The 72,089-nt window shown below is 39.7% G+C and overlaps 1 protein-coding gene across 1 annotated transcript; it reads left to right on the plus strand.

Moving 5' to 3' along the window:
• The first annotated feature begins 5,332 nt into the window (after positions 1-5,332).
• WASL (WASP like actin nucleation promoting factor) lies at positions 5,333-54,978 on the plus strand. The gene is made up of 11 exons (XM_068996279.1): positions 5,333-5,804; positions 31,874-32,008; positions 33,284-33,370; positions 33,887-33,983; positions 38,875-38,898; positions 43,664-43,832; positions 47,053-47,095; positions 47,491-47,644; positions 50,707-51,227; positions 52,308-52,416; positions 53,852-54,978. Exons 1-11 carry the CDS (start codon positions 5,691-5,693, stop codon positions 53,911-53,913), a joined length of 1,515 nt encoding a protein of 504 aa, XP_068852380.1. The 5' UTR covers positions 5,333-5,690; the 3' UTR covers positions 53,914-54,978.
• Positions 54,979-72,089: the final 17,111 nt, after the last annotated feature.

A 72,089-nucleotide genomic window follows, 5' to 3' on the forward strand; every position in this document is an offset into this window, starting at 1 on the left:
GCATAAAGACTGTTCTCTTTTCCCCCTCCCCCCCAAATATTTGCATCAACTGGCAAAACCCACATAGGAGCAAGACAATTAAAGAAGTACCAGAGAGAGTATGACACAACAGAGAAGCACCAGGTCTGGACTCAAATCTGCCCTTTGACAGGATCCCAGTCTTTGGCCTCCTGGAGAGCAGCAGCAGCAGAGCAGGACTGGCAGGACACGGCCAGCCCTGACACACCACAGGACTGCAGTAAGGATTTGCTGGTGTGAGCCCCAGCACAACCTCAACAGAGAACAAAGGTGTAGTTCATGCCTATTCCTTAAGGTTGTTATGCGCCAGAGAGAGAATTAAAGAAAAAAAAGAAAATCTAAAAAAAAAAGAAATAAAAACTATGTAAAAGTTATTAAGTCATCCATCAGGATCCAAAAAGCAATTGTTGCTGAGTGGCATTACATATTTGCCAGTTGCTCATTGACATGTTGGGAGTAAACTATTGACCTCAAGGCAGATTTTAGAGGGCAAGTATGTACTTTGTTCTTAGTACTTACAGTAAAAAGGGTAGATTTTGAATGCACTTGCCTGTGCTTCCCTCCTCTCAGTAAGATGAGCCTTCCTGGTCAGAACCATGCTGATCAGGGTGGGAGGTCAGTCACGCTGCAAATAAGAACTGACGTTTCAAAGCCAGAGCAAGATTTTTGTTGTTAAGGAAATGTGCTCTAACAACAGATTTGCAGATCACAGTAAGGAAAGAACATGTTTTTCTTTTGCTTTTTTTTAACTGGTGAAGTTCTTGATCTCCATGGTGGCTGACTAATGGCTGAAGGGGGGTTTCATTACATTGAATTCAAAAATTGTCAGGAAACTTACAGGAAGGAATAAATATTCCTTGTAATACCTGTGAATAAAACGACTGACTTACTTACTCCACTCATGATCATTGCTGAGTGTAAAACTCAAGAAGTCATACCTCTGCTGAGGTATAAACCAAGCAAAGAGAATAAAAAGAGTGTTTCAACGAACCGTGTGCCATACAGTTTTGAAGACGAGCTCTAATGCAAGGCTAGATGCTACCTGGACTGGGGAAAGAAAAATGTTTTCCTCTAATTTGCAGAGCAGCTACAGAACTGTTGCACAGTTGCTGTAGGCAATGATCAATAAGTAAGAGGAGAGAAAGGATGCCTCAAATTCCAGCATGTCCATCTTCCTCACAGTCTTGAAAAGGAGAGCGATACAGTCTGATGCTTCAGGCCACAAAGGAATTGCTGAGGAGCTCTTGAAAAGAGCTAGATCTCCCCATAACTCAAAAGTACAATTCTATATCCAAAGCAAAATCAACATTATCCTTTGTTGAGTAAAATGGAAGGGCACAAATTACTTTTCAAGTAAGCAGTATGATGTCAAAAATGAGGGCTAGAAAAGATACGGCAAACAAAAAGACATATACAATGGGCACTACAGGAAGAGAAAAGTTCTAGCTGGCACCTAAGACAGGATTGGTGCAAGAAATGAAAGAACTTACTGTCCCACAGCATTGGTTCTCAGGCTGCTGTCTGCTCACTCTTGCGGCAAGGACACTCTGCGGCACGGCCTGCCCAGCAAGGGGGAAGCTTCTTCCTACATCTGCATGGAATCAGCAGAGGCTTTACTGACCAATTAAAATAAAACTTAACTGTCATCTTTTGTTACTAATTCATGTCCTTCTGTTATTGAAACCTACAGCATACAAATTCAATATAGAGAAAATAAAACACCGTAAGTTTGATCCTCTTTCTTCCAGACTATTCCTCACCTGAAACAGATAATGCAAAATCTCTGAGAAAGGAAATGCAGTGACTGAATCTGAAACGAACCCTACATGATTCAGTTACCTCCAGAGGGGGTACCTCTCAGGGCTGTGATTCCTAAACTTTTAAAGGCTCAGAACACAGAGAGTAGAAGTGAACGAGGTTATTATCAGTAAAATAACTAATATGTTATTTGACATCAATTCAGTAACAGTGCAAATCCAATCCTCTTCAACGGGGTCTCTTGAGAAAAATGTGATTTACTCAAAAAAGAGAACTTGTGTCTTCACAGCTGCAAACCCACTTCCAACCACAAAGACAGTTCCTTATTTTCAGTTACCACAAGCAGTTTTGCAGTGAGCAGACTGGTGTTTCCTACAGGCCCAACCAAAAAGGGTATTGAAGGGAAAGACGCTTTTCTTCCCTTTTCTTCATTCTCAAGCTGCCCTGACATAAACCTCCTGTGTGGTCACAGTAATCACAGCTCTCACTCCTGATTTCCCCCAGCCGTGCTCTTGTGGTCACTACGGCGAGGTTTGCACTTGTCCCAGACCATTCCACTTGTCACTGTGAATGTCATGAAATGGAAGAGATGGTAGGAATTTTTTTTTTCCCTATGGAAAGGCATATTCTCTGTTACCCTTGCTTGTTCTCTGGTGTAATCAACTGTCTCTTCATTTTATGGAAAACAAGAAAACCAAACCATGACCTAAAATCAGGACTGTGACAAGATCAAGATTTGGGAAACACAGTGATACTACTAAAAAAAATAATAAATCCTTGGATAACTATTTTTTTTTTCATTTATATAGTTCAGTCATTAATAAAATCATCTTGAATTATGATTCATAGCACTAGAAAAATGAACTTTAGATAGAAAGTTTTCCTCACATTCTTACTCCATTTTCAATTGTAGAATGTTACTTCTGAAATTGTGTGAATATTTAAACCGTGAAACTCAAAGTATGAACTACTTACTACTGTAGAGGTTCATATTTTAAAGACAAAATTCGATTTTCTGTCAAAGGTAACTGACAAGGATAATAAAATCTATTTATTGAATAAATATTTATAATACAGATCTTTAAAATCATGACACTTGCTTATATTGATATAGATTATGCAATTTCCAAAGTATTTTAGTACCCAGGTGCTATGAGCTGGTATCCTGAAATGGAAAAATATGAAAGAAGAACATACTCCCAAGAAGATCATAGACATCAGCAATGGATATCACAATTTGAACCCTAAGGAGCACAATGAGAAATCAGAGGACTGCCTCCAGTAAACAGCAATTGCCCTAAGTCAGCAAGAGCAGTCCTATTCCTTTAAAATACAGACAGGTAACTCTAGTGGCTTTCCTTGAGAGAACTTTGCTTCAAACTGAGTGTTGTATGCAGAAATAGCAGGTTTTTGCTGAAATTACTGCAAACGTAAATATCAAAGGCAAAAATCTATTTTTCAGTGGATCCCTTGGATGTATTGACAAATACTGATATTTCCCCTTCCCTTCAGGACTAGCTGCTTAGCCATGACACAAAAACAGAAACAGCTTTTGCATAATTAATGAAACACAGGGGCTGAAAATAGACCTCTTTTCTTCCTTTTCCTGCTACCCTTATTAAAAAAGCAAACAAAATCCTAAGAATAGAGCCTGAAGGTTAAAAGGCCCTTAAGAATAGCTACCAGCCAGCTGGTCTGAAAAGAACAGTATGAAGCAAAATGCATCACCTGTAACACCCAGGCAATATGGCAAGATCTACACAGGAACAAGCATCAAAAATTTTTAGACAGAAAAAATAATCAAGGAATACAAGTGATTAAAAGATGAGGACAGTATCCATTGAAGGCCTACTATATTTTTGGTTATTTACACCACCAGCAAGAGAGGCATGTAAATTTCCTCAAAATCGCCTCGGCTATACAATAATTGTTTGGTTTATGAAATACAAAAACCCCAAACGAACAAACAAACCTCAAAAAAACCAAAACACACAAAAAACCTCACCAAAAATCCCACAAAATACCTTCTTGCAAAGTGCTTCCAAGTGTTTCATCTTTTTACATATATTTGCAATGAAAGAAATGCTGCCAATATTCTATAGCTAAAATATTTCCCATTCTGCTAAAAATACACACATAGTTACACAGAAAGTGTATATTTTACAGAAAGTGAGTAAACTGAAGAACCTAGGATTGCTGAGAAATACTTTGGAAGCACTTGGTTCCTACTGGTTTTCCTTTACACTGAGACTCAAGCCACTTCTGAGAGACTTGCAGATTTAGGAATCCTGCATATGCATGCATTTTAAACTATTTTTATGGTGTAAAATCAGGATTTTCTTCCATATTCTTCCTTCCTTACACTTTTGGACACAGTTTAAAGCTCTTAAATACAGGGAAAAGGGCCTGCAAGTAGAGCAGAAGGGGCTGCCATCTGTCCTCGCCTGATCTTTTGGAAGATACGGAGTCAGTACAGCATCATATAAAGACTTGTGTTCCCAGATTTTCCTCCAGTCTTCCCTAGTTCCTTTCCTTTTGTACTTCTTCAGTTCTCCTCCACAATGCACAGTAAACTACAATGCAGGGATTGCTTTAGCACCTTCCGCATGGACAATTAATTTATCAGAGGATGACAGCACACTCTCCACCTAAAACCACAGAAAACTAGCAAGGTGCTCACTTTGATATCTGTTTTTCACCTTTGCACGTGAGAAACATGAACATTTCTTTTGTGCAGCTGAAAGCTGGGTATAAGCAGCAGTGCTCTGGGTCTTTGGGTTTTGAAAGGTCTTCAACCTTCATCGCAGCTAGTTGCTTTCACATGGAGAGAAGCAGGGGGAAGAGAAATCTAGCTGACAAAGGCTGTTGATTGTATACCTGATTTCTCCTAAGCAGCTGGCCTCTGGAGAGCCTGAAATATCTACTATTTGGAGGTGTTTCACCTCAGACTGTGGCAGGCAATGTTTGGCCGGCCCTGTTCGGTGACGCCCCTGCCCGGCCTCCCCGCTGACTGCGAACAGTGACACCCCGGCTGGGCAATCTGCGCGGCCAACAAGTTCCTTTCTGCTACAAAACGAGAAAAGACTTTTTGAGTTACAAATTACATCGGGTTCCACTGACAGCTGAAGGGCTTCCAGCACACGCTGGTTTCCGCATCCCCGCGGGCGGCCCGGATACCCCGCGCTCAGGCGATGTTGTCGGGACCCCTTCGCGCTCCGGGCGATTCGCCCACAGACCCGGGCTCCCCACGACCTCGGCCCGCAGCACCGGGCGGCAGTGCCCCTCACGGCGCACCAGTGGTTCCCACGGCTCCGGGACAGCGGCCGCGTCCCTACGGCGGCGACCGCTCCTCCTTTTCGTCATCTTCTTGTCTATCTTTTTCTTCGTGCTCTGATCATCCTCCCCCTTCTCCTCCTCTCGCCCCCGCTGGCCACCCCTGCCTAGCACCGCCCGGCCCGGCAGGTACCGAGGGGGCGGGCGCGGAAGGCGACGCCCTCCCCTCCCCCCCGCACGGCGCATGGTCGCGGCGGCCGCGCGCTCGCTGGGCTCCCCCTTGGCTGCCGCGCGCCGTGGTCTCGCCCGCCCCCGCTGCCATGTTGGATCGCGCGGCCGCCGGGGCCGGGCCGGAGTTGGAAGTTTAGGGGCGGGAGCGATCGGGATCGGCCCCGGCGCGGAGCCGCTCCGGCGCGGCTGCACCGCTCCCCGGCTGCCCGGCATCCCCTTTCTCGGCCGCCCCCTCCCCGGCACCCTCCCCGCCGCCCCTGTCCTCCTCCCTCCTTGCCCGGCCCCGTGAGGGAGGCTCCGCGATGCGGCTGCTGTGAGGCCGCGGCGGCGGCGGCGGAGGAAGGGGAGGAAGGGGCCGCGGGCGCCATCGGTCGCAGGGCGGCGAGGGCAGCGCCGGGCCGGCCCTGGCCATGAGCGGCGCCCCGCAGCAGCAGCCCCCGCGGCGGGTTACCAACGTCGGCTCGCTGCTGCTCACCCCGCAGGAGAACGAGAGCCTCTTCGGCTTCCTCGGCAAGAAATGCGTGGTGAGTCCCTGCCAGGGGGGCGAGGGGACTGGGGCACCCCCAGCCGCCCCACCCGGACGCGGCGGGCCGGGGCCCGGGCCGGACCGGGGGCGTGTGAGGACAGCCGGCCGGGCGCTGGGAAGTTGAGGCTGTGGAAGTTTCGTCCTGCTCCGCTGCCCTGTCCCGGCGTCGGGAGCGGGGCGGCCCTCGCAGGCCTCGCCGCTCGCCCGGCTCGCCCGCAGCGCGGGGCGGGGGGCGATGAACGGCGGCGGCAGCGGCCCCTCGGCCGGCCCGGTCCGGCGGGGCTGCCGGCCCTGAGCGCCGAGCCCCGGCCTCGTTCCCTCCGAAGCCGGGCGCTCCGGGCGGCCCCGAGACCGCCTCGGGCACCGGTGTGGGCGCCGTCCTTCCGCGCCTCGCTGTCCATCGGCATATGGAGCTCCCGGGGGCCGGCGGGGCTCCCTCTGCCCTGCCGCGCTGCAGGGGGAGCCGGCCGCAAAGGACCAGCCGCGGAGTTTGAGGGGCACAAGTTCCATTGCTCGACGAGGCTGGGACGGACCTCAGGGGCACCAGCGGTACAACAAAGTAGTGTTGACGAAGTTGTAGGAAGGCTCGTATCAGTGCTAGGCCTGCCCTGGGTTTAGTCTGTACTTTCTTAGCCTAAACAACAGGTTCGTGTACTCAAATACGACTCAAATATTGCATATTTTCCTATTTCTATATCAGTAAGTTCGTTTTCAGAATACCTTCTTGTATGTAATGTAAAACTGTACTAAAACTACTTATCTGTATTAAAGAACTATTTGAAGGCTTCAAAAGATAACAGCTTTTATTAGAAAAGAAGCTGCTTTTCAAAAAATCATATTTTCCAAAACAATGACTGTGTTCTGGTGCATTGTATCCAGTACCTAAAAGACTATTAGGCCCTTGCTGTACAGCTATGGAGGATGTTTCATGAACTTAAAACTGTGACTTAAAGCAGGATATCTGTGTAGTCATACTGGTTCCACATAACTCTGGACTTTGAAATCGTATTGTTGATCAAACTGACTTTTGCAAGGAAAACATAAGATGCAGTAACTGAACAGGAAGTAGAGAATATTTACATTGGAGTGGGTTTGATAAGATGCTGTCACAGTAACTAAGCGTGTCAGATGGTATGAGCCTGAAGTATATGTTTTGAAAAGTGTAGATTTGTAGAAATCCCTCAATTAATTTCACGCACACGTTTCATATCTTCAGCTTCTTTGCTAAGAAAGAAAAAAAAAACAGTATCAACTTTTCTCTAAATATAAAAAATAGTGCATGAATTTGTGTGTAAATTGATTTCCAGTTTGCTTTTCTGTAACTTGATTTTTTTTCTCATCAAGTGGATGCACTTTTAATTTTTGTTATACTCATCTGTAAAACTCACCTAGTTAAGTTTCCAACTTAACTGCATAAATTGTATGCTGAAAGCAGACTGGAGGTAAATATCTTCACAGGATCTGGGTGTCATGGGATTTATGGCTTGCTTGAAATTACACATTCTGATTTACACTGAATATTAGATGAATTTCCAGTTGAGGTTCTTATAATTGTGGTCTGTTCTTTCCCCTTTTTCCCAGCCCTTTATGCTCTCTAAGTTAATCATAGGCTTATTTTAGTACTGTTAAGGTTCTCTGTTCAGTCCTGAGGACTTGAGCATTGAAGGTCTAGAGGTATTTAACCCAGCTTTTTTGGCTTACTGTGGGGCATGAGCCAGAAATTCAGAAACAAATGAACAGATTGAGTATTTCTGTCCTTTGGAGGGCATTGTGTTAAGCAGAGCAGTGGAATGAGTACCTGGAGATAGTAACAGCCTTGGCTGTCTAACTTAAAACCACAGTATCTGTTCGAGCCCAGTAGGATTCTTGGTACTCTTGACCTTCTGGTTTGACTCAACATGCTGTGCTGATAAATGCCTTTTTGCTGTAATGTACACAGTATTTGATCTCATAATATCCATGTTTGAATTACTCATTAGTGAAGCCTCAGACTGTAAGTGCTGCTTTTTAAGAAAGGAAAATTTTGTGAGTTCTGTAGGATGCTAAATGCTTGCTCTTGCAATCAGCTGAAATGTCTGGGCTGCCTGGCTGCTGCAGGTGGTGTTTGTCACTCTGGGGTGTGGAGAGGTTACTGGATGTGATATGCATCAGCCACATTGACAAAATTTTAGGTGTTTGACTAGACCTCGTGTTTAGATCACTACTGCAGTGAACACCAGAGGAACAACTGAGACATTAAACTACGATCCTAGATACTCTTTGTAGTAATAATTTATAGAGCTCTTAATGGAGGGCATAGAGCTGCTATTAGGCCTGAAGGGCTTAGTTAAGAAAGCATGTGGTGCTCTGGATCTGATTTATTTCAGTGTTTCCTTTGTTCCTGACTGATAACAAGGCAGCTATTTTGAAATAGCATTGAGGATTCAGCTACCTGGTTTTTGTTCTGTGGAAAAGCAGATGAATTTATCAAGTAGTATAATTTCAATTGAGTACTCACAATCTGTGAACTCAGAAATGGACATAGTTCCAATGGCATCTTAAAGTAATGATGCCTGATGAAAAATTTCCTGGGAGAGGGGGAAATGGTGAAGAGCCATCACTCTTTCTTGCTGAGGTTGATACCATTTTGCAGACTACTACTGGTACTTCGAGAAACTCACTAGTAAGCAAATGTACCTACGGAGGGTAAATGATTTATTTTTTACTCTTTTTTTTTTTTTCCTCCTCCACTTGCTGAGCTGTAAAATGATTTATCTGAATCTATAAGTTATTAAAATACCTTTGCCCATGACAGATCAGGCTTTCAAAACCAAGCCACTGGCTAATAGTTAAAGCTGTAGCTATAGTTAATTTGGCTGAAATACGAATCCAGATGTAGAACTACTTGCAGTATGTCTCCAGTGTAAGGCAGCCCTTTAGGATTTCCATTGTTTAGGCATGTAACTAATTTTCATTCAAGTTTGTGACCTTTGTTATCTAGTTCAGGTGTAAAATTTGCTATCTGTAAAAAGTTTTCAATAACTTTTTTATCATAATGTAGAAATAAAATTCTATACTTATACTAAGGGGAGATATGAGATTAGTTTTGTGCATATTAATGGATTTTTTTGTGGTTATGCCCAACTTAGAAATTTTTGCTGAAGTTCTGATAAGTTACAAATCGTTACTTTAAACAACGATGAGTTTTGTAAGAAAAAGCAAATGCTAGATGTCCATTTTATAATTTGTAATAAAGTAACTTTTATAATTTGTGTGATTAATATTGGTCAGAGATGTCAGTAATGGAAAACTAGTTTATTCTGTAGAAATAATCTTTTGAGAGGCCTGAGGAAAAAAAACCCACGAGAAATATGTATTTGGTAGCATTAGGAGTAGGTAAAATTGAGTATGGATATTTTATATTGCTTAGAAGTGGGACTCAACACTTGGATAAGGTGTAATGAATAAGGTTAGGAATATGTTGTTCTTTGTAAGGTCTTGCCATGGTTCATATGGTAAACAGGAACTGGTGAATGATGCAGAAAAAGTGACACAGCAGTAAGCTAACTAAGAAAACTGTTTTGGCTGCTTTTAAAAGTGCATGTGACCAGAATAAGTTATATATCAGAGCCAAAGAACAAATTGCAGTAATAGTTGAGATAAAACAAAATAAAAACTTGAATGGCAGTTATAGCTCTTAGTTGATAAGAATTAAATGTTTTATCAGGAAGGGTCTTGTAAGATTGCTTGTGCTTATGAAAATAAGCATGAACAAGGACTTGAAGGTGGACTGCAGGTCTAAGTAATGGGCAACTTCGTGTGTCTGAGAAGTGTTGGGATTCCTCAGTTTGAGTTTAAGCTGCAGTCTGTACGTCCAAAAAACATCAACATTGCAGTTTAAAAAGGACTTATCCCCTATACAAATAGGGAGAACTGAGTCATTAGTTCAGTGGTGATTCTCTCATCTTTGCATTTGTTTTTAAATGAGATGTTGAGGGAGAAGATAAAGTGTAAAGGATAGGGTTTTGTGGAACAGAATAGTTTTGAGAATTACACCTAGATACCTTTTGGGATTTGTCCTGTTCTACAAAAGACATGTCGCATCTTTAGACACCTCACTAGTATCCACTAGAGTGAGTTCCCTGAACAATTTGTCAGTGATTATCCTCCATTCTAGAGGGAGTGACAGTGGGGTTTTGACAGTTCCTTTGAACCAAACCTGTGCCTACAAAAGTGATTTTCACAGTAATGGATCATATCAGACTCTCCAGAGCGAGTGGTACAACCGTCGTCCTTATCATAGTGTATTTCTCATGCTCGTTTTCCTCACAGCTTGCTATTAATGTCTTTACAGCATAGTTCACTGCCTTAGCTTATTTACCCATGGATGAGAAATGCTTTTAGACCACTTGGAAACAGTCTAGAAGGCTTCTCGTAGCTGTATGTATTTGAGACAGAGCATCAATTCACAAAGTGTGGGATTTGGTTAAGTGCAGAGCTGTCTGCTTCCTGACAGTTAAGGAGTAATAGACAGAAATTTAGGTGTTAAAATCCCATAATTTTCAATAAACTTCACTCTCAGTTATCTAAATCTCCTATTCAACTTACTTTAAGATAGAAACTCATCTAATAGAAGTTTTTATTTTTGCTTCAGTGACTGTAGTGGTTACATCCCTCCTGGCCATGCTTGTACCTCATGTGCTAGACAAATTGTGTCTTGATATGAGGAGCGAGTCCTGATAGAAGTTTCGGTCACTGTGTATTTCTGTTGTGAAGCCTTATGTATTGCTGAATGAAGGGTGACCTAGTAAGGTAGACCTGCAACCAGTACCTCACTTTGTTAAGGCTTCAGCATGATTGCATTCTCTTCTAAGCATCTTTGTAGATACATTTTATCTGTTTTGGAGCCAGTCGCATGCTGAAAGTCTCTCAGCATCTCTGTGGTTAATCAGATGGTCAAGCGTTGCTACTCATGCTCCTGATAAGTGCTCTGGAATCCTATGGTATACATGCACAACAGGATGAAAACAATTTGTAGTCACAAGCTGTTGTGTTGTAACTTACTGGTTTTTCACAGATAAGAATCATATTGAGGAATTTAGAAGAGGGAAAAGTTTGAATGTAGAATTCAGATGAATGGTCGTGTTTTGACTGCTAGATTTTCACCAAGATGTCCAGATAGCCCTTGCTTAGCAGAACACCCAAGGAAGAGGTAGGTTCTTGTTAGAAGATAAAAATTGAGTTTTCTATTTCATGCAAATATGTAAATGTAAAGACTACTTTGTTCTTCCTTGAATGGAAAAATTGATGTGATTTCTTAGCATTATCTCTTGTAAATATTGTTTTGAATTTTTTATCACTAGAATGTTTTTCTCTCTGGTTATTTCTTCTGAGGTTCTGAAAGATGTAGTACAAGATGAATTTGCCACAAGTGAAGAGTGTAACATCTGTCTCATAAGAACCATGCAGTTTCAGGCTAAAAATATGATTGTGGGGAACGCTCTAACTTTAGATCTTGAATTTCTTTTTTTGAAGGAATTCTGGTACTTCTGCCTGAAAAACTCACCTGTTTTTTCTTTAGAACTTCTTATGACCCTTATTGCTCTGTTTTTAATAGTGCCAGCATCATCTACTGCTTTCATTGATAGTTGCTGCAGGTGCCAGCAGTGGCAGCAATTGCCACTGGCAGCTTCTAGCTTAGTGCTGGAATGGGTGAAGTGAAGAATTAAATATTTGTATGTCCTGAGTGAATGCCACCTAGAAACTCTGTACTAGTTCATTAACCAATGTGAAAAAAGGCCCAATCCCGTCATTGACCTCTTACAGGCAGAACTGTCTGCATAGTAGATGGGGTTTGTGGAGCTTTAAGCATTCAGTTTGCTGAGAAAATTTGCTGTTGACTTAAAGCTGTGTGTTAAGATTTATGGTGTCCTCTCCTCCAGTGAGCGTGTTTCATAGGCTCATCTCTTGAGGAATCTTTGTAGTACAGAAATAAAATTTAGTATAGTATGGAGTATAGTATGGAGACTTATGGTTTCATTACCTAATACCTAGATAATAAAATACAGGAAGTAACAAATATGCGTCACAAGCACTAGACATAGTTGCTTATCGGTAGGTTAGGGTACAGTTTCCTCAAGAAAGGCTGACACTGTTACTTGTGCACAGAGGGATTTTAATCATGCAAAGTGGATTTAGTGGAACTAGAAGTATATCTTCATGGGTGGTTTTAAACAGCCCACTCTACCAGAACATGACTCAGATGCTGTACAAGATAGTTTAGTTTCTCAAGGTATTTGCTTGGGTACACTGCCACACTAAATTTTGTGGCTTCCAGACATGTTGTTTATGTGTGGATAACCAATAAAATGGGAACAGTAGGTGTGCAGTTACCTTCAGGGGCAATTACAGTTAAATTTGAAGATCCTGAAGTGTACTGTGATCATCACATGACAGGAGCAGTGTTTTAGAAGGTCCAAATGGAAAAAAAAAGATGCAATTCAAACAGTCATAGGGACACTTTCTTAGCTGCTCACTTGCTTAATTCTTAAAATTAGTAGTGTTTTCTCAGACACTTGTGAGTTAAAGGTAGACAGTTTTGCTGACACCTCTGTGCAGTAAATGACACTTTAGGCACCTCAAATTAGAATGTCTGTGCTAAGAATATATGATTCTGGAATAAGTTCATTAAATGAATTACTCAATTCCTGTAGACATAATGTTCTGTGGAGATGATCATTGCTGGCAAGGAAACTGTTGCTGCAGAGCTCCACAACATACTGACAGATTTGCAGATTGCTTCTCACTTTAGGCACTTGCTTTCATACATACATCCCCACCTTGGTGAGGCTGTTTTCCTGCTACTGTTTATTTAGCTGTCCTTAAAATACTCACTCTTAAGGCAGCATTTTCTTTTTAGGTTTTCTGAGAAACAGTGTTAATATATTTCTTCAGTTCTCCAGTGTGTCTAGCTTGAAGCTGAAAGAACACACTAAGGTTGTAAGTGTTTCCATTTCTGTAAGACAGTTTCACATACCATTTTTCCCCTTCAGAACTTCGTGTAATTCAGAATCCCCCTGCATTCATCTCCTTTCCCTTCAATGCAAATGTGTTATTTCGCCTTTATCTCCCCTTGTTCATTAGCCACTATGCAGCATCAGGATGGTGTATTTAGTGAGCACAGATATGTTCCCATATAAGCATATTTTGCATGTGAAGGTACTGTGCCTGCAATGTGAGAAACGCCAACCTAGCAAAAGAAAATGTGACTTTTGCCTTTTTGAACAGCTTAGAAAACTGGTCATTATTTGAACTCTCAATTATGGAAAGATAACTCTTGCCTCTGAGATTGCAAATCCTTTACAAAAACAGCCCTTCAAGTGGTATTGATGATAATGGCTTTCCCAAAAGTTAGCCAGCACTTGCTGAGATTAAGTAACCAGCCCTACTACTTGTCTTGCTGTCTAGGCTGAAGAACAAGAATATTTGAAAATGGGAATTTGGCAGTAAATTCTAAATGTCTTCTTCCCTCTCAAGGTGACAGCCAAGAGATTAATTTACCTGTGTGTGATTTGTGGATAAGAAATTACTATTAATTTGTTGTATTAATATTTTTTTGTGTTAGGGATAAAGAAAAGGGAGAGATTTTTTACAACCTCCTTAGTACATTTTATAACAGAAGTGGTAACTTATTGACTTAAAAATAATTTTATATTTTAGGAATCAATTTAATCACTATTTCTTTTGTAAGTCCCATCCTGCTGATATACCTTGAAGTCCTGCATAGTGACCTCTACCCTCCAAATCTCATGTCTCTGCTTTCATCATGTTCTCCTTGTACTCTCTTAACACACATGCTCTTTTTATCTTTTTAGCAAGTTTTCTGTCCTGTCCCAGTAACAGGGTTTCCTCCTTTCCTCTTTCCCTCTTGTATCTCAAGTGCTTCCAGAATCTTCCTTTCTCCCTTCAGCTCCTGTATCCATAATCTGCACAGAGATATCCAGGTAGGACTGACTCTCTTCTTTACTATTCTCTCCTCCACTCCCTTATTCCCCTTACTTCTCAGTTCCTCAGCTGCTTTGTTCTTGAGGATGAACTTTGTGTCTCATCAGACACATAGTCCTACTGTCCCGGTTTGAGACAAATTCGGAGGAATGCTTTGGGAGGAATGTCCCCTCGAAGGAAGGCAGGTTTCAGCCACCCCTCCCCCACGGGGTTCGGGAAGAAATTCCTTGGAGGAAAGTGAAAAAGGAAAAAAAAGTTATTTATGTAACAAACACAATGCACGCAGGCATGGGAAAAGAATAATGCTAAATAATAAAACCTCTCGCTGTGGAGAGAACCTGGGTAGATTTCCGAGTCCTTTGTGGGTGTGGCTTTCTCTTCTTCAGAGCTGGGTCGGCTTGGGCCCTTCCAGGCCGAGGTGTAAGGTGTCCCGGCTGATGTTTTGGTGTTGTTGGACAGTCCAGAAGAGAAGAAGAAGAAACCAAAGTTCCGGGAAAACTCCTTGCTTTAGCTAACCAACAAAAAGCTAGCTAGAAAGCAGGAGAATGCCGCTCTCTTCCCTGCTGCAGAGAGCCAAGCTGAGCAGCCGGGCAGGAGAAGCCAGTGAGTTTATCTGTGTTTTTGAACACAGTGCTGAAGGAATTCCACCAGGTTCCCCCCCCCCGTTCCCTTAGCTAGCTTTAAAGCTACAGAAAAGGCACAGGATTCATGTCTGGGCATAGAGCAGGTCATAGGGGGTACCCATAAAGTCACCCCAAGACACCTACCCATACCCAGTTCCCAGATAGACATGGCATGTAGTGTAACTCAGCAGGGCACTGCACAAGGAAAGACATGAGGAGAGGAGGCAGTGTCTGTACCAGCTAGCTGTTTGCTGCTGCAGACATGGAGTGCACTTGAGCCTGAGACCTGGCCATTACACATTTCTCACCTATTTTATCTTTACTCGCCAAAGTCATTGTTAATGTTACAGGGAAGAGAACTTCTAGTGGATATGAGAAGGGTACACAAAAGCAGGAGTATGGTATTCCTCAGGCTTCTTGCACTGCTTCATCCTTCACTGCTGCTTCTCCAGGCAGGACCAGACTCTCCAGTTTGTAAGCTGCTATATTAAGAAACTGTATGCTGGAAGATACAGCTTCAGCAACTCTACAGGCTCAGATCTGAAACCACAGAATTGCTTAGTCCTGCTTCAACTGAACTGTAAGTTATTTCCTGCTCCTCTAACCATGTGACAGCTCTCTCTGAGCATAGCTAAGATGTGGTCATTCTTTCTAAGTAGACATTTTTTCCCTTTACTCCCCCTCAGTCAGCCAAAGCAAACAGAAACATCACTTGGCTTATGACACTAAATATACACAAAGGCATCCAAATAGACTTCTCTCTGTAAAACTGTGCTTGATTTCTGTGGTTAACTGAAAAGAGGAAGAAAACTATGAATATCCTGTAGTGGTGTGTGTTCTGTGCAATACCGCAGGCAAAAGCTTCCCCTTGCATTTGGAGAGAAGGAAGCGGTAGTTTCTAACAAATTAAATGCAGGGCTATTTCTTTCTTTATTTGCTTTAGGTTTTAGTTAAGAGTATCTCAGGTATGAAATTCATTTTATAACTGGACATCCATTTATATTTTTAGCAACCTGATAATTAACAGTTAAAAAAAAATCAGGGTTTGGGCTTAATTTTGTGCAATGTTATGTGAACCAATATTTTTTAGCCATACAATAGGTATTGTAATTTTAATCTTTCTTAAACAGTGTTGGCATCTTTGTGTTACACTGTACTGTTAGCACTGTGCTCAGTTTGTGTAGCTGGAACTTTAAAACCTTGTGTAGTTTTAAATTTAAGGTGTGATTGCAACAGAAAATGCTGGTTGCACTTGATGTCTAGAACTCAGTAGTGATTGGGTTATGTAGATCTCACTCCATGCCATAGTTTAAACTACATCTTTTTGTGTCATTTGGGAGGTCTTGCTTTGAATGCTTCAGTTCTCCATTGAGACTTTTCCTTAACAGCCTCTTTGAACACCTCTGGTCTTTTCTGCCTGTAAATGACAAATCCTGTTTTTTTCTCTGCCCTCTCTTCATATTGTTTATGCAATCTGTTTGTCAAAAAAGTAAGTGTTCATGCTGCTGCTCCATGCTTCACACTATGTAACCAAGGAGTCCATCTGTCACACTGGCCATACCTGTCTGGACCATACCTTTATGTCCTGATAACACTTTAGCTTGGTGGCAGAAGGATGCATCATGTCCTTTTTCTCACCTCTGGTCTGTCAGCCAGCTATGCTTACATACTGATGGCTAACAAACCTAAGTAGGGCAGTAGCATGAACTCAGGCTCTGTTCCATGACCGTCCACAGTGTTCAGTTTGTTGGCACGCTTCCTGGCAGTTTTGAGTGCTAGCCTAGTAGTTGCTCAAATTAATAATGAGTGTGGGTTTGAGGTTAGAATGGTGTAAACAGCTTCTGATATATCTTATGGGGTAGGACTGTCGTTACCGAGTTTGTGTTGGGAAGAGAGTTTGTTCCTCTGTGCATGTGTGCATTCTGCACCACTTCCCGTTGTGTCCAGAAAGTGGCCCAGATCTTTTACTATCTGCACAACCAGGGAAAGCTGCTGGGAGACAAAAGCAGCTCTGGTGCTGAGGATGGGGTGATGTGAGCTGTCTGTTCTAGTGTTGTCAGTAGCACATACAGAATAAGGGTCAGCTCTTCTGCGGTGAACTGCCTGCTTTGACATTAAGTTCAAGTCAAATCTGGTTTTTCTGCCAGCAGCAAAATTCAGTATTGTCTTTCTGCTCCTAGAAATTGCTTTTGGAAGCCTGAGAAAATACAGGTGCACAGAAGTTTACAGCAGGCAAAAGTGTGCCTGTGCATGTAACAACCTGCTGCAGTGGACAAATGATCAAGTCTATTTGATACTGATACTGTGAGCACAGTCTCTAAGGTTTCTGATATCTGATTTCAGGAGAAAAAAAAAAAGATTTTGCCTTCTGGTAAGGAGATGTAGCTGACTTGTAGCTGTCCTTCTACAGAGTTCATGAGGTGCAGCAGGGAGGACCTTTAAAGGCATTTTTTTCACTTCACTTCTTGTTTGCAGAGTGCTGGCCTACCAAGAAGATGTATTCCTGTATGAAGGTGTCTCTTCTGATGAGTAGTTTGTAAGTAATTTAAGAAAGTTCTGTGCATCTTCAAAGCCTCCAGGGATGTACTGTGTTCTCTTGGAATCTTACCTGAAGCTGCATTTTGGAGTGTTTTGGCAGTTTTCCGTCAGCTCAGATGCAATAATTTGTTTCCTGATTGAGCTCCAGAGACTGTTCTAGGGTGTGAAGTAGTGTAATTAGTGATAGTTTAATCATCACATACTCTGTCTGTTCTGGTATCTCACCTTAATCATTGGTTCTTTCTGGGGTATAAAGGTACGAGCTCAGAAAACTTTTCAGTTCTGTCTTCTATGTCCACAAGATTTGCTAGATAGTGTTTGCATGCCTCAGTTCTGTAAGCACTTCTCTGAAGTTTTTATTTTGTCATTTTTTCCTCTTGAGTGTCTGATTATTCCCTCTCTCCCTTCAAGCCTTATTTTTTTCTCAATGTCACTTTTATAAGTCAGCACTGGCAGGAACTGGCCCCCGGTGAGGCTTGGTGCTGTACAAGCAGTTCTCTCCTACAACAGGTAGCATTTGGTTCAGAGCAGAAGGGAGATAACAATCTGTCATGGATCTGAAGCTGAGTGCTTTTAGTCTTTTATTTCAGGATGGTGACTTGCATGTCAGTTCTGGCTGCAGTAATTGTTTTAGCAATGAAATGATGCAGTACGAACATCCATTTGACTGGATATAACTTCTCCAAAGTCACTGCATACAAAAAATATCACTATGATGGAAGCCTGAATTAGCAAAGGGTGTTATGTAGTTGGCTTATTCCAAATAAACAAATCAGAATATGGATGTCTGCCATGAGGTATGCATCATCAACATTGTTTTTCAGTTCAGGTGCTCTGGGCACTTCATGGAGTGCAGCATGGTGCCTGGTTTATCAGGGTAACCTAGTCCTGAAGTGAGCTGACTGACATGTAACTTCATTGAGTCTGGAATTCTTCAGAGGACCATTGTGTTTCTTGCAGAACTGAAGTTTTTATGTAGGGATTGTCAAATTTAGAGATTTTAATTCCACGTAAGCTAATAAAAAACTCTCAAGCTGTGTACCATATTGCACATAACATGGTGGATGGCAGTGACCTTCTTCTGAAGGATGCACTTTTGAATAACAGATGTTCGATGGGACACTTCCATTGGTGAAGCTGACTAGCCTTCAAATTATTCTGTGGATCTGCTCTGTGTGCCCAGGAGTGGATACTAGACTATCAGGAAATCAAGATTTTTTTATTTCCCTCTCCCCCCTAGGCTTTCTCAAGCTCCAGCTGTGTTACTGGCAGTCTCCATCACAACCTACCTGTAGGAAGTGTCTGTACCACAATGATAAAGCTTCTGGCAATTTATCTCTAGGTCTTTTGAGGACCCAGTTATACAGACTTAAATCTGATGTTCATAAAATCAAACATACTGTACTTCTAGCAATGTATTGCTATTATGTAGGTCCTACACCTGTGATAATTTATTCCAGGAGGCTGGGAGAAGTACCCTGTTTTTATATTAATGTGAAGTCTCTCAAGTAGGGTGTAATTTTTCCTGAACTCTGTCTTAGTGAGGTAACCAGCTTGTTTTGTCTAAACTGTATACTCATGGGAGTGGTATTATCTGTCATACACTCAACATCAAGAGCCTTCTGTTTCTATACTAGTAGATTGAGGCTGTTCAGGTGCTCAGAGCAATTGATGTAGTTAGTTGATCATAAAGGAAGGGAATATCCATACAAAAACTGGAAATCCAAAGTCTGCTTTGACAAGGGGTACCTTCTTTCAGTCATTGGAATTTAAGGTGCATCAGTGCCCTTACAGAGGAATATCTTGTTTCCAAAAGTGTTATACATCTGAAAAAAATAATCAGTATGTAACTAATAACTTTTATCTGTTCAATGGTTATAACTAGCATTAATGTACATTTTTATTATGTTAGTATGGTGTAACAATTTACCTGCTGATTTTATACTGTCATGAAAGCACTGTAATTTATTGCATAAGTGGAGGTTTTCAAAATAGCAACAAACACTTGACCTGACAGGAAGGCAGTTGCCAGTTCTCTCAAGCAACAGGAACCAGTAACATTGAGCATGTTAGCCTCTGTCAGCTCCGGAACAGACTTGGAGACTTACAGAAAAGTAGTTCAGAAAACGAAGCATGTAAGGCTTCAAATCTGATGCTTGATTAGGATAATAATACTGGCTAATTGGACTGCAGTGCAATACAGATTGATGGTTGTCAGTGTTTCAACTTCACTGTGATCCCAAGCAAAGCTATCTTAAGATCTTTTTCATTTCAGTTAATGTTTTGGCTAAACTTGCTGTATTTTGTTAATTCAGACAATACTCACCAAAAAGATTAAAGGTCAGTTTCAGACCAAATGTTTCTTCTGGATGTTCTTTGAAATAAATATTTTCTGTCCTAAGAGCTGTTAAAATATCTTAAACTACTGTGTCCATGTTAGTTATACATGTTAGTTATAAACTACTGTGTACATGTTAGTGTGACTTAGTGGATTCTAAACTCTTACATTGGTCTAATAAATATTTATTTTCTTTATTGTAAGCTTTTTTCCCTCATGAGTCTAATACTACTAGTACTGTTGTAAATAGAGTGAAATAATTTTTATATTACTTGTCAATTCAGGTGGATACACTTTTCATTTAGCATATATGTTATTGCTGTTGATCAATGTTCACAAGTTACAAATAGGAACACAGCAGTTATGGGGAGCTAACTATCTTCAAATTAAGATGAGGATGCTTTTGTTCTGATCATCCAGACATTAATATTTAAGAATTAAAGATTGAGAACAATATCACTGTATCTGTTCCTCCCTTCTGCTATGTGAACTTGTACTACCAGCTCTGCACCGAAAGAAAAAATAAGTATTGTGTGGTATTTTAATTTTTTTTAAAACTGGAAACTGGTGACTGGGTATGGACACCAAAGTGTTAAGTGCAGTGGAAAAATACATGCTGCTGTCCTCTTTCTACATTTTTCTTGTATGTATGAAGAAACACTTTATCATTAAATAAGTAGATTCTTTATAGTTTTTGCTCTTCTAGGTGTGTTCAGTAGAGCTGGTAATTTCATTATAAGAAACATTCTGGCACTCTAAAGAGTTACAGAAGAATTTTGGCTTCAGGGAAGGAGCTTTTCTGTTCAGCAGCCCTCTGTGCATTTATTTTCATATAGTGGGTAGTAAGATCGGAAAGGAAATTGTCAACTCCATTGTTAATATCTGAGTTTCAAAATAGTTCTTAGTCTGAACTTTTTATTAAGTCATAGCTTGGCAGAGCTCAATTGTATTAATTTCTTTTTTCACCATGGAAATTGGATATTGCAAACTCAGCAGTTCTTTCCTTAAGGTTGGGTGTTTTTTCCCTTCAGTAAACTACACTCAAATATTACCTTTGTACTACTCACTTAGATAATCAAGGGGGAGAGTGTAACAAAAATAATTTTGTAACAAAAAGTGTAACAAAAGTGTAACAAAAGTGTAACAAAAACAATTTAAGCTGGTTTATTTTTTGGCTGGGACTTTTTTTTAGTAGTAGAAGTTGAAGGTTTGTAATATCTGACCTGAGAGTTTAAACACAAATCTTGAGCTGCAAAGGCCATGCTACAGTGGAGTTTTCAGCTCTTAGGGGAGTTTAGGGGACCAAGTAGCAATGCCAAAAGCTAAGCTAAACTGTCCCTAGCATTTTTCAATGGAGCCTTAATGCTTTGTAAATGAACCTAGATATATGGGGATGATGAGATTGCCCGTGTTGAAGGGCTAGTCAGAGCTAGGATAGAGTGCTTACTTTTCAAAATGGCATCTTTTTTTTGGCTGGTTGGTTTGGTTTGGTGGTGTTTTTTTGTGCATTGTCTTACATCTTTTTCAATGCTTACATGGTGAGACTTTACGGACTATTGTTGCTCAGGGGTTGTCATGGAATAGACCACTGAGAAATTCCAGATACATGGGAAGTTTTGAGTCATACGCCTTGTACTCTTTAGTCTTCCTTCTCAAGAATCATGAGTTAAATGTACTGTAAAAAAAATAAGTGTGATGGTGACTTAGAAAAGCATTAGTAAGTTTGTTACAAAGAATTTGCAGCCATGGTTTGTCTAGAATGGAAATAGGTGACTTAAATTGTAAGCCTGAGATCTACATACAGTTGGCTATCTAAGACCACCGTTCTGTGACACTGGTTCCTAACTGCTAAAGTTTGTTTACACACAGGTGAATTTAAGTGGCTTTTGGCCTCCACAGCACATTGGTAAATGTAGTGCTGGTACCTGCAAAGAAGGAGCCCCTATGGGCAGTGATAATTGAAACTGTTAGCTGTAATAAATGTCGCTAGACTCAAGGGGCATCTGCCATGGTAAAAGAATATCTCCATTTCCTTATCTAAAACAGATGCGGAAATTAACCTGTCTTAAGCTTTGTTATTAGCAGAGAAGGTAATGCTGACACATATCCCACACCCTCCAAAATAATTTCTGTCTGTGACAGCATAATATTTCTTCATCAGTAGTTCTCCAAGCACTTTACAGAGGTAGAGCTTAGTGTCTCTTTTCCATGTTACAGATGAGGAAACTGAGGCACGGGGCAGAAACAGACACCAGCATTGCCCGAACTAAATGAAAACCAGCAGTCTCCTGGTCATTCAACTGCTGTCTAATGTTTTATCCCTGCAGTAAACTTTGAATATGGCAAGGGATCATAGAACTAATGCATCTTCGTGCCTTTTTTTTCCCCCCATAGTATATCTACTTTTTAAGACTTGTCACTGGGAATAACTATTCATAGTAGACTCAGTTGCTGGTATATACTTAAAAAAAAATCTTACATGTAGTTATGTTTTCTTGTATCGGACTAGAATTGCTACAAGTCTTCTCTTCAAATGTGAACTGCTGAAGGAGGAATTAAAACATGTTGAATTGTGGCACGGTGAACATATGAGGGGGGTTGCATGTCTAAGTACCTTTATGTAAGTGGATTGAGTCTGCTTTACAGGACAGGACACAAGTTGTATACACAATTGCGAGACCAGTTGCTGACTATTATTCAAAGAGGTTTTACTTTTAATAGCCTTTTCTCATACTTGCTAATATTTTGAAGGGAGTTCTTTGTTTTACGTTGGCATGTAATTAACGTAGTCTTATAAAAGAGTTCTTTTCTTTTAAAACAATTTAAGCTGGTTTATTTCAATCTTCCGTAAGTATCAAAAGTCAAAAGTCCATATTATTTTCTGTCATCAAGTGTAAAGATCATAAGTAAAGTTCACCTAAACATCATCTCTGCAAAGCAAATACTCATTTTTTTTAATCTGTTTTTTTTAAATCTGGTCCTGGGAGTACCAGTGGATGCTGAATAGCATTTTCAAGGGCTCATTAATGAGTGTTTCAGAGCTGGGATAATTTCTGAATTCCTGAAGTTTATGCTTCACATCCTTTCCTTAATCAATTTAACTGTTGTTCTACAGATTTTTACTTGTGGACTTTGATACCTGTATCATTGACTTGGTCGATAAGAAACTGCAGTGGATCTAACTCTAAAAAAATGGGCCTGAATTCTAATGTTTTTTCTCAAAGCACTCATATATTCAAAGTGGGTATGAGGATTTGCTTATAAGAATCTGCATTTAATGTGGAACTAGCACGTATCATCTAGAAAAATGTTACTGTGTAGAGAATGGAATGATTGTTGACGGCTGAAGAAAGAGGACCTTAGTGCATGAAGGCAGGGAGTTGCTGTAGAAGAGAAGGGAATGTTGAGGGAAAGAAGCTGGGTGTTCTTATAGCTGGATGGGCGGTGGAACAGGACAAAACAGAGGCGAACTCCCAATTTCATCCCATGCGTTGCATGAAACTCATGATTCTTGACTTGAATCTGCAATTTCTGTGTATGACCACGAAACACAGTTTTGAGAACTGGTTAATCTATGTATCTGTACAATGGTCTGGTTGTGTAAGTTTCATCTGAGTCTTGGGAGTCTTGATAAATTTAAAATGGATCAAAATTGAAAGGCAGACTTCAGCATTTCGTCTAAAAATTCCCTGACTGTTGGCAAAAACAGTCTTAAATGCTTTGAATCTGAGTGTTTCTTGGGAGGCTGTAGATGGGAGTGGAACTGCAAGACGAAATGTCTTCTGTAGTGAGAATTTTTGTTCCATGACAGTAGACAGTGACAAATTTATGGAAAGCCTGTATGCAGCACATTCTCTTTTTCTGAAAATAACTATATGTACAGTTGCAACTCCAGAACAGGAATGACTGTTCTGCCGTGTATGCTGTTTTGTGGCCAGCCTAGGTTTCAGCAGCATTAAGCAGTGACAGTGACGTGCAGCTCAGTGAGTGATGCTGTGCAGGTAAACAGGAAGTGACGGTGTTCGGTTTGCTCATCAGTGGAAGCTCCAGGTTGTGTATGTCAGCTGGTAAATGATCTGCCAACCTGAGATAGTTTGGAATATTATAATCTGCAGCATGCTTGTGGTTATGGTTATGTCATATCTCAGGAAGGCTGAAGTCTTCCATGTGCTGTTCTGAACTGAGGTTGTAGGATTTTAAAATATCTTCATGCTGTGTCTGATAAAAGAATGTCTCTCTTAATCATGTGCTGTTTGATTAGGCTTTATATGCTATGCTGTTTACCCACACCTTAATTGTTGGGGTTCTGTGATCCACTGTTGAGCAGTGGGTGTTTTGAAAAGGAATTGGCCAGCTCTAACTGAACTGAGGGATTGTGGGAGGTACTGGAAATGCAAATGGATTTGTATCTGAAGTATCTGAAGACACTTGGAAAAATGTGAGCTGTCTTAACTGGCTGGCTGAGGATTAGGAGTGAAGGATCTCTTTACTGGACAACAGCAGACTTAAGCTCAGACAAGCACTTTAATACCTTAGATTTGCTAAACAGCAGTCCCTTGTTTCATCCCTTTTTTTGTTGTAACATCACTTAATGATCACTGGTACCTCCTTCACATCAGCAAAAGATCTTCAGTGGGGATATTGCAGCTGACTTGTCTGCTTATCAGGGCACAGGCAAGGCAGGGAATCTGTTCTTAAGTATTAACTTTTATTTTTTTTTAATAGGTTTTGGTGTCTTATATTTTGGCTATATGTTATCTGGAACTGTCTTCTCATATTTCAGAAGTGATAGGAAATACCTGAAGTGGCTTTGTTGTTTCTGAAAAAATTTCTTTCTTCCTTCTCCCTTCAAATAAGAAAAAGCAGCATGTCTTACACACTGGCTTTATTTCTAATAGCCTAACTTTGTGTATAGGTGGAAAAAAATTACTATTTTCTTAGCATCTATACATGCGGCATTTTTAAATCAGTAGGCAATCATGGGAAATTAATAAAATTAAAAGAAAGCTTTAAGCTTGAAATTGAACACTGTTGGTAATTGTAGCAAATAATTTCACAAGCAGTAGAACTGGTGATGATGCCTGAGATCGCCACCTAAAAACAGAGACTAGACAAGAATAAGGGAATAAAAGTAGGTATTTATTTGAAGGGCCTTCAAGGTACACCCTGGGCAGGCCAAAGGCTACACCCAAGATGGACCCTGAGTCACAAGTTCTTCACACTTTTATAAGTTTGGTTCATTTGCATATCAGAGTTAACTCTTCAATTAAAACTTCAGTTAATGATGTAATTTCCCCGAGTTTACCCCCCGTCTTAAGACATTGGTTTGCACATTTTGGGCCTAGGACAGTCTTGGTGTCCTTGGAGAGCAAGCTTGGAGAGGCTTGTTATGTCAAACTAGCATGAGAGCAGAAGTTAACAGGCTACAAGAAACTTCAGAGTTACACACTAGGCAGTACAGGATTTGAAAAATATAAAAGTTAAAACCTAAGGCATCAGTGAGGCCTCAGTGTCTTCAGCTGAGTAATTTTTAAATTTGCACCAAATAAAGTTTTACTCATGTGATTGGATATTTACAAAAGGCTTTCTTATGTCAGTTCTGTCAATGTGAAGTCTTGCTTTAGTTTTCCTGTCTTTGGAGCAATCAGTTGGTCTTTTGAAAACAATGTCCTGTAAATGGCATAAAAATCAGAAGATTGTTTCTAGCTGCTTAACTTACTGAAATCTGCCAGCAAACTTCTGAAATTCTGTATGTGTTCTTTCTATGGGAAAGTTTAAATCTTGCTGGTAACATCTGAAGAGGTAGCTTTTTTGCAATACACAATTGTCTTTAAAGAAAAGATTATTAATAATTTGCCAAATACATCTTTAGAAGCTGTAATAGCTTTAAAAATTGAAGTGATCACAGTTTATCCAAATTAACATAGTAGTCAAATCCCCAGTAGATGAACACTGTCACATTTAGATTCAGTTGTGAAGATTCTGGAGGCAACCTGGTGTGAAAACATAAATTATAAACCAATCTGAGAGTTGCAAAATCTGACTGATGAAAATCTAATTTTGTAGTCAAAATATTGTGGTGTCCTTGAAGAGTATTTTAGCAACAGGAAAGCACGTGTGTGTGCATGCTATCAAGACAGTATCAGCACACTTTTTTTGTACAAGATGCTGCAACCATAAATAGCCTGATATACTGGTTTTGGGGGAGGAAAACTTTAAAAAAGACAGTTAGATGTATCTCTTGTGCTTATTCTGTCGTCTGGGGCCATAATCCTTGCAAGTCCTTCAGGTGAAGGTGTCAGCAGTAAGCAAGAGTAGTCTGCCTTCAGCATCAGCAGTCCTTCATCTCTCCAGTTTCTTCCCGTCTCAATCCCTTCCCATCTATAACTGAAAAATAATTACAAGTTGACACTTGTGAATACTTACTGAGGTTTTTAAAATTTGGTGGTGATGTTAATTTGTGTTCTTATTTCTCGCTGTTAGGCCTGAATTGCACCTATACCATCATACTAGATGCCCATGCTTAAAAAGGTTGGCTTACCTACTCTCCAGGGCTAATAAATATTGTAGGATTTTGAACCTAATTAAACTCTTCTAAGTTTCTGTGAAAGTGCCTGGAAATCTTTTTGTCTACTCTAGCAAATGCCTCTGCTACTTAAAATATTGCAATTGTTAGGGAAGCATACTTGCATGTTTTTTATGTGGCCTAATTAGTTAGGGGTCATTTCAATAGTGGCAGGCTTAGTCAATTCATTTAAGATTAGCTCTGGAGGAGGCTGCATTGCATGCCTTCTGTAGGAGTGCATGGTGGAGAGAACATTCTCCCTGGAAGTGGGTTATCAGCCCTTTCTAGCAGGAAGGGAACATACTGTTCCCACATGATAGGAGACTCCTCAATGCCAAGAAAAAAAGCTGCGTTTTTTCTTGAAACAGGACCACTGTGCAGAAGGAAAATTAAACTGCCAGAAGGTGCAAGTAGAGCTTGATTGTGTAGGGCACCAAAGTCTTCCCTTGAGAAAGGGGTGGAAGTTCTGGTGCCTGGTCCCTACAGCAGGTTTTATGGTTCTGTATAGAGTGCTGAGATAAAATGCATAGCTGTATTGTGCACTGCAGAAACATTTTTGGAAGGTCCATATATTTATAACTCTGAAGATAAAGCATTTTCAAAACAACAGAGAGTTATTATCGCTGTCTAATTAAAATTTTGTTTGCATTGAATAACACGAATTAATTAAAGTACCAACATTTAAGAGTGTAATTGCTTAAACATAAGCCTGTTTTGGAAAAAAACTAAGATTTCAAGTGCTGTCTCTACTTGATTAGTCAGTGGTACATTTTGGTTGTTTTTCTCCTTCAGAATATTTGTCATCTGGAGAAAAAAATGTCAGCCACTGAATTCTATCTAATTGCCTAACTTTTTTGTGAATGAAGCTCAATTTTCTATAGAGCATGGTCTCACTTCCGATTCTTGTCTTTCTCATTCACAAGTCTTAATGATATTGTTTCCATATGTTCTTTCATGACTCAGCTAATGCTAGGCTATTAGAGATTGCTTTGGTACTGAAGCTTCCTGCTGTTCTTGTGGTCAAGATTAGAGTTAGACCTTACTAGGCATTTCCACTGTGAAGTGGTACTTGATGTTAGCATCCCTGTGTTCCTGAACCCTGCTCTCTGAGGAAAACTATTCCTGCTGTTGTAATGTCAGTGAATAGCAACAGCCCTTTATTCTTGAACAGTCACTCTAGAAGCAAATTGTGGGCTATCTTCCTGGTCTTGTATCAAAGAAGAAATGTGTGACCCAGGAGCACCCAGCTTTATCTGGTCAGGCTGCAGCATGTTGGCTTAGCCATAATGAGGATTTCACCAAATTAAAAATACCTGCCATGCATACCTTCTCACCAGCTCTAATAGTGATTAGGACAATGTTTCCAGATACTTGCTTTATGGAAAAGAGAATAGAAATACTGATTCCTATTCTTACAGGGTTTGGATTGCATACAACTATTCACTATAGCTTGTTTTTTCCCACAGAAATGTAAAAGTAGCTAATTGAGCCGAAAGTCCTCAGACTGACTTTGTGAAGAAAAGCTATGCTTACACAAAAGCTGTAGCTTCAAGAGGTAACTCTTTTTGGAAGCAACTGCTACTACTTGCATTCTTGCATTACAGGACAAAGTCTTTTCTTTTTTTAAAATCATTTTTTCCTGGTTTTATTTGTAAGACACCTTCAGGGGCTGGGAAGGATAACTTAAGAAAAGCAAGCCTGTCATGTGTGAATAACTTATGTGTATATGCAGGGTTTTGCACCTTTATGGGAAAAAAAACACTCTTAAAGTTGGGAAAAGATTGAAAGTTAATGCTAGTGTGTCTTCAGTAGTATTGTCAACATGTAACACATAATGATACTGAACCAATAGAGAAATACATGAAACCTAGATGCATTTATATGAGCAACAAAATGGGAGTGGTTAAGCACAGAAGCGATTTTTTAGCCCTTAAACTTAACTGGACAGGACCTTGAGCAAATGAACTCTAGGCTTTTAATTACCCTTTTTGTGAGCCAGAGCTTGGCTTGGAAGACTTACAGAGATCACATCCAACCACAGTAATTTTGAGTCTTTGATCTTTGCACCGTAACCTGTATCAGCTGTATGTAAACACTGCAAAAAACATCACAGTGGGTCTTGCTTTCTGTTCTGGTGTATACTGAGGTGGCTGAATATTTTACAGCTTTAATCTTGCTGCCACTATTTGTTGTGACTCTTGGCCAACTGTGTCTTAATGTCTGTCAGCCATAAGCCATCTACTGTAATGATTCTTTCTTGTAATGAGATGTGCCACTGTCTGTGTTGGCTTGCTTCACTGTTTTTTGAGAAACACTTGAGTTACAGCAAGTCATTAACTTGACAGGCCACTGCAGCAAATGTTCACATCAGAAGCTGATCAAAGTGCACAGCTATCTGCTGCCCAGTCGGAAACTGTCGGTGGCTGCTGTGATCACGTTCTTTGAATGTGTGATGACTGGTTGTGGCTAAGTTTTCCAGGCAGAAAGTGTTTTTGTGAGCCTTTTGTTGATACCATATATCCTGCAGTATGAGTCCAAGGGTCCAAAGCTCTTCCAGTGAGAGAGCCAGTGTACAGCTGACAACACAGACTTACTGCTTCATAGCTCATCAGCTTGAAGGGTGTGACAAGTTCCTGGAGGTTGTGGAAAGAGTAAAGGGAACGGAGCGAGATTGCTTTTCAGCTCCATGGCCCATCAGTTTTTGGTGGACTACCTTACTTCTTTCCCCTATGCATCTTTTCCAAATATACAGCTATATAAGAAGAACAAGGTCCTCACCAAGACTCTTGAAAAAAGCAGTAGTGACAACTTTAAAATCCTCCTCCTGAAAATACAGTAGTAACTAAGTAACCTACTACATACCAGAAAAAAATACACTCGTTATGTTGAATTAGCAGTATGACCTACTCCAACAAAATATTTACATATAAAAGAACCCATACTTTTAAATGCAATATTCTCTTCAAGAATGCTGTGAGGAAATATATTAATTGGCTTCAAAATAGACAGTGAATACTCACTCAGTAAATGCAGTAGAATACTCAAATTATGATATTTGTGTAAATGTTCTCAGGTGCAGCAATTTTGCAATTAAACTTGGAACTTCTTAAATTGAATTTGTGTGGCTAGGATTCATATTGAATAGTGGTAGGTAAAGTTTTATTTTCTCAAATTTTAAATTTCGCTGATAAGTCTGTAAATTTCCTAGTGGTATGGATAATTACTTTTACCAACTTTGTTCTAGAAGCTGAATAGCAGAGAGCTTGGCACCACTGCTCTACGTAATGAAAATGAACAGAGGATGAAGTAAAAGGAGTTGGATTTTATTGTCCTTCGCGCCTCCCTCCCCCCTAAAAAATACACTTCGTGGGTTTTTTCCTATATTGTCCTTTTAATAAAAAAACCTGAGTGGTGTGACAGCAGAATTTGTAACTTTATATTCTAGTATGCAAAAGCCTCATCGCAACTTGTCAACACTAGGAATTTGTACAGTGCTAATGAGTAAGTTAAAATGCAATTGAACTCTAACCTTGGTAGACCTCAAAACAAAATCTACTTTAGATTCAGTGAAATTGTTTTCTAACTTGTAAATCAAGCTCTACTCATAGGGTAACCAAGTATACATTAAATATATTATGATTATGCAGAATGAGGACACACTCTGTGTAATATTCTTCTTTGTAGTCATGGGTTAGGTATTGGTTCAAGGTTTTATAAGCAGTTGTCGAGTTACGACAGTTACTGGTTTACCCAGATAATCCAGTTGGTGCTTTTGCTGTTAGGTATGATAGTAAGCAATGCATAGGGAGCCCTGTCTTGACACAGATCACTGTCCTCCTGTGCCTTGAATTTAAGTTGTATAATTCCTGCCAAGACTACCCATTTCTGTGAGAAGTTCTGTTGGGTAGAGGTTAGTGGAGCTGGACTTGTTTTGGAGTGTTAAGAAGGTTTCTTGCAGGGGTGGCGAGGTAGTTACTGTGGTTAAATGTGAACTGTAAAATGGTCCTCCTTTTCTCCTGCATACTGTCTTGTGTCTACAAGGTTATCAATTTAACTGTTAGACAATATTGGAGAAATGAAGGGGAAAGGCTGTTAGAGAAGCAGAGGTTTTGAACAAAATCTGCCCAGCTGTGCCCAAAATTAGGTCATTGCCTGTTTGCAACATAGAGGGGAAAATGGCATCTCTTAGCTGACATTAAGTTGCAGATATAAAAAAACAACAAAAAAACCAATTAAACTTAGGCTATTATTTTGGGTTTTAAAACAATTTAAAAAGTATGACCATGGTGATAATTATATTTAGTAGATAATCTCATAGTGCAAGAAGACGTGCCTGCATTCTAGATGTCTGCTGTCTTGGCAAGTAGTCGGTGTTGATGAAGGCAAAGTAATCCTTGTTGAGCAGGTGAGGAAAACCCCATAGGGAGCCCATTACTCAGATTAGGTATAATTCATCCAGAAAGGTCTTGGAATTATAACAGATCTAAGAGAACATCTGTTTAATATTTCATAGTGATTAAGGAAATACAGCTTTTGACTGATAGTGAAATAAGTAGAGAACAAAGTAGAAAACTATTATTGTGACCCTGTGTTCGAAGGGCTAACAAACAGGATTCATATGGGATAAGGGTAAGTCTTATCCTCATTCAGAGAAGGACATAGTAGGACAATTAATATCCATGTAAGAGTGACAAGGGTAACATGCAGCATGATTTTTTTTCTCTTGGTACAAGAATGACTTAAAACCTAGTGTTGTTTGCTATACTTCCTAAGGAGAACGTAGAGGCCAAAGAAGTGTGTCAAATATCTATAAAAGCATGTGCAGCATAAAGAAACAACTGTGGAGCCATCAATACCATCTCTTAGTGTAAGAGTAAGAAGGGACAATCAACTGAAACTAGCAGGTGGCAAAAGTCTAGATAAAAGGAGCTAATTATTCACACAGTGCATAAGTAAACTGTGAAACACAATCCTGTCCAGTGTTGTCATGCTCAGAATTTCACATGGGTCTGAAAAGTGAATAGACAAATTCACAAAGGAAGAATGAGGTATGTGCCGTATAACACATGCTGGCCGGGGAAGCTTTGAGCTCCAACCTGTAATTTCCTGGGGATATGCTTCCATAGTTGTAATGGTGTACTCTTGTATTTTTACCTTCTCTTGGCATCTGGTGCTGCTGGAGAGTAGATCCTAGGCTAGATAGCCTCTGGTCTGGCCCATTACAGATCATTTAAGCTTTATGTCCTTATGACTTGGCTGCTAAATAAATATTCTTAGAGGACTTCCATTTTCCTTCCCTCATGGGACTCTTAAGGTAAGACACATATATACTAGAAAATACACTCCAGAATGTTCTAGTGACTGAAGCAATCTGGTGTGGAATAATCTTCATCTCTTACTAAAATCTCTCAGTTTGAAAACAGAACAATTCCTGGTTGCCAGCTGGGAACGAGCCTAGCTCATGTGAATTCTCAAACCATGCCCAGGAATTTTCGGAGTTCACTAGTTGGCATAGGTTAAAAATGTGCCAGAGACCACTCAAACAATTAAGCAATGTATTCCAGTTGCATTCCAGTACCCAGGAGTGTGTCCAGACACTGTGTAATTTACAGTTTCATCTTGAGTATTGTTTGTATCCAGTTTGAAGTACTAAACAGACATTTCCTTGCACAATAGGGCTTCTCTGTGTGACTACCATAGTTACTGTTCTGCTTCTTACAGGCAAAATCTCTTTGCTAATTTTCGTGAAAAAGAACAAAAAGTTCATTTGGGTTCTTAAAGTGTCTAAATATTGCACAGAAGTGAAAACCTAAAGCATAGGAGTGATATGGGGTTATTTGAACTTTATGGTTTTAACTACCTGGGAAATCAAAGTGTCAAATGTCTATATGGGTATATCTATATGGCAGCAAAATTGCTGCCTAGAACAAGGAACAAAATTAAGAGCTGCTTTGGGAAAGGATCAATTATAGAATTAATAATTTTTTTCCTTAAAAATAATAGCTACCGTTTCTTTTTAGACGATGTCTTCGGCAGTTGTTCAGATATATGCAGCAGATCGCAATGCCATGTGGTCAAAGAAATGCTGTGGTGTAGCTTGCCTTGTAAAGGACAATCCGCAGAGGTCGTATTTTATCAGAATATTTGACATTAAGGTAAGCATCTTTTTTCTTTTTCAGACTCTAAGTTCTGTTGCATTCATTCTCCATTTTGAATTCAATGAGTATAGGTTGTAGCTATGCATTCACAGAAATTCTTAGATATGTGGTCGTGCTTTAAGCAGTGCAGTTGCAGTGGTTATTAATAGGTAATTGCAACTTTCTCAGGTATTCTAAATTTAAACAAATTCATATATGTCATCTTTAATGGATGAAATAAACATCAGATTCTTTTTTTTTTATAGCTCTCAGAAGCTGTCCTCTACAGATCTGATTAGTCACGTCAGTGGAAATTAGTATAGTGTCATTGGTATGGATAGCTATCAAAATTCTAGCAGGTTTCACTGCTTTGGATGGTTTAAGAAAATAGATGCTGTCTTATGCATGGGTGGAAACAATCTTTTTGATCAGTGTGGTGGTGCATGTGAAAACTGCAGAATAAACAAGTTGTGTGTTCTGACTTTTTGGGGGGGTTTTGGTGGCTTTTTCTTTCATCCCCCCTCCACAATATAGACACTCATACTGAAGATCTTTGTCTTATTATAATATTCCACTCAAGAGAGTGGGAACTGAGAGACAAAGTGTCCAAGATGTGTTTTCATAACAAAAATGATGCTGAGAAACCTAAGTCCTACTGACTGTGCTGAGACTTTGGAAAGCTTCCCTTTATTTCCGCAGCCAGGAAACAGCTCCTTATCTGTCAGCAGTCAGTGCTTGAAGTCTCTCAGATTTGTTCAGGATTGCCAGCTGGCACTTGCATTTGACTTTGTGATTTGGTCACTTGACTGTTAAGACTTTGTGAGAAACCTCTTCTTTGGGTGCTGAACTGTAATGTCATTTAAATACATGAGACTTCTTAAAAAGATGAGATTTTTGTTCTCTTTAAGTTAACTGTTTTCAAGTCAAGCCTGAGATAAGGAGACTGGAAGCCTCCTTTATTGCTGTTGCTGTTTTGTCACTGTATTCTTATGACTGGTTACTATTACTGCTCTCAGTATCACTCTTGCAGGGTTGTAGAACTTGAAAGAAGTTTTTGGAAACATCCAGGAATTTGAACAGAAACAGCTACCTAAAGTAATAGGCTTTCATAGCTCTTCCACAAGCTCTGGTGTATTTTGATTTTGATTGAGCTTATCCATTTGGTTAATAGCAAGGCAGATGTTTAGCACTACGCTGGTTCAATTCTTAGTAGGTTCTATTGTAAAAGAAGTTAAACTCTACAATTTCATCTGACATTTTTCAGTCTTTTTTTGTTTGTTTTCTTCTTTTCAGGATGGGAAATTACTGTGGGAGCAGGAGCTGTACAATAACTTTGTATATAATAGTCCTAGAGGATATTTTCATACCTTTGCTGGAGATGTGAGTCTCAATGTCTTTGAACACGTGTTTTAAAATGTCTTTGGTTTGAACAGTATCTTCTTTTAATGTAACTGAAGTTATTAATTAATTCTGTAAATTATTTATAAAAGCTTATTTATTAAAGGAAATTTTTTTGGTATCTCAACTAGAAAATTCAATATGTAGTATGAAAGCATAAAACCTGGTTCTATTTTTTTTAACTTTCTTTAATGAAATGGCATTTTGACTTGCAGATGATGCCTATGACATACCATCTATTCTTAAAGCACTAATTTTCCTCTCCCCTCCCCTCTTTGATTTGAATGTACAAGATTTTGCTCATATCTGTTAGCCATGATCTCTAGAAACTTGATTAGTAGACAGGCATTCCTAAGATGCAATGTTTCACTAAGACTTGGTTCCAAATCTGCAGTGATTTTTTTCTGGTTATACCTTTAGAAAGGTGTAAGACAATATTTAAGAAAGCCTTTAAAACATCTTCTCAGTCATGGGGGGGGGAATATTAATGTTTTTCAGACATGTCAAGTTGGTCTTAATTTTGCTAATGAAGAAGAAGCTAAACTATTCCGCAAAACAGTAACAGATTTACTTGGACGACGGCAGAGAAAATCTGGTAAATATTCAAATTAATCTTAAATTCAGGCTTGTTTATGTTGTTGTGGGGAGGGGGAAGCAGGAAGCTACTGCTATGTCTGCAAGCCACTGGAGGCACTACTGCCATATTTATATTTTGAAGTAATTATGCTATTAAACGATGCTTCTTTCTCTATTGTGCAAAAATTAGTATTTTTCTGAAACAACTCACTCTTGGTGTTCTGTTCTATAAGTCTCAGTGTAAGCTGAGACCCCAAGGTTGTGATTTGAAAATATAGATCAGGGAAAATAAAAATGGCACGCCAACATTGGGAAAACTAGAAATCTTTCTCTAAGTTGTTATTGTATTTGAATAAACCCTCTTTTAGCCCTGGGTTGTTTATAACTAATTTGTTAAATTCAGCCCAAGTGGGTTGTAACATAAATTTTACCATCTGGGTATGTTCAGTAGTTCATGAATTTTTGGCATTGATCCAGCAGCTAGTAGAGAAATATCTTTTATTCAGAACTAGTGATCTTGGCTAAGGCTAAGAACAGAAGACATAATGTGCCTATACTGTCCTTAGCAGCATGGGACAGTGAAGCACAGCGCTTTTTTTGCCAGCTGCAAGATGCCTTGGGAACATGGTCAGTGCTTTAAAGGGAGCTCAGGCTTCCTGCAGATATCGGTCATTTTCCAGGGAGCCCATAAACAACTATCCTGTCTTGACAGCCGTATGTCCACGAAGGATAAAGTGATACAAAATACAGGCTTGGAACAAGTAGATGTGTTCAGGCTTGCTCTAAGATGTAGTGTGGACCTGTGTGTGAGCTACAGGATGTATTTTTGTAATCCATTCTGGAATTGAATTGCACTAGCAATGCAGTGTAAATTACTGTAAAAGGAGGAAGCCTTCATCCTGGAGAACTGTCCTTGCAACTGTTCTTGGGAATGTGCATTATCTGTATGTATTCACTTGGATTTCACCAAGGCATGGTGACTCAGGACCAGAGCACTTGTTCCAGGAGCTTGAATGACAAGATTCCCTCAGCTCAGAAAAAGTTCATAAGGTTTCACGAGAAGAATTGGGATCACTAAGAAGTGACATTAATAAAGTTTCTCATACCCACACTGGAAAAGTAATTTTGCATCTACTGTCCCTGAAGTTTTACTCTGTTATATGTCTAAAACACAGTGCTACAATGCACAGACATGACTTGGGAGGAGGCATGTTTGCATTATTGGCCATAGCAAACTTCGTTTGAAAATAGTGGTTCAATCAAACCTTCTGTTCACAGAGTTTTTCTTCTACATAGAGATTTTTTTTCACGGGACCACATTAAGTTTTTCTCGTTTACTCTTTGGATTTATATCTCGGTTTATATGCTAAAGCTCATGTTACTTTATATATTGTTTTAACCAACAACTCCACCTCCCCAAACATTTGCAACTTCAAGACAACCATTAATTAAAAAAGAAAATGAAATGAAACAAACAAAAAATAACCCTCAAAACAAAGCACTTCAGGTTTTTCCTTGTTAAAAGTGCAAACCAAGAATTTAAAACAGTTAGGAGATTCTTTAGTCAAGCCACCAGATGGAGTTCTGTATTTGTCCTTGTGACTATTGTGCTTCTAAAATAACAGGCTTTGCACTTGTTCAAATCAAAGCTGATTTGCTGTTGGTGTTTATGCTTTTATTTATTTTTAAATGCTTGTAGAAAACATACATTAATTTACACAAAGATTTATATATTATAGAAATGATACTAAAGTTGTGTATTATGTATAATATTAATACATCTTAATATATCTTAACACATCTTAACTTCTCAGTCACAGAGATAATAGTCTGGTAATTTTGATGTTTTTCTGGTTTTACTCCCATACCTTCCAAACTGTGTCATTTCATAGCAGTGCCACCTGAGATGCTTTCAACTCAACTAAGTACTCCATGTGATTATTTAGCTGCCTGTTATGCTATTCAGGGCTTGCTAGGAAACTTCTCCAGGAGTCTTATGGAAAACTCACTGAAAGGTAGCAGTAACAGCAGTTCTGGCTCACAAAGCTGTGACTTGGAGGTTAGTACACAAAATACTGTCAGACAGCTAAGAGAAGACACAACAGTGTTCTGCTCTTCCTCATTCAGCGTGAAATGCACTCCAGTATACAGACAACCCCTGAGTAACTGCATCTGGAGTTGCAGAGAGGTGAAAGTTTGGCTCCAGAGAATGTACAAAAGCTTGCAAATGTACAAAGTATCAAGTAGAGACTAGAATGAGGGATAAAGGTAGAGAAACAATTCTTGATCTGTTGTCCTAATCTTTGTAATAGTGCAGGGTTTCATCTAACTGAACTCTGGTTTGGGTTGGCTTCATTTTGGGGGTCTTGGGTTTTTGTTGAGGTTTTTTTTTGTCAATTAAATTCTTAACCTTAGGTTAGAAAGAAATTTCTATAATTCATTAATTTGTCTGCGGACTTACTTAAATAATCTCTCCATTTACTTCTTAAAACAATCCCAGATAAGTTCCCCCAGTAAGCATTGTGAACACAGTATGCCCTTGCCACTGTAATACACTCTCACTTCAGGTATTGCACATAAATACCATTAGTTTTTATTTTTATTATCTTGCCTCAGAAATGTTAATGTGTGTACACACACAAGTGCCTTCTCCATGCTGAGCACTCAGCCCTAAAAGGCAAGCAGACACTTTTTCTTAACTGCAAATACTTTTTCTGAAGTAGGAGGCTTCTTGACTAGTTTTTATGTATTGCTTGTAGCTTTATGGGTGGGAGCCCTGTTAACCTTCCATGAAACTGCTTTTTTCCTCCACAAGCTCTTAGCTCCTTCATAATAGACTTCTTAAATTTCAAGATAGATACTTAATATGGAGAGGGATTTTTTTATTTGTTTTGGTTTTCTTCTTTCATCTTTGGTCACAGTTTTTGCTGTCTGGGTGACAAGGTCATCTCTAACCTGCTCAGCTTGCATTGGATTCAACTCTTGGCAGAGATTATGCTCATTTCCAGGAATGGTCATTGAAGGGAGCTGTGGTTTTTTGTACATAGGTAGCTGCTGATATTCATCTGTTATAGATCAGTAGGCATGTTCCTCTTTAAAAAATGGAAAATCTGCCGCTCTTGTCAGGTCATCTGCATTTCAGGAACAAAAGTTCGTACTTTCTTGTCAGCAGTGGTAACCACAGAAAAACAGAGCTAGTCTCTTTGGGCTACAAATAAATCTAGCCAGTAAAAGTTACAGGACAATGTTTTGGTTTGTTTCACACTATTTATTCTCTTGAACTGTTTATTCTAATCAAAATTGTAAAGGATTCCCATGATTTGACTCAATGCCACTTGAGTCACGCTTCCTGTGAATACCTCCTGCTTTTGCCATCTTCCCATCCTATGACAGATGACTTGCAATCAGTCCTGCATTCTCCTTTGCTGTCTCTGAGTTGTTGATTAAAACTCTAATTATGGTCCAGAGGTTGAGGTGGGGGTTGATTGTTTTTTTTAAGTTTGGTTTGTTTTGTTTTGTCGTTTGGGGTTTTTTTATTGTAATTATTGGTGGACAGTACAAGATGTGGTTTCTTAAACTGAATATTGCAGGAGGAGAGAGCACAGTATTTGGCCAAAAAGCCTTTTTTTCTTTTTCTCACCTCAGACCTGATACCTTATGCTGAGGCACCCTTGCAGAGGTTCTCCACCTCTATGCCTGAAACTACCCTACTGTGACTTAAAAATTGGCTGGCTGGCTGGCTGGCTGTGGAAGGCTTGTTCATCAAAAGTTGATTCTCAATAGGTTTTCGTCACCTTCCCATGAAGGTTTGATGATCTTGATGGATTCCTTTATTCCTGTCTGAAGATCAGTGGACTGACATGAGGCTGACTTGCCTTGCATACTTATGATTGTATATTTTTGGATTCTTAAGTATTCTTAGGACAAGGTCAGCACCATCTGTGGAGGCACCTTCTCCCTTCTTATGTTTGAGAGTCTGGAAAAATACAAGAAGTTAACAGTTTTTCTGGGGTTTGCTGGGAAGTGAAATGCCCTTATTATACAACTCTTGGGAGCCCTGTTACTTACTACGGATACTCCAGATCCTTACAGAGCTGTCGGTTTTTTTGTAGTGAGATGATAAACTGCTTGCCTTTATGGGTGGTGCTAAATCCAAATTTCTTTAAGAGTATGTGTATAGATACACAAATAGTGTAAATATCTACTGGGGGTGGATAGGAATTAATAGTAAGTGAGGGAAATCTTCTTTAAAGGGGAACTTACTATTATAAGCTGAGAATATTGAGGTGTGAAATGTTTACATTTTAAATCATCAAGCCAGAGTCTTCATGGTCTTTGAAACACTCTGGTGCTGTGAATAGAATATCATATTAGTATCAAGGAGATTCTAGTTCTTACCATATTGTTCAGTTACCTGTTAGATAATTTAGGTGAGGTGTCTTGCCCCTGTGTGTCCTATTTTTTATGCATAAAGCAAAATTAATTAAATTTTAGCTTCTGTGAGAGAACAATACTCTATAAAGTGCTAATTATATTTCAGATTAAAATGAAGGGACAGTTTCATTCAGTAGACATCAGAAAGCATAATGCTTCAAAAAGCATTTGATAGGTCATATTAAAACAGATAGTTTTTGAATATTTCACTCTACTTAACGGTTGAAATGCCTGAAACCAAGTCAGTCACTACTGCCTTATTCTCCTGCTCAGTTTGTACAGTTGAAATCAGTGCGTATTGTCTAAAACTGGGGTGTTTTGTTCTGTAATACTTTTTTTCAACTGCTCAAGTAGACTTTAGGGATATAAATAGATTCCTGAGTTTGAGGTCAAGGTCATTAAAAGCTTCAATAGAAACTAAAATTTAGAATTATTTTTTCCTGTTCATTCAATGGTTCTTTTTTCTTTTTCAACAGAAAAAAGACGAGACCCACCAAATGGTAAGCTTTTTGCATGAATCTCTGCATTTTATTTTTTCCTTCTGCTGTCATTTACTGTTTATGTATAGCTTTGTTTCAGATTTGTTCAGGATGATCATGTAGTGACAAAAGAGGTAAATTGGAGGTTACAGTATCCTTTTTGTTTCTGTTCTATGGTATTTGTTTAGTTGTGGCTTGAAAACTTTGTGGCTTAGCTGGAATTTGTAAAGAATGTTTCTGGAGGAGCATATTTTGTTGCAAATAGGACAGCAGGCCCTTCAGCTTAAACTGAGAAGAAAACTTTGGACCTTGCATTTGCTGCTTGATCTTCAGAATATGATGTATAGGATCACTATACAAAGTTAGTCCATTTGTCTTAATAGCAAGCATAATGAGGATGGATTTAATAGAATGTAACAGTCTTTTGGGTTTATGTCATATGTTTGTTAATACTAAACTCTTTCCGAATGAAGAATTATTTGCATCTCCTTGTCTCTCAGAAACATGTCTCACTAGCATGAAGATACAGGTTCCTCAGAAGATCGTCTTATTAAATTGATGGAAGGAATCAACTGTGTATCAGTTTGATACAGAACTTTTTTTACCATCTATTCTAAAATCATGAAAAAGCCACATCATTGAATATCAAGTTTGATGTTTTTGATTTCTTAATTCACACTGAAGTTAAAAAGGGATTTCACCTGTCATATTTCTGTTGGTGATCCAGATCATAGATCATACCCCTGTATCTCTGAATTTGCTGCTGGAGCAAAGGGTAGAGTCAACTGATCTTCTGAAATCCCTGTATGGCTTGAGATGAAAGCCTTAAAATTTGTACTAACCAAGTCATTCAAGCATCTCTCTGTAGGTCACCAAAATGTCTAATTCTTAACTAATCCTGAATTATGGGAACTGCTGATTCCTTTTATATATGCAGATAAAACCTCCCTCATGTGGAATACTTCTCAAAAACATAGCTTTTTCTTATTGATAATCTTTAAGTTTTGAGGAAATTGAGGCAATCATCAGTTGAGGCCAGGTGTTTTTAGTATAGATTCAACTTTGACTGGGCTGTTATATTTTGAGGCACTCATAGTAATATCATCTGTGATGGTCTCGCCAGCTTTTCTGAGCTTTCAGAAGGTTTTAACTGTTCTGCTCTCCTAAACAGCACATCCCTGATAGCAATGTCTGCAGAGCAGATGGAAATTACAACAGCAGTGATCATGTACTAACACCTACCACAAAAAATTTAGCCTTTGTCTCTATTCTGACACAATTTACTGGTCTAGTTTGCCATCCTTGATTAGAATAAGATTTAAGAAAAACTAAGCCTGCAAAAACTTTTCTGCTTAAAATACTCTCCATAACTCATGCTGTAAGACCTTGGGAACAATATTTTTCTGAGAAAAATTCTGTCATACTAAACTTGCAGTCATTGTCCCTATGCTGGATTTATCCAGAGTATTCTGTGGAAGACATAGGGTTTATGCTCTGTGTTCCAGATTCGTAATCACTTCAAAGGTTTCAGCATATCTGTTTGTTAATAAACTGTTTCCCTGGGACATCCACACACTCTCTCAAAACCTGTCTGTTTTCCTTTTCTGATTGTATCAAATTCTGTAATGCCTGGCTTCTCTGCTGGTAGAAAGTTGCGTAGCCATGTCCTCAAGTACTCACAGATAAGACACAGTCAGGTCATGGATTATAGCCTTATTATACTTTCCACAGACTTCACATTTCAGTATTTGGAATTAAGACTGGAGCAGATACATACTATCAAAATGTAACTGGAAAAAAAACCCCCACACCTGTTCTAATAACAGCTAATTTTTGTTTTACCCTTCATGTGCAGTTTTTGTTCAGAAATTCTGTTAGGGAGAAAAGATGGAACACCGTTTTTTTTTTGTGCTGGGTATTAATGCATTATTAGCTCTAAAACTGAAAAACAAGAACAGTCGCATTTCTGTACTCACATGACCCATGGTTTAAATACTGTGGGGAATTTTGTTTTACTGGAGCTTGTTAGTCTGGATTTTCTGCATACATTGAAGCTGCATGGAAAAAGCACTCGGTCTTTTGTATGACGTTTTCAATGATACGGATTAAGATTTTTTTTTTGTAGAATTGCAGGATTAAACTCAAATTGGCATTAGCAGTTATGTAAAATGTATTAGTCTGTAATTTCCTGGGATTTGTGTTCTACTCATTTGTAATAGCTAGGTCTCTTTATGCAAACAAAGAAGAGTTACTGTGGTTGAACTGACCTTTTAGTGAAGTACTGGATGAAATGAGGATTTGTCAGAGTATTAGGTTTTGAGGGAACCTCAAAGAACCATGTGGTAGAATTTTGTTTCAGCTGTTAACTAGAACAGTTTGCATTTCTTGTAGGGCTGTCTGTAGTCTGGCATAGATACCTAGAGAGGCTCTAAATAAAATACAGAATAGAATTAACATTTCAAAATGTTCTGTACGACGTTTTCTGGAGCCCCTTCTGAAGATGTCACAGATATTGATAACAGTGGATGCTTAAGGCCGCTGTACTGCCAGGTACTTCCTAATGATGAGCTCTATATGCCTCTCTCATCTTCATTTATTGAGCTGTCTACACCTGATGGGGAAGGTGCATGTCTAATGATGGGAAAAATTTTACTGGATATAAATATGGCAGTGCTAGAAGAGTACAATTCTTTCCAAGGTTCTTTTATCCCTCGTGGACATCTAAGGTCTAAACCAGACGGTAAGAAAAATTTTCATCTTTAAGTTTACTGTGACCTCTTGTATGAATATCATTGTCAAGGAATCGGGGTATTAATCCTTGATTTTAGCTCAGCCAATTAAAACTTCTTTTTGCAAATTGCTGCTGCTTTACATACAACTGACCATGTTTGGTTAGTTCAGGATTTTATATACAAAAAGGTGCATTTCAAAGACTGCTAGAAATTGAGGGAAGAATATCACAAACTTACTAGCATTATAAAGGCACCCATTTCTTTTTTGAATGTCAGTACAGCTATTGAAACTGTAAATACCAGTATAATAGGTGAAAATGGGCAGAATATAACAGAAAATGTAAGTGGTGATTAAAGTGAAGATAACTCCTAGTGATTTTTGTTTTGTACCAAGGAAATTAAGACTGTAATTTTCAATTCATTCTGAGATTTTACTGAACTTATCATTAAATTTAGAGTTGATAATATTTGATGATTAGTCAATTCAGTGCTAATTTTAAGTGAAACTCCAACAATGCAGATTGTTTTGTGTTGTTGTATGTGGTCAGATTATGTACTCTCAAAGGACAGTTGTCTAGATCAAAACATTTCTAGATAAAAGCATTTCTGCTTAGCAGAAAATGTTTCAGAAATTTTTCCATGCAGCTTTAAATCTTGTCCTTTAAGACTCCTAGGGTGTTGGAGAATGTTAAGAATGTTGGAGTTGTCATGTTTTAGATGAGTTTTGTCTAGCCCAATGTCATGTTTCTGTTCTTATTTCTTTTCCTGGCCAGTACTAGGTGCTTCCCACTGAGGTGTTTAACTGTGAATGTCAGCTATGTTATCTGATGTACTGTCTACTTGTCCTTTATGATTTTTATTTTGAACTCTGAACATAAGGCTTGTTGGTTCTTTCTGAATGCAGTTATGAAAAAATAGTGTCAAAATAAGGTTTATATTTATCAAAGTCTAGTTAGACTTTTTTTATCATCTGCCCAGTAAGACTGGGTCTTACTTCAGCTGATTTGCTAACCACTGGGTCTTAACTCACAGGGAAGTAGGGAATGTTTTCAAACTATTTCTTGCCAAACGGGTTTTAAATTACCTGCTTAATCTCATTCTTCCGAAACTGAAATTACTTACCCTTTTCTTTAAATATACACCTGTGTGTATGTATGTATACATATGTATGTATATAATAAATGCATAAATTGCCTCTTAGTATTTAAGTACTGCTATCACTTGCTTATGTCAAGAGTTATCTTCTGTCAAAGCTAAAAAACCAGAGTGGAACATGTGCTAGGTATGTTCGTTTGCTAGTATTACACAAGTAACATTAAAATGCTAAATTCACAGGAGTATAATTCAGATACATTTTAAATAACTGGAAAAATAATTCAGAATTATTTATAATTAAGGACAAAGTTTGAGAACATACATGGAACACTCAAGTTTTATTTCTGGTGCCGTTTTTACTCTTTGCATGCCATTGCTTATCTGGGACTTCACTGTTTTGAAAACCTGTCAAAGAGTAAGACGTAAGAAATCCTGAATAGTTCCACAGATGTTGTCCTATATTTGAAGACAGTAGTGTGTCCAGAGCAGCCTTCTGTAGTTGTTGTGATGTTCAGGGTCTGTGTGTGATGGCAGAAGGCATTCCCACTTGGGGCTTATTAAGCAAAGGTTCTGTCTCCTGAAAGATTAGTTTAGTGTGCTGCCCAGGTAATGGTCTGCTGGCTCTTCGGGTCCAACTGTTTATGAAGTCACATCTTTGATCTTATCTAGGATTGTATCTTCATGTGTCTCATCATTCCATGTGTTCTGTGCAAGCGGCAAAAACCAAGTCATAGTTCAGAAAATATTTCTGTTGTAGTTCAGAAAATATTTCTGTTTCTCTGCTTTAGCAACTTTTTTTTTTTTCATCAAATAACTTAGTTTATGCATCTGACATCCAGAACCCCTCTGGATGCACATGGTTTGTAGAGCTACAGCTCAAAAACAACCCTTAACATTTGTGGATTGAACATGGCATTGTTGAAACACAGTAGTAAAAATCCTGTACTTTACTTTTACAGGCCCAAATCTACCAATGGCAACTGTTGATATCAAAAACCCAGAAATTACAACTAACAGATTTTATACTCCACAAGTCAACAATATTTCATATACCAAAGAAAAGAAGAAAGGAAAAACTAAAAAAAGAAGATTGACAAAGGCAGATATTGGAACTCCATCTAATTTCCAGTAAGTAAATTTTTGAGTTTGGTTTTGGATGGGTGGAAGTTTTGTTGGGGCAGGGTGGTTGTTGGCATTTGGTTCTGTTTTCATTTCTGATTTTTTTTTGTGTCAGTTACACTTGAAAATGGCCAAGTCTTGAATCTGTGTAACCTGAACTTGAACTAAGTAAATGCTAGCTGGAATGCTGTGGGGTTTAAAAGCAGGTTAGCTTATACACAGATGAGCATTTACTGCAGCTGTTAACAAAAAATCACTTGCTATCCAAAATCAGCTTAGAAAACACTTCAGTTGCATAGGGGTGCCTTACTGAAGTTGTTAGCTCAGTGGAGACTCATAGTCAACCTCACTGGTCAACCCTTTAACACTGTTACTCCTATGCCTGCACATATTTAGCTGTGCTTTGTCATGTGAAGTACACATTTGGGTCCTGACTTGTCATAACTGCAGAAATGACTTGCCATAATTTCATCTTTGGTTTTCTGTTTACAAACTTTTTCTGATGTGTAGGCTAGGACATACATCTTGTGATGAAAGTACAGCATGTATACATCCTTCAGGAATTTTTCCTGATGTAGTTTCTTATGTATCTTTAATCTTTTGGAGTAGTTATGACATACCACTTTAAGCTTCACTGTCATGAAACTTGGTTTTGGTCACTTTACTCAATTAACTGTTGCTTTCCTGAACATTATTGATGTTATAATCTTCTGCCTTTTAAAATAAATGTACTTTATTTGCTGAAGCAACAGGAACTTAAAGAGCTTGAGTTAGTTACAGGAAAGATCAGTTTCTGTGAAGCATTAGAAAACCACTGTGAGGTTTACATGCCAAGTGATTGTCTTGTTCTTTTGAACTGGTATGTTGCATCACTTACACTAATGTGTTTTCCCAGAATAAAATTCCATTAAAATAATGTTGACATTACCAGTTACAGTAACATTACTGCACAGTGTTTTGGGATAGTGCTCTGTGGAATGGCATAGTGGATGGAACATAAAAGAGGTGGGCTGAAACACTTCCCTAAACAGACTCTGCCTAGAAAACTCAGGCATCAACCTTGTTCTTACTGATACGAGTATCAATGAAGTGCTGCATCTGTTAGTGTCACTTGAATGGAAAAATACAGAAAAGAAGGAAGAGGGAAACAAAAATGAAGAGTGCTTGGTAGTTGGTCACTGTTGTGGCTGTACTGGTGCAGACTTGAGCATATGTGGACAAAATTTGCATTACTATGTCAGAACTCTGTTTGGAATGTCTGGAAGAGGTTGTGCAGCAGCATAGATACAAAATTACTTTGAGACTTTGTTAATGATGTCTATCAGAGTGTGACCTAGAAAAGCTGAGAGTAAGGTGATAAAATACTTCATGGAGTTCAAGCAAAAGATAAGTTCCACTATCATTAAATGTAACATTAAATTGTAAGTGGTGAACCTTTATAAAAGAATTCTGTTGAAAGTCTACTTAAGTTCCCTGTAGAGTGCAGCGGCTGTGTCATCTTACTGTGTAAGATAGTTTAATTGCAGGTTTTGTACAAACATACAGAAACTGGCATTTGATATTGTTAGGCAAATAAGCTACTAGGATAACTTGTATGTCACTTGTGCTGTGATACTGGTGAACACCAACACAGTCACTATTCATTCCAGATCAAAGTTGCAATCAGTAGATAAAATTTTTAAATGCCTTCTGTTAGACAGCTGTGAAGTTTCAGTGTTTTGAGAGAAAAACAACAATCTGTACTCAACATGAGTACAACTTACTACTGTATACGTTCTTCTAAGTAGCATTGGAGTTTCAATGCATTTGTATTGAAAAGATCTGAAAAACATGTGTCACAGGCAGTGTGTACCAGTAATTTATCTTACTCTGAAGGGTGAAAGATAAATGATAAATAATGCTAAAAGTATGGCATATAAAACTTCAGTATCAATTAAGCGCACTAAATTCTGAGTCATATGCTCACAACCTCTTAAAAGAGCATCCTGAGTCACACAGATGTGCTCAAGTATGTGGGTAATATTACATTAGTGGTAAACCAATGTCAACTTACATGTGCCAGTTAATACATTGCAATCAGCTATGAGACTCTGTTAGGAAATGCGTGTCTCATTTATGTGAAGTAAGCTGTAGCTTAGCATTCAGAATTCTGTAATCAATAAATCATCCCATATTTTGGTAGTTAAAGGCATTTAAATGATTAGGCAAAACAGGGCTTTCCTTGGTTTTCCTTTTTTATGGCATAATGTTACTTTAAACCAGACCTTTTACTTTTCTTCTTAAAATAAGTAGTTAGCTAGTCATAGTTACACCAAAACCAAAACTGATCATTGTACTTCAATATTCTCATGAAGAAAACTTGTGCTGTTGATAATAAGAGACCCAAGCAAGAATAGGAGGTCTGGTGGGTGAGGCACTGTTTAACAGGAGCCAAACAGTCTTTGTAATTTGGCAAGCTTAGCCTAAACTGCATTGGCTACTAACAGCTCACCTGGTATTTTTTATAACTCTGAGCTGAACTTTCTCAAAACTGTATCTTGCTTCTAGAAGTCACCATATGTGAAAAGAATCACAAAACATGGAGTCCTGGTAACATTATGGCTCTATCTTTCATATCCAACAGCAGTAACATGAAGTAGCTTGGAGTGGCACAAAACCCATCTTTGTTCTAACTGGTTATAGCATCACATAGAATAATACTTTAGTAGCCACATGACATGGCTACTAGAAGCTTAGGGAGATGGCAGCTGAAAACAGTCCTGACTTACCTTTGAAAGATGTGAATGGGAGAAGGGTGAAAAGAGAACACACAGTGATGGTAGGGAGGAGGAGGTTTTCCAGCTGCATGCCACTGAAAAATTTGGCAATAGCTCAAGGTCCAGTTGCTATGTAAAGGCTAAACTTCTCCTTGATCTCTGTGCAGCGAGCATTCTCTGAGATGAGATCTCTGCAGAGATCTTCCATCATTATCCGTGTGCACCATAGGGTAGCATGAAGCCTTCATGTTTTCCACAGGCTGTAACTTAAGGAGAGCAATAAATTCTCGATCTTCTGGACTTGAGACAAAAAGTGGAAGTAAAGAAGTTTTACTATTCCGTTCTCAAGTGGGGCACTGAGGAATAAGAATTGCTTAGAAGCTGGTAGTGATCTCTGGTTGTCTTGGTGTCTTCTTATTTTAGTTAACAAGATCCTTTTTATGCTGACTAAATGGACTTTTCTGCTTTTTTAGACACATTGGACATGTTGGTTGGGATCCAAACACAGGTTTTGATGTAAGTAATAAGTTACTGAAGACAATGATTTAAACTTTAGAGACTTTTTAATGTAAGTCATGAAGATTTGCATTAAATAAAAAGTTAACTGTACAATTAAATAGTTATAAATGGGGATTTTATGATGTGATGTAAACAGATGTTGGAGTAGAAGGGAATAGGCTGAGGGGGACTGAGGGGGGGAAGATTCAGAACCTTCAGTTTTTCATGCAGGATACTTACCCCTCCTAAAGTAGTATTTTCCAACTTGAAAAGTCAACCCAGAGACATGTACGTCACCTTGCTGTTCCTTTTAATGATACGGTTTGTGGCTATTTGTTTCCCCTAATACAAATGATATTTTAAAAATACCTCCACATTTCAAGCTACTTAAAACTAATGTATCTGATTTGCAGGTGAACAACTTAGACCCAGAACTGAAAAATCTGTTTGATCTGTGTGGAATTTCAGAGGCTCAACTAAAAGACAAAGAAACTTCAAAGGTCATATATGATTTCATTGAAAAAACAGGAGGTGTGGAAGCTGTTAAAAATGAACTGCGCAGACAAGGTGGGATTCCTTTTATTTCCACGTAAAAATTAACAGGGCGTTTTTTGCCTTAACGATTAGAGTAGAAACTGTTGATGGTGAGCAGTTTTTGATTCTCTTCTCTGGGCTTCATGTCACTGCAGTTGCCCTGGATCATGTTTCCATACACTATATACAATGTAAAAATGTTCAGGCATGACCCATGAGAGTACTTGTCTCTTAGGAATAAAGATATTTATGCCAATTAAATAACTTCCAGTAGCACTTAGTCTGACTGCAAAGCTATGCAGTATGTTTGATAAAGATTTTTTTAGACTGCATGTGTTAAATATTTATTTGTAAGCTCAATTTTATAAAGAATATAAAATGTTGGAAGCCATAACGCTGTTGTCAGCTGTAGTGATAGTACATGGCTGGCAGGCATGTATGGTGCCTATTTACCCTGGCAGCACTATGCAGTGAGCCTTGCAACACCTACAGACCTGCAAATTTTATATTATTTTTTAAAGTTAGTTTTTTTCTAATTTGAAATTAAAAATACTAGTTTTAAACATGCTTCTGCTGCAAAAAATTTCTCAAGCTGCTGCCTGCCTAATCTTTTAATGTGACCTCAGCTGACGTATTATCTAGTGGAAGATAGCAAGTCAGTTTAAAATTACCCTGCCAGTGCCAAACTTTCAAAAATTTACTTAGAGCTCTTCTCAAGAGAAAAATTATGTAAATTGAAATTAATAGCAGTTTGAAAGCAATGAGTAAATTGTTCAGTGACTGAAGAGATACAGAATCAGGGTACAATGACTTGTTAACATTTATTCCTTAGGTCCCCCGCGGTGGAGCGGTATGTACTTGAGCTGGCATCTAAGCATATGCTTCAAAGTATTCATGCTGTTGTGTGATTTCTTTCCTCGATGATACCTTAGTCTGCACCTGTTTGACTGCAATACTAAAAATTATGTTTGAACTTCTTAGTTAAATTGCAAGCAAAACTTCCAGTTACAATTTTTTTGTCTCTGTAAGATATCTGTCAGCTTCTTTATAGAATCTTAACTCTGTTTAAATGTTTACAGAGTTGTTGCTCCCAGATTGCTAACTGTAAAACTAGATTGAGAAGACTTGCCTTGGAGTCTTATGACTAGTTTAAAATATTTTAAAAATGCCCATTCTTTATTTTGTATGTGTTAACTTCATATTATGGCCACTTGCATGTATGCAATTAAAAGAAAAACCTCATCTAGAACATGCGTGATGATAATCTACCTCTGTGCTTTTTGATAGAGGTAGATAAAATACTCCAGTATTTCAGTGAGTTTATCCACAATTGTGTTACCTGACATATAGGCTTGACTGCTGTTTGAAGTGTTCTTTCTCGACTGAAGCACATTTTTCTGTGTTTATTGCAAGAATTTCTGTGCTTACATATTCACCCTGTGAGGATGCTGACTAGAGAGTTGCAGACAAACCGTTCTGCTGAGATGGAAATTACTTTCCTGTTTTCCCTGCCCTTTCCCTAGTTTTGGTACTGGTGGTTGTTTTTTTGGTGACAGTATCATCAATAGAAGATTATACAAACTTTATTGTTAATAGCAGTGTACAGATTAGTGTGCATTTATAAAAAAGAAAAATTATTTTCTTGCTTTACTTGTACCATCTGAGAGGGAAGGGAGAGAGGATGAGTTAATGTGCTCTCTCCCTGCTGCTCCTCCCTCACACTACAGTTGAGTGCAGACGAGCTGAGTGCTGTTGCCACAGATCAGATGTGGCATCTTTCTCTAGATATAATGCGAATAAACCATTTCCCCGCAGGAAAACCTAAACCTTGTGTTCAAAATCTACAGACAGTGCAGACTCTTGAGCCACGAGTATCTCCTTAGTATTGCCAAAACCCCGTACGTAGTGCTTGGCGGGTTGTTACGCTTGGTAATGCCGCCCTCCAGTGGCCGGAAAGGGAACTACGGTCATATCAGCCAAAAATGGTGGCAGTTTTTAAAATCAACGTTGGCAGTATGTCTCTTGGAAAATATATGACATTTCAGAGGCAATTCTCTCCGTGTTGTTCTTGTGAAGGGGTAGAAAAAAACCAGCAGCTTGTGGAACTTAAGAACATAATACATGATTTCAAGAGTAGTATCTTCTCTAAAGATGAGCCAGGAAGGAGGATTTGAGGTACTAGTGACTCCTGCTTCTGCAGAATCCCATTTTTAGGGATGTTCCCTTCTTCATGCCAGTACAGTCAGCCTGCTTTCTTTGCAAGTAACATGAAGGGGATAGTAGAAGATGTAAAGAAGTATCTTCTTGAGTGTAATACCCTTTTTGTTATAAAGGCATATGAAATCAAACATGAATTTTCCTAGTTATGTGATGGCACCTGGATTATTAAGTAGTTATGTGCAGCAACCACACAACCTAAAGTACCATGAGCCATTAGATGCTTAATGGAAGAGGAAATGAAACGGTGCTATTTAAAATGCCATTAGCAAAGCAAGTACGTTTCAAGGCCACTTCACAGAGAAATGATCCTGTGTGTTTAGCCCTAAAATCGTTTCCTTTTGACAGTCCTTACCATAAAGATATTGTTGGAAGTAATTTTCAGTAAAAGAGACTAAGAGTCAGTTTATGCTGCATTATAATGCATTAGTAGGGGAATTTCTGTTACTAGAAGATACTGCTTCAAAAAACGTTTCTGCAATTACCTAATAAAATAATGGATAGACTAGAAAGTGGAAAATTCACTTTAAGTCTATTTTCTGGAAAGTTTTTCTCTTTTGTTCTGTCCTAGATCAACAAAACTTTACAGGATTCTTCTGAATTTTAATCAGTCTTTCTGTGTATTGCACGTGCTTCGTGCAGTGGTTGACTCTTTTACAGAATATACAACTGATATAGGCTATGTTTAGCTTGGTTTGCCATATAGGCATAGCTTATATTCAGCTGTATCCAGTTTAATCCAGAATTGGTAAAATTTGCACAGGCACAGAGATCCTTGCAAAAGGCAAGGCACAGCCTGTTTTCTTTTTCTGCTAGTCTCTGAAAGACTTACAGGTGTGGGGTAGCATGTAATTCAAAGTTGCTTTGTTTCATTTCAGCTCCACCTCCGCCACCACCGTGCAGAGGAGGACCCCCTCCACCTCCACCTCCTCCTCCCCATAGCTCGGGCCCTCCTCCTCCCCCTGCTAGGGGCCGAGGGGCACCACCTCCGCCTCCTTCAAGAGCTCCCACAGCAGCACCTCCACCCCCACCTCCATCTAGACCTGGTGCAACAGTGCCCCCCCCTCCTCCAAACCGGATGTATCCTCCACCACCACCAGTGCATTCCTCATCTGCACCATCCGGCCCTCCTCCGCCCCCACCGCCACCAGCAAGTGGGTCATCTGTTCCTCCACCCCCTCCACCTCCTCCACCCCCTCCTGGTCCTCCTCCACCACCAGGCCTTCCTTCAGAGGTTGATCACCAGCTTCCAGTTCCTGTGGGAAACAAAGCAGCACTCTTGGATCAAATCAGAGAAGGAGCTCAGTTGAAGAAGGTAGAACAGAACAGTCGACCGGTGTCCTGCTCAGGAAGAGATGCACTGCTAGACCAGATACGACAGGGTATACAGTTGAAATCCGTGAGTAAAAGCTCTTTCTCATCCAGGTCCCCTTGAGACTTGCAAATGCAGTGTGAACAGTAAATTGTGGCTCTGCTTTGGGGCCAAGATTGTAAGTTTTAGAGTTTCTGAAGTGATGACTAAACAGTAGTACTGAGAAAATGCAAAGAGCACACATTTGCTACAGATGAGTATTGGTACATGAAATTACCCTGTCAAACTCATTTCTCACTTTTGAGTAAAGCTTTAAGTGTAAATCCTACAATGACAATGCCATAGTATCATGGCTGTACAGAACTTCTGCAAGAATTATGAAAGATTGCTGCTCTCCTGAGTATTCAGTAAAATAATCTAAACTGCATGGGATGAATTTAGGAGTAATGACAGTGGAAGGCAAACACTACATTTATTAGTTTTATTTTCATCTTAAAACAGACCTGTGTTCTGCAACTGTTGAGGCTTGTAAGAAGGTGGCTGCCTGTGTCTGGACAAGTGCTGCCCATGAGAGAAGCTGTAGCTGTCCCTGCTGCAGTACAGGCTGTTACTGTTTCTTACTGATGCCACTGATTATCTTAAAATTAATTTATTAGAAATAATTTTTCCTGTTGGTACTTATTTTCTGTCACTCCTCTGCACTTGAGGCTTCTGCTGTAAAAAGTGTAAGGGTGTGTTCATATTTATTTGCCATTAGAGATATGCATTCTCAAAGTTAATTACTTCAGAAAGGATTATCAGCCCAAAGCAGTCTCAGTTTACAAACCCAAACAATGAAAAATGTTTTGTGGCGTATACCAAAGACAAAATAAGTAGTGGTTATGCAGCCACACAAGTCATGCCTGTACAGTCATATTAAGAAGGTTTCCTTTAGATGAATGCTCACTTCATCAGAGCTGAAATATTTAACCTTGGGTATGGCTAACTACAGGTCTGTTATATGGTAAAAAAGTTAACTTTTATTAATAAAGATTTTGCAGTTTGAGCTAAAGGAACACACTTCCTTCTGGTGGAAAATAAACTCATTAATTTTAAAGGAAGTTTGTCTCAAAATGCAGAGGTTCTGTTTAGCTAACTGCATCTTTCTATTGTAACTTTTTTTCCAAGGTATCTGATGGTCAGGAGAGTGCACCACCTACACCTGCACCCACCTCAGGAATTGTGGGTGCGCTAATGGAAGTTATGCAGAAAAGGAGCAAAGCCATTCATTCTTCAGGTGCGTCTTACGGAATTTTTGTGACCTCCCGGTGTCAGGTTTTCAAGAGTTAACACTTTTATTTATCGAAAAGTACTCCTGGAGAAAAGCATGGATTCCAGCATATAGTGCAGTGCAGGATGCTCTCAGCAGCACCCTGGTGATGGGCTGAATGGGGTCCTTCATGCTGCTTTGAATTACTGGGGTGTAGCAATTTGTGGTAATCCTCAATTAAGTTACTAAGCAAGGTTAATATCCTTATAAAGACTTTCTTGCAACAATTTTTATTTACTAGCTGTCTGATGAAATAAGTTGTCAAAATATTTTGGAAGAAAGTTTTTCATGCTTTCTGTTTGTTGATGCTAAATCTCTTGCCAGTATTCAGCTCCTCAGCTGTGGCTCCCAGTGGGCTTTGGCTGCCACCTCCTGGATAAGGAGCAGATATCCAGTGTTACTTGACTAGGCCTCTACCAGGACTGCATCAACTTTCCATGCTTAAGTGCTGGGAAAAATCAGGGCTGCAAGAGGATTTGCATTTCTCAAATACCAGCCTGTAATAAATGTGGTTCAGTAGCTGCAATGCAGCTGTTTGAGTACATCTGTTCTGTTTAGGCTTTGATGCATTTTTTTTCTAGAGCTTGCCTTGGTATCAGAACTGGGTATGCAGTCTGCAGAGCACTTGACTAAGTGCAGTATGGTTTGTTGATATGCTGTGCTATGTAGTAATTGCCAGTTTTGGTACTTAAATTAAATACCTGGAGGGAGCTAAATGCAGTGTTTTCCTATGGGAAGGAAATGCTCTTGTCCAACAAATAAGTAGTCTAATTTTAACAGGCTACTTTTTTTAAAAGTATTATGCACATAAAAATGTGGAAGGCTGAATAAAGTCAACAACAAGCATTGACTTTGAAGCTGATGTTCATTACACAGCTTTGAATATTCCAGTATCCACAATGGTCTTTAGCACACCAGACCTTTTTGGGGGGGGCTGTTTTTTATCTGTTTGTAAAGTAAACAAATTCCATTACATAGTAAATCTGGGAAAGCAGTTCTTACATTCTAGAAATTAATGTGTTCCTGAAGTTTTAAATCCAGTCTGGAACAAGCTGGTAACTCTCACATTCTCTAAGAAAGAGTAGTAAGTAGTAACTGTTAAACAAGAGCTTCTGATTCTTTTTCTCCTAGAACAAAACACGTTTTTTCTCCTAGAACAAAACACGTTTTTCCTACGTGAGAAAAAGAGTGAGAAAAGAAACAAAATAGATTTAACTTCCAGCAAGTAACTGTCTAAACTGGATGTCATGTCTAGCAATCTTAAAATAGAGTATTACTAAATGTATTGTCATGACAACCTTGAACTGATTGTTCTCTTTTCAAAAAACTGTGACAGAAATCAGTAGCACTTTTATCATGTTAATTCTGTGCATGCAAGTGACTTGCTTTTCTTGTCTTACAGATGAAGATGAGGATGAAGATGATGAAGAGGACTTTGAGGATGATGACGAATGGGATGATTGATCATATATTATTATATATATATTTTTTAAGGTGAATGATATACTAAACACTGCTTTCTGTCTATGGATTCTGTAAAATTATCATGTAAATGTTCTACCAATTTGCTGTATATTTTTGTTGCCTTTTGCTTTTTTATTAATCTGTGCAATACCTCATTTAATCTGTAAAGGTTTGTCATAATCCTCTACAAAGCTACTCCCTGTTAATGTGTGCAAGTTTACACCTGGATGATCATATACATGTGAATACTTTCCATTCCATCAATAAGGGAGTTTAAATGTAATATGTGAGACTGACAAAAACCTTAATGTAATTTAGTTATAATGCAAGAAGGAAAACACTATTTTCATACCCTACTTTTTCTGTATCTAAATTTTCTTATTAAAGCCTAGTATAGCACTATGTTCTTTAAGTGATGCAGCTCTTAGTTTATTTAGCCCCTTGATTTCAAATGCAATGCTATATGAATGTTGAGGCTGGTTTATACTATTGCATGGTTTCAAATACATCAAAACATTGCAGTTCAAATCTTCTCAGTATGCTTTACATAACACAAAAGCACTACAGAAATGCACAGCTAGTTGTGAAAACTACCTTGCCCTAACTATAGTACTGACTGCCATTGAATGGCATTAGTAATTAAATTCTTCAATTGGAGACCTCTATCTGAAGTTAAACAGGGTGGCTCTATATTGTCTGAGTTGTGAAGGTAACTTTGAGGCAGACAAGTTCAACTTTTGGTTGGTTGGTTTGGGTTTGGGGTTTTGGGGAGGGTTTCTGCGGGATTTTTTTGGTGGTTGGGTTTTGTTAGTTGGTTGGTTTTTTGGTTGGGGTTTTTGGTTTTGTTTTTTTTTTTCTTCCCTGCTCTTACTTTCAGAAGGAAGATGCCTAAATTACTGGGGGCTGTACTGGGGGCTGGCAATCGCTACAGCTTGATTTATTTTTAAAATCAATTTTTTGTGGTTTTTAGGCTGAAGGGCTACATTTAAGGCTTGCTTCAATAGCATTTAATTACTTTTTAAATTTTGTAGGACATTGGTGTACTAATAAACACAAGTGGTATTACTTTGCAGTCTTTGCTTTATGGTACACAGCAGATGCTGAAACATCAATCCTACATTCTTTAGGTTGGAAAGTCATTAACTCAGAATTACACTTTGGATAAGTACTGAATTTTATGGCAGTATTTTGTCCTCATATGTTGGCTTTAAGACTGAGGGTTGTGATGAAGATCAAGAACCTGATTCACAAGAATAGTATTTGATTAAGTGGATAGGAAATGGGATTTTCATTTCACAGCTTGCACATTTTTATAAGTTGTACTTTGTAGTGCAGTAAACATTGGCACATCTGCCTATTACGAGAAACTAATCTATGCTACGTGGGTATTTAATATCTGCAGCATTAATTACTGTACTTACTGTAATTTTCAGGTAGAAAATCATTTTAAAAACCACATTATCTGACACAGAATGTTTAGTTAAATCAGTTACCTTTGGAGTGTAGTTAATACATAGTGTCCTGGGTCTTTGACTGTAGTCAGGGTATCAAACGAAATTTAAGTTATCGAAATTGTATTGACTGAAACCCAGTGTTGACCTGATCTTGACAGGCTGGACCTGCATGATACGGCTTGGATTTCTAACCCAGTTATAACCTAGTCTTTAGCAAATTATTTAGTCGTATGAGAAGAAAAGAAAGTTACTGAAAAGTAGTGGGAGAGGTAAGGTTGTAGTTAAATTATTCAGAGGACGCTAACTTCTTTCCAGGAGTAATTTAAGCACATAACTTGAGAAAAAAAAATTGCCAAGTGGTCTCACTTTCTTGCAGTAACTTTCGCATTGGCCTCTGCTGCTGGAAACACTTCCTGCTAACTTTGCTGCTGTAATGGCTTGAGCTTTGGATCAAGTGCAAGTGCAGCCTGGTGTAGCTAATGGCAGTGGAGTTAACAACTTGTGTATAAGGAAAATATTTGTATGGCTTTCATATAACTTCTGGCACCGCTCACTTATTTTTATTGCATATAGGGAATTTTAAAATTAAGCAGATGAGGCCTAGAGGTTTTCCTAACATGCTGCTTACTAGATATGTTTAGCTGTTATGTTCCCAGAATTGGAATTTCTGTAATATAGTTAATAATTAAGCATCACAGTTTATTAATCAAATTTCTGTTCTGGATTTTGGGAGCTCTGAAGTTACATTATTGAATAAAACTTTGATTTGTAGATACTGGCCAAAGAAAGTTTTTGGGTTTTCTATTTCTTCATACAAAAAGTACACTCACACCTGTGGTGTCCAGGTTAATATTTACTTTAAAGTAGTGTTTGTTCATGATAAATATCAGGCATACCGACTGTGATGGCAGTTAAGTTAGTCATAGCTGCATGCTTCAGCACTCTGCCACTTGCACTCCGAGCAGAAGATAGCATTTCATGATACTGGTGCATTGTTGCTAAACATTGTAATGAAGGCCTCTTATATATTCTGGTTAATTGACTGTCCAGATAGCCTTAGCAATTAACAAACTAGCATGAGGCTTTTGTATCTCAACACTCTATGTGCATAGACAATATCAGCTAGCCACTTGTACGTATGAAATTCGTAAGAACTTCTCAATCATTCAGTTTTCCATTTATCAAACTGAAATTTTTAGTATGTGAATTTTTGAAATGTACAGTGAATAGGATGTTGCACTGGTGGCAATTCATCATGAAGCATAATAAAATTAATTTGACCCAACTAGTGTAAAACTGTGTGGTTTTTAAGTGCTGATTATGGCACAGGTTTTAAAATAGATCTGTAGATTGATGACACACTTTAAAAGTAACTTTGGTCACCTGGTCAAATTCACAAAGCAGTAAATAGCCACGGTCAAATCGCAGTAGTTTCATGTCTCTGGAAAGTTGGATTGTGCTGTTGAGTAAACACAATGAGTTAGAATGTGACACCCCGTCCTCCTGGCAGATCTCACCGCTGCTAAGCAGCTTCCTTGGAAACAGCTACTGCTGCAGGCAAGTGTAATAAACCAGCAACATTTCAAGGTCAAACAAACATGGGATCCTTAATAAACATTCTAGGAGAAGTACTAAATAGTTAACTGTTGTCAATGAATGCTCTAACTTAACCTGAGTTTGAGTTCAGGACACTTCAGAAGTTTGCCTTTGTCTTCTAAAGCATCTGAAGAGTCCAGCATTTCAAACTGTTACCTGGCATACGCTTTGTTTTGAAGTTTAGTGCTTATCTGATTTCTAGGCCTTAAGTATGAGTCGAAATTGAATTGTTTATTGCAGGATGAGCTGAGGTATATAATCATTTCCTTTCCATTTCATAAGCAGAAGGTTAAAATATGCTTTTGAATGGAGGCTTTTCTTTTCTTTTCTTTAATTTGACAGTGGTTACTTTCCCAAGTAAGATTCTTGTAAAGAGGAAAAAGGAGGAAAGACCCTGTTGCTTTTAAGACTGTTAGCAGTCCCACTGCAACAGCCTTTATCTAATCATTAGAGGAATTCTTGGTCTAATTAAAGTTCCTGAAGCTTAAGTACAGTGATAAGCAGCTTTATTTATAGAAAAGTGAAAATGGTTTAGGGAAGCTTAAAAGATAGCCTTTGTCTCTCAAAGGACCAGTGTTACCCTCTAGCACTGCAGTAAGGACTCCTGTTGCTATGTATTTGTTTACTGCCTGGAGTTTTCTTGTGAGTGAGAAGATGGAAAGGATGGGGTAGTAAGAACTAGAATGTGAGCTGGGAGGTTTAATATCCATGTTTTAACTATCTTGTCAGTGACTCTAGCCTGACACTTCTAAGACAGTCTTTGAAAGTTTGAGGATGTTTGTCCAGCTGTGAAGGAGCCTTTTTGGTTTGTTTTTTTTTTATTGCCAAACTGCTATGGCATGTCTGCTATACTGTGCTTGAAAAAAAAAAGCATTGGTTGTTTGAAATCACAGGTTTGAAAACAATTAAGATACATGTTGAGAAGTAGAATCATTGTCCAAATATAATTAGTGGGATGTTTTTCTGACTAATTTTATTTTATGCTGAATTTTACAGTATTTGCAGGTTTAACCTGCTGTAATGAATTAGACTAGTAATCTGTCAGTTACTCAAATTTTTCTCTGATATAGTTTTAGGTAATAACTGCAGGACTTAACCATCTATAAACAGTGCCTCAAATTAGGAAGCTTGATATGTTACATTTATTGTGGGGTTTTTTAAATCTATTAGTATCAACAAATATATTTAAAGGCCTTTTTTCTTGTGCTCTAAAGGGTTTTTGGAGTCTCTCTGGAATGAAATTCTTGAGCCATTACTTCATGTGTGTGCTTTTTCCTCCCTGAAGCTTAATCATCTTGAGTTTGGTTACTTGAGCAGTATGAATTCTAAATTTATTACTTAAGGACTAGATGGGGGAGTGCAAGTTTTGCTTAAAAAACAGCCATTACCAGCATTATATTTTTATATGTAACAGTTGGGAAACACAATGAAATCTGGTGTTTAAAGCTTAAGAAATAGGATAATGCTTGTATCGTATATCAGACACAAAGTAGTTCCTTAATTGACATTGGCAGGCACACAGAATTGGGAAATGGCTCTTCTGGATGTTGATGCCAAAAACCAGGGAACTGCTGGAGCATCTGAGCTGGATTTGGAGCACTTTGTTGGTAGATGGGTCTTTCCCAGATGGTCAGGATACAAGGAACAGGGACTGACAAACTCTTGAGAAGCTTGCACATTTTCTTTTCTCTTTCTTTTCTAGATAATACTACAGGATTTTTATGGTTTGAGTAGTCCTTGGGACCAAAATAGGGCTTATTTAATAATCAAGAGAAGAAATAATCCTCAGAATACAGTCTTTCTGAGTTACAGCAGTCCAACTGTCAGCAGAGAATCTGGCTTTATTTTTAAATTCAAAATGAAATGGAAAAAGCAGTCCACACCCTGTTAACATAAAACGTTTTCTGTGGTTCATCTCCTGAGGGTAATATGTATGAGTGTGAAAGGCCCATGGTTAAAGCAGAAATCTGCTAGTTAGTAGTCTTTTTCACCTGTAGTAGCTTCTAGTATCTAATCCCTAGAGAATATGTTACTGAGGCTCACCTGCTGTCTCCGAGACAGGTAAGAAGTGTAGGAGTTTTTGGAGAGCAAACCGCTCTGCTGTCAGTTGTGTTCACAGTGCTCAGGCCTGCAGCTGGTAGAAGAAAAAGAGTATGAAATAATTTTGTAATGTTAAAGGATCCCTTTTGTGCTGCAGTATCTTCTATGTTTGCCTGACAGGAGCTGGGATACTCTTCTGACTCATACTACAATAATGTCCTGCCTAGATAACTGAGATGTTATCCAGTCTCAGCCCTTACTACTTGGCCATTCTTGTCCTCACTAACAATGCCCCTAAACCTCTCGGTAGAAATACAGTTAGCACAAATACCTTCAGCAGCTTACAGCACACAGCTGTTTTTTAACACATCAGCCATTTCAAGGGAACACAAGTTGTCCTCATGTGGATTCCTCTTTGGGAAAAAAGTGGTCTTGCCTATGTACCAAGGTGAAGAACAACAGAGATCCTAAATGACCAGTTGAGAAAAGGTCGTGCTGGTTGCTCTCACGAGCCCTGTGGGAGGTGGGTGGCTGGTTAAAGGATAGGTGTAATCCAAGAAGCATTCTTCAAGGAATCAACTCAACACAGACCAGTGCTGGCACAGAAAACAACAAAAATACTGCAGTCTTTCTTTGGTACTGGGCATGTTGCCTGGTTCATTGTGTGTGTACACTCTCCTGGCTACAAACCTCAGGAAACCGTGCAAAGCCTGGGCAGCAGCCACTCAGGCTGATCATCATCATTCCAACACTGTATGTATAGGATTGGCATCCTCAGTTAAGCTGCCTGTCCAGTCTAGAGATGATGCCTGGATTGGGAATGAGCTCAGAGCAGATTCCTTGTACTTTGTGCCCTGGATTATAGGTTTTACAGGAGTTACCTTCAGCTGCACTGCAGTGGGGAGGATTTGGTGAGACCTGTGTATTCTGACAAGCAGAAGTGAATTGTCACAGTGTTACTTGTAGACACAAGGTATCTTTGTTTTCTGAAAGGATGTAATTTCAGCCTCCTGACTGAAATCAAATACTGTGGTAGATCAAGTTGTTAGTTGCATTCCTTGTGTTTTCAGTCAGAACAGCCTTTCTTTTTGTCCTAAAATCCTCCAGAAGAGTGATGCAATATGAAATCATTACAGATCTTCATCGCTCCTGACTTTCCACCAAAACTAGATTATATGCTTCCTTCTGTCCTTCCCCAAGCCATTTTCAGCACTAAGGCTCTTAACCTTCGGTCCATTCTTCAAATATTCCTCCTCTGCCTGGGTAGAACTAGTGCCTTCTGAAAGACAGTGGAGAGTCAAGCTGTCTGTACATTTGCTGTCGTGTCCATTCTTTGCCATAAAACAAATTCATATTGTTAGCAGGAGTACAGAGCCCTGAATGAAACTGCTGCTGTGTGTGACTGAAGCATCTTGTCTAACCTCAAGCAGCACAAAGTGGAATTCTGCATTTGTTCAATTCAGTCACTCTTCTGACCCTTATTCTTCTCCACTTGCTGTAATGAGCATGTAGACAATGAGCAGGTGCCATCTTGCACTTCAGACACTTAGATGCAGGTGTTTTAACTGAAACCAAATCTGTCTTGCCCTGTGCCTCAGTTGCTCACTTGTGTAATGGTGCTAATAGCACAATGCACATAAGTACATCTAGTCCAGACATGTACTGCAGTCCAGACATGTGACACTTAAAATACTTTTAAATGCCATTTTCCTTATTCAAATTTAGTTATCTCAGTTCTCAGAACAAAAACATTAGGTAAGACTTCTTTATTTCTACAAGGTCTGGTTTTCAGAATCAGTAGCCATTTTTAAGCTCTCAAGAAGAAAATCAAACAACACAAATCACGTCTAGAGCAGAGTTAATCTAAGCAGTTTGATTACTTGTGTGTGCAAGTATTGGGTCATGCTCTAGTGTTGCATTAAAACTGGTTTTTGATTTAATATTTTGGAAACCAGCCACAGTGTGCAGTTCCCCATGGATTTAGTTTTAGTAAACTAAAAATGTTTCCATACACTATGTGAAAGACATGAGTTTTGGGACCTACAGAGTAGTTGCTAATCCCCTGGTTTACAAGCCAGGTTTGCAGCACAGCTCCCATCAGGAGCACTTCACTGTGAGTGACGCTGTCAGAAGCTTAACTGATCCCGAACAGGGAGTCCTGCCGCAGTGTGTGGGCAGCCCTATCGTATGGCCGCGCCTGGGGCTGCACCAGGCTGCCTCCCTGGCTGCCCACCGGCCTCCCTGAACATGTGAAAAGCGTTTGTTTCATGGGCGTGACTCATTTTAAAATGCCAGAATCGCTTCTCTGACTCCCTATAGGTCTGCGAGGTCGAAGGTGCAGCAGTGCTGCTGCCATGCTTTCAGAAAGTGCAGAGGCCTTGGAAGATTTGAGCTACAGGAGGCATACTGTTTATGGCTTGGATTTACTGCAGCTCTGTGTGTGCTGGCTCCTGCTGGTTTCGTCTTACTGCCTCATCTGTCTCTATCATCTCAGTTTGAAAGGGGCCATCCTGTTTTCATCAGGGTGCACATTAGAGCTCTGACTTTGTTAGAGGAAAGGCAGCCAGTATCTTTGAAGCGTGTGATAATATTTTTGCTGCTGGATGATAGTCGCACTATATTCCCCAGCCTCTTGGATCATCATGGAACATTAGGAGAAATTGTGACATGATGCGGCTGAAGTCAGATTGATTTACTTTCCTCTATTAAATTTCTTTTTTTACAATTTGCACTTGATAATTACAGCCATAAGGTAAAAATGTGTCAGCTATTGCATCCGAACAACATGATCCACGCTTAAAAAAACTTTTGGAGTTGCCATACATTTTAAGATTACAGCTAAGATTTTATTAATCTTTCTGCATAATTTTCACTGGACAGCTTCACTGTCGACTTGGAGAAAGAGAAGGCTTCCAAGAAACACAAGGGCAAGCACTGCTCTTTAAATCTGACCTCCTGTTTTATTACTAGGAAGACAGTGGGGTGCTTATTTAGCAGCATCTATTTTGTTGCATAAAAGAAGGCAACAAAACCTTTGTCCTTTGTGTTGCTACTTTGAGTGAAACTGGCAAAATGTTTCTGCCCTACACAATTTCTTAAGGTCTTGCTGAGCAGAACTTCATAGAGGTACTAACACCCAATTTTTTCACTTTAAATCTTGGTTGTTCTCTGCATGCATGTGCATGCTGGTGGGATGTTCAGGAAACAGACAGGATGGGAGCTCTGCAGCAGCAAATGCAATGGTACAGTTGTACTTCCCTAGCAATAGTCTCAGTCCCAGAGAAGAATATGTGTTTAATTGGTGTGATAATTCAACCACAGGAGTAGAGTTATTGGTCGGCAGAGAGTGAGTCCCTGTAGGATTAGTCTTCATAATGAGCACTGAGCAGCTGTCATGGGCCATGGTTACCTGCTGGGGACTCGTGCTATGAGGCTGTCTCTGCATGTCATCACTGTTTCTCCTCTGAAGTGTATGCTAGCAAAGAGAAGCTAATACACAACAGACAAGCTTTACACTGCAGATGGGAGCATCTGAAGCAATCTGCACAGTATGCACAAAGCCCCCTTCTCTCTCCTGTGGCACGCAAGGGTTTGGCAGCATTCACAGGGTGAAACAAAGACTGGAGTTACAGAGTTCAGAAGGGATGTGCTAGGCTGTCTGAAGCAGTGCCCCATCACACAGAAGGGTATCAGCCTGTACGAGGTTATATCAAGAGTTCCACAAGTTCTCGCTACACTTTTGGTGGCTCTTGCAAACTGGCAAAACAAAACATTTGGCATTAGTAACAGGGATCATTGCTGGGCTGACCAGAGACTGGAGCTATATAAAGGACATACCTCTGTGCTACTGGAGAAGGCATTTTCAAAAAAATCCTGATTCTGCATGCTGCACTGTATTCATAAAATTCTTCTGATAGAGAATTTTTATTACCAGAACAAACCTATTTTGTCCTCCAATATACAATTATGTATTTTTTATGTGGTGCAGGTGATTATGTAACTGCTTTCCAATAAAATCTATAAAAAATAATTTTAGACTACAGAACAGAAGCAAATCTATATTTAAAAAGCTTTGTGAACTTTTTGCTTTTGAGAAATTAATGCTGAAGAACATTTATTTAGATTCATAGTGGAAGTTTCAGTTTTATCTTTCTATACCAAGGAAACCTCTCATTTATGTTTATCACATTCCCAGCTGTTGTCCCAAACACAGGCTTGTTATCAGGTGTGCAGTGCCAATTCACACCGAGATGAGGTATTTCTATTTTTTATTCTAGTTTGTGCAAAGTAGGGAGCTGGGAGGTAACTCACAATAGGCTGGCTCCTCAATCATCAAAACTTTATGCTATTTATACATTTTAACAAAGGCATCAGCATTCATTGGTTACAGATTACATAACTTTTTCATTAATTAGTACTGAACCTCCTATTTCCTAATTGTATCTCTCACTTGTCAAGCTAATTATTCTGCATGCACAGTTCTTCCCTCCATTTGAGTTGGGTTCATTTTGAGTAGGTGGTGAATGGGTTGGTGGTCAAGATCTCCCACTGCTGTAATTACCTTTCCCCCAGTTACTGCTCAGTTCTGCTGACTTCACTCCTGGTGGCTCTTGTCCAAACAGCCCATTCAGCTTGGGATTGTCTTCCCTTTCCCTTAAAAGATTAGCCAAGCACACAATGTTCACAGTGCAATTACTTTATCGTAACTGTCCAACTCTAGCTACTGATTAACAACAACAAAAATAATCAGTTTGATTCAAATTTTGAGAGGCTCAAATCTTGACAGGCTTGATATCACAACAACAAGGAGACAACCCTTTACCTGAAACACACGAGGGATGTCAATTGAGGGATTGTGTGATATCTACTCGGAGAGAATATTCTTCATCAGTAGTGAGATATGAGATGAAAAGATGTCTTATTCTTTGTTTTGGTTCAGAGCCAGTGGGAAGGAAAAAACATCTTGATGAAGCTTTGATTCAGACTGTCTTCATGGGTTAGGCTTGGCTTTTCCTTACCTCATGTACCTACATCTCCCATTACCCGAGCAATGCCAGATGAGGATTAAAAAGGGGGAAAAAAGGTTGCAGGGTGTCTTTTGACATAAAAATGTGGACTTCAACAGACAGACATGTGAGGAAAGGATTGACACTGATGAGGGCCCCTAAGCCCAAGCTGATAACACTTGAATCACACTGATTATGTCTCTGAGAGAGTTATTAAACAGACAAATGTCCCAAAGCAAACATGGAAAAAATCAAGCCTCTTCTATGCAAAACACTGCAATGAAGGGAAGGGGCAGCAGGAGAAAATTGAAGGGATGGAGCATGCTTCCTCTATAATTTTGAAAGTGGTAATTGGAGGAATGGCAAGAGATATGGAAAGAAAAAAGAAGAACTGCCCATAGTCAAGCTTTTCTTGGTGCTGTGCAGCATGAAGGCCAAGCTGGTGAGAAAACCCTTCCAGTGAGAAGTCAGGTCACTGGCAGGATGGTGCTCACCTCTGCCCTTCAGCAAGGTAATCCTTCACACAACACTTGGGGGAAAGGCAAATAAAATCATAGAGCCTGAGTTGGAAGGGACCCTAGGCATCATTTAGTTCCAACCCCCCTGCCATGGACAGGGACACCTTACACTGGATCAGGTTTCTCAGAGCTCCATCCAACCTGGCTTTAAACACTTCTAGGGATGGGGCATCCACAAATTCTCTGAGCAGCCTGTTCATGTTTCACCACCCTCACAGTCAAGAATCTCTTCCTAATATCTAATCTAAACCTGCTCTCTTTCAGTTTGAAGCCATTCCCCTTGTCCTGTCACTACCTGATCTACAAAAGTCCCCTCCAACCTTTTTGTAGGCTCCCTTCAGTACTGAAAGGCTGCAATTAGGTCACCCCAAAGCCGCCTTTTTTCCAGGCTGTACAGTCCCATTTCTCTTAGCCTTTTCATGTAGGAAAGGTGCTACTTCCCTCTAATCAACTTGGTAGCCTCCTCTGGACTCACTTCAAGGTAGATGTCCTCACTGTGCTGGGGTGTAGCATCCTTTCTTCCTCATACATTTGAACACAGCCTTCCTCTCTGCAGCACAGTGTGGGCCCCGCTCAAGAGCAGCTGTACAGACACCGTGAAGGAAATTCTGCCAGCACTGGTTAACTCAGGGTTTTCATTTTGAAGAATTATAATATATCTGGTGTAAGAGGCAGGAGATCAGAGTAGAGCTAGAGCTTCAACAGAATTTCCAGACTAAATCCCTAATTTCACTTAGAAGCTAACTGTAATTATGCAACTCCTGATCTGCCTTCAGGCCATCCCCAGCTGGTTTCAACTAAACCAGATGTTCTGCTTTTAAAGTATGATATTCTGTGTCAGAAATAGCTACTCAAGCCCACTGCTTGCTTTTAAATGGCAGGAAGGGCCCTGGAAACCTCCCATGACCTCAGGACCAGCAGGCAGCATCTTTTGCTGACTAATACTAGAACAAGGTGGACACATTTGAATCTTCTTTTCACAGATCATTGCAGCTCCCCCAGCCCAGCAAGAGGACTGAACAGTCCTGCAGAAGTTTTCCACCCCATGGCTTGTTGAAGAACTGAGCAGTTTCACCATTTGTTCCAGAAGTAATGAACTCTCCAGACTTGTTAATTTAAAAGCAAATGAGAGAGAGACCCTGAGTCTGCCCAAGAGATACATTAACCTTGAATTTCAAAGAAGAAAATATCCTATAAACAAAGCTATAGTCAATTTGAAAATCTTTTGAGACTACTGCTTGATTTGGAGGGGGGTTAAATATTTATCATCTTGGAAAGAAACTGATTTGGAAAGCAGGTGTTTAAACATTCATTGGAATATGACAGAGTGAAGTTCAGGTCTTTGCTTTGAGCCATCTCAGTCATGTGAGTCCCACCACAACAGCAGCACTGGAGACCCAGAAATTCCACCCAGGAAGTGATGGATTGACCCATCACTGATGAAAGAACCTCTGCATCTGTGACCCCATTGCCCCTTTATCCCAGGTGGCACCACTAGTGTCAGTACAATGATGAGACAGTATCAGAGAACCAACAGGCAGAGCAAGGGATGGGAGAGCAGTCTGGGGTAATGCACATCCCCAAATGTGATAAGGACCCCACATTTCACCGTGTCTCCTCCGGTGGGGAATAAAGCTGAGAAGCAACACACTGCAGCAGGGATAGTTGGCTGCTTCAGAATCAGTCTGTAGGTGGGATCACAGCTGTCTGACATGGGCAAGGAGCTGAGGGACCTGAGGGTGGCTGTCTGAGGACCTAGTGCCCTCTGCATTGAACAGGTCTGCTCAGCCGGCACTTAATTAAGCATTAGAATGAGACACAGCAAGCTGTAGAACTGATGTGTTATACAGTCACTCACAGATAAGGCCATTCACTGCCACTCTGAGGTAGCCAAATGATAGCCATCCAGTGTGAATGGTCCTCCATGCCCAGCGTGGTTGATATTAATGACTTTACTTCTCACCTAAGAAGATGACAAAGTACTAAATAAGACTTTCAAATGGATAGCAGCTCCATCTGCTGTGTATTTTTAAGGGACAGTTTAATTATGTTTGATGTTTCCTTGGAGCAAAGGCCAGTCTGGAGTTTTTATGCTCTACAGACTGGAAGCTGACAAAACGTGCTCAGTGTCCTTGAGGTAACACCATGTCTTGTAACAGGGAGCTGTCAGAGCAGGATTAGGGCTCAGGATTGTCTGACACCCAGCTGTGAGCTCAGTTCTCCATGTGACCTGTGGGATTCTTTGCAGTGGGAATTTGAGAGTGGGAGCCAGTGGTGGGGTTATTCAGGCTGCTCAGCTGTGCTGGGCTATCAACTATCAACATCTGTGGCTCCTTTGTCACAAAGACCTAGAATACTGATCCAGAAAAATTTAATCCAAGCTAAATCCTTGCTGCCTAATACTGTCCTCCCTCTATTCCTAGCTAGAGGTTCCCAGCATCTCCTTTGCACCAGCCACACAGCTCTGAAACTGCAATGAGAGGACTAGAGAAACAAACTGGAACAGTCTTCCTTTTTGTTGTGATTTATTTCTGCAGTGCACATCCAGAGCTGCAAAATTGTCTGTGAGCTGCACCAGCTGGTGTCACACCTAAAATCCAACTATTAGGATGTTTGGAGTGATTGGATCTCAAACTGATTTCAGTCACTTTAAACTATAGCAGAGACTGAAAAGTTTAGCCCCTGAGTGGCTAGACAGAAGATAATCCTGGCATGGGATGACATAAATCTTGTAACAAGGGCTTGTAACACACCCAAACCCATGCTACACTGGGATGAAAGTTTGTGTCACAAACTGTGCAGTCACAACAACCTTTTGGAATGGTGCTGGTGCCTGTCTCACCACTCACAATATGGGCAGAGTTTGCCTGTGCCTGCCCACCCTCTGCAGCTGAGACTAACCTGCCATGGTCAGGGCCCACTTGGTGAAGAGGAAAACAAAGAGCTGGAATTCGTCAGAAGTGATCAAGAGCACATGAAACCTGAGCGCTGTTGCCCTCCAACTTGTTTGTGAAACACAGCAACACATGCATGTGTCACAGATTTAGAGAGCAGTAAGCTGAGACCCAGCGACAGGGGTGACCCCACACTGTGTACACATAAACACTTCCTTCAGGTGCCTCCAAAATTCACTGCTTTAACTGTAGCTCATTCACAGCCCTCAAGAACATTCATGAGTATGATAATTAAAAAATACAGCTATAGCTCCAAATGTTTATTGGAAAAAAAACCTGGAAAGAAAAGTGCCGGAAATATTTAGTCCCTCATGGGTGGGCCGACCTAATGCTCTGAGCAGAAGGGCTTAATGGGGTGCAGAAGGAATTAATTTCTTACATATAGAATTGAAACTTCAAGTACATCCCACGCAAGAAAAATCGTCTCATGCGTAGAGGCTGTACTTGGTTAGTTTGGTGAAATGTCTTCTAGGCCACTCCTGGGAATCATCCCAAATTTATCCTCCTCAGAGTTCATAAGCATTTCTGACTGTCAATTCCTTATACACTTGTTTCTTAGGTGAGGAAATGGCAGAAATGGCATGTTTGCCTTTCCACAGGTATTCTTTCACAGCCAGGTCAGCTGTGAGACTCCTGTCCTCATGGCTTGCCTCATCTGCATTTACAAAATTTCCTGCATTGGATCATGGGCTGTGCTTCTCTCACCATTTAGAAATGCACTGACAATGATCATAGTCACTTATATTCCACCAGTCAAAGCATTCTGTTAGCAAAAATAAAAATAAAATAAATATAGTAATAATGAATCCAATAGTATTTGATGCCTGAGGATCCTGGAGCACACTTCAGTCTATGTGAACATAACCTTGCAGTACTGTGAGATGGATCAGTACTGATGTCTCCAAGGCAAAGTAGAGGCACAACAAATTAAAAAATATACCCAGAGTACACAAACAGCCCAGGACATAACCCTCAGTCTTGCTTTGAGACACATGTTTGGGCTCTTACCAGACACTCAGTAAGAATTTTTACTGTGACTCTATTTTAATGAAAGAAAAACATCTTCTCCTGTGTTATAGTTCTGTAGAAAATAACTCAATTTTTTTTTGCCATTAAAAAGGCTTTATAAAATTCGTATTAATTTGAAGCTGAAAGTAGTCAAAGGTTATAGACAGAAATAAATACATCTGGCAGATAGACTGTCTCCTTGCTTTCCACAGTGACAGAATTTTTTCATATCTCCATTTTTCTTTTGGACTGATCCATCCTTTTCACACAGAACAGTTATGTCTGGGTCTGATAGTGCCCCAGCTACCCTGCAGCTTGTGCATGACAGTTGCCCTATTTTTCCACTACCTCCACAGAAAGAAAGCCCTCAGCTGCTGTGCTCTCACTGCAGTTCTCTCCTTCACCTTCCAGTTTCAGCACAAGGTTGCATCCACCCAGTAGACCCAAAACCACCACGGACCTTCAGCCCATGCTGCCCTTGCAGGACAGCCCTGGCAAGGCAGGGAGCAGCATGGAGCTGGGGGAAATGGTCAGTCCATGCTGGGAGCTGCCCCATCCCTACCAGTCACCCCCTTGCTTTGTCCAGATCCACACCTTCACTTTGTCCACCCAAGCTGTGACAGCACCCCTTGCCCCTACTCCTCCTCCTTTCTGCTTCAGGTCTTGGCAGCTCAGGGCGAGACTGAGGACTAGGAAGCCCAAATCCCAGCCAAGAGGTAGGATATTGAGATGTTTTCCCTTGATAATGGTATTTTCTGAGTTAACAGCTTTTAAACATGAGTCCTCTGTACTTCCCGGAGCAAGAGAACTGTCAGATAAAATAAAATTGCCAAAGTACTGCAAAAATCACAGTCCTGAACAGAAACTTCATTTAGTGCCTAACTTGAAACAGTGAGTGGGCAGATATTTTACATGTATGAAAAGAAAAATATCTCATGCTACTTATATAAAAGGGGCCACCACAAATCACCAGGTGCTTGTAAAAAACATCTTCTCAGTGACACAGGCACACAATTTATTTTCTAAGCAAGGCTTTTTTTCCTGGGTGTAGGAAAATTTCTCCTTATGTGTATGGCACAATTATCACTATCTTATTTAAGAACTTAAAATTCAAAATCAAGTAATTGAATTGGCAAGTCAAAGTAAACTTGTGTTACAACTTTTGAGGAATTAATAGAAAAATTTATTATATTCTAAGTGCAGCATTGGACACATGGATCTGTCAGAACCAGAGAGTGTATATACAGTGCTGGGCTTATCAATATGTGAACTAAATTTTACTCCCTCTAGTAAATTATTAGTTTCCTGTCAGCATCAGGTGTGGATGGTATTAAGCCAGAATCTAGTAGAAGACTTTGGTTTCCATCTGATAGTCTTTTTCTAAAGTTACATCTGACTTACATGGATTTGGAAATAAAGCATCTTACTACAAATTGTAGGAGATTTTTACAACTTTCAGTACTATTCCATGTTGCAGATCCTGTGGAGTTATCACATCTAAGAGCATTAATTTAATAATGGCAGAGCTTCTGTGTTACCAGTTTCAGGCTTCTGCTCCTGAAAACACCAAAGCACACTACCATTTTCACAAGCTTCTTGCATTATTTTAACAGTAAGAATTTGCTCTTTCTTTTTTAATGGGAAGGCTGTTCCAAGAACCTTCTCATTCTAAGAGTTTGGACATGTCATCTAATTTCTGATCCAAATGCAGTCATGCACAGTTTCTGTCTTTCTTTTTTTTCTACTGCTAACCGTGTCCTGTAGCTCTTTCTACTCTGAGGTATTTATAGACATGAGCTGAAATCCCTTTGAGCCTTTGTTTGGCTAGATTGATCCCACCACCTGTTCTCATCTCTCTCACAGGACAGCCTCTTCAGTTTCCCAATTATCCCAGCCATTTTCTGTCCCTCTTCCAATTCAAAACTATTTTTCCTGGCTGTTAGTTACTGAAATTGTACACACCCTTCCAGATGCTCTTTCACTTGGGCCCGCACCTGTGAAAATAGTGTTTGGAGCTACCTCTCCGCTTACATCCACGGACTGCAAGTACTCCCTTCATGGCTAACTCATGGTGGTCATTCCTGTCACTCTCTAAACAGCCTACAGAGAAGTCCTCTCTATTTCGGGTGTGGAGCTGCTCTGCCTTAAGCATTACTTCATTGAACTGGAGGACTTCAGAGGAAGATGTATGAGTGGTGGCGTGGAAGTCTGCAATACAAAAATACACAGCTTCTGCTGTGTTCTTCAAATTGTAACTGTGTTGTGCTACCATGTGGGCAAGGGAGAGGCCTTGGCTACAGCTGCCCACTCCCCTCTGCCTCACAGCCTCTCAGGACATTCATTCTCCCACCACATCATGCAGGGACTGTCCCACACCAGCTCTTCTGGCTCCCCCATTCTGTGCAGCACAGACTCGGCCTCCAGAAATGGATGTGGCTTCACCTGGCAGGAGCCCCTATGGCCACCTGCCCTGTCTGGTGGGAAGGAAGCACCCCGGGGGGAATGGCCCAGGGGTGTCTGTTCCCAAGGCAGAAACACGCCTTGGCACCTCCTGGCTCCTGCTAAACCATATTACTGCCCAGGAAGGCAGCACAGTAGCTCCCAGAGGAGTTTGGATGCTTGTCATGTTTGAATGGAAAAGAGATTGCTTCTTGGACCATCTGTGAGGGAGCTCAGGACCACCGGCAGCAGAGCTGACACCCCGGAAAGAAGGGGACTGGCTTTCCCCTCAGTGGGGCATCAAAACCTTAACAAGGTGTTTGGGGATGCCTTGTGGCTCTGCAAATAGGAGCCATGCCTTGAAATGCCTCCAAGGGAAACTGCTGTGAAATGTATGTAGGCAGAAGGTAATTGCCCAGATTAGACTTTGGCTAAGGCACAGGACTTGACACATGGTGAGGGAGCGTGCTGCAGGAGCTTCGGTAACCGCACGCGGCTGCCGCTTCCGCAACTGCTCAACACCTCAGAGCAGGGCTCACACCTGAGAGGGCTCACGGCCACTTGACAGCCACCACAGGCAGTAGCTCTGGACAAATCTTCATAGGAGCTGTGTCCATCATCCTCTCCTTCCTCAAAAGGGTAATTCCAACAGCTCTTACCAACCTGAAAGATGAATTCTACCTTCCCTTTTCCTTTTTTTCAAGGCTTTTTCTTCTTCCACATTTTTCTCTTCTCTCGTCTGCCACTTTTCAGTATTCATTTTCTTCTTTATCACCTTCTTTTTCTATATAATTTTTTACCTCTCATACAGTTTCCTCCCTCGTCACTCTACTTCTTTCCTCAAAAGTATGGTATTGTTTCTTAAATACATTTACTTGTCTTGTCCAAATCCTCTCCACTGTGCTTTCCCTGAATTCCCTCATTGCCTTTTATTTTCCCTTGCAGCTGCTTAGCTGCTTTTGCCTTTTGATTAAACACCCAGGATGTTTCTCATCCTTCACAAGTTTCTGTGGACAAGGCCTGGGGTCACAGGTCTGCATCCTGACTGTGATCTGCATTCCAGTATTGCTTCCATTCTCACAAGATCCCAAGCCCCAGCTTCCATTTGGCCATGGGAGATTGACCACGGGTTATTACAGCTGGTGGTGGGGTCCGTGGCTC

This window comes from Aphelocoma coerulescens, chromosome 1A (genome assembly GCF_041296385.1).
Source record: "Aphelocoma coerulescens isolate FSJ_1873_10779 chromosome 1A, UR_Acoe_1.0, whole genome shotgun sequence".
Taxonomy (NCBI): Eukaryota; Metazoa; Chordata; class Aves; order Passeriformes; family Corvidae; genus Aphelocoma; species Aphelocoma coerulescens.

What these genes read in the sequence shown, in the direction of transcription:
- WASL (XM_068996279.1), top strand. Translation starts at nt 5,691, where the DNA reads ATGAGCGGCGCCCCGCAGCAGCAGCCCCCGCGGCGGGTTACCAACGTC. An exon ending in TTCATACCTTTGCTGGAGAT is followed by an intron (nt 33,371 to 33,886) that starts GTGAGTCTCAAT and finishes AATGTTTTTCAG; the next exon opens with ACATGTCAAGTTGGTCTTAA. An exon ending in AAGACGAGACCCACCAAATG is followed by an intron (nt 38,899 to 43,663) that starts GTAAGCTTTTTG and finishes TTACTTTTACAG; the next exon opens with GCCCAAATCTACCAATGGCA.